Below are 72089 nucleotides of genomic sequence, written 5' to 3' on the forward strand. Positions count from 1 at the left end.
ATTTTACTTTTGGTTTTCAATTGGTTTTATGATTGTTTTATAATGTTGCATTTTTAATGGTTAGCCACCTTGGTGGTCCTGAATAGACATGGACATGAACAGCATTATGAACGGAAAAACCCCACAAACAGCCCATTCATCTGTTTGTGAACAAGCTGTTCATGAGGCCCCATTCTAAACGAACAAGTGGTCCTTGCAAGCCTCGTTTGTTGCCTTCGTCAGCGGTTCGTTAAGCCAGACAGTCTGGTGCCTTTCAGTCAATTCCCCTAGCAATGAAGGCAGAGACTGAACTCTATCTGAACTCCTTCTGGCTTTCCTTCTGGCTTTAACCCTTCAAAGTACTTCCAGGAGAGAGTCCTGTTTTTGCCACTGTGAAGAGAAAATGACAGCAAAGGGGGGGGACCCATGCATCATGCCTTTCCTGGGGTGCAATCTCTCTGAGACCTGGGAGGTCTTTGGAGGACAGTAAGGACTATGTCCCCTGCAAATTTGGTGGGTATTGGACATTGGGAAGGTCAGTTTGTGGGGTGTTTAAAGGGCCCTGCCCCTTGCACGTGGCAGGAAACTGCTCTTTAAACTATCCGCTGGCAGGCGGCAGGGGGGTATCTCCCCTGCCACCTGCCAGCTGATAGTTTAAAGGGATCTTTAAAGGGCCATGAACAACGAACAACGCACATGTTTGTGAACAGGGTCATGTTCGTTACTGTTCGTTGTTCGTGGATGACAACGAACAGCTTGTTTGGGTTTTTTTTTTCTGTTCATGCCCATGTCTCATCCTGAATGGACAGACATACAAAACTGAAATTCTGTAAATTACAACAACAACAAACTCTGGGGATAGTTACAAGGTGTAAAGCAGACACCTGGCAGTTAGTAAAGTTAGTAACCAAAGAACAGTGTGAGTAGAAAAGATGCAAGTGAAAACTACTATAAAGTGTGAGTAGACAGCATGTAAGAGGGATTCAGTTTCTTTTTTCATAGTGTCCTTGTGGGACTATATTCCTAACTTTTAAATGTACTGTACCAGGAACCAAAAACATCAACTATAGGAGGGACTATAGCTCAGTGATTAAACTTGTGCTTCACCCACAGAAAGTCCCCAGTTCAATACTTCCACAGAATTGCTGCAAGTCATAGTGGACAAAACCAGACTGGTAGCAGTTTCATATGATCAACAACGCAAATATTCATGACCCTCTGAATGAGTTATGCTGAACTTTGCTGAAACACCTGAGTTGGCTATCAAAAGCTAAATTACATTGCAAATGGTAGACACATTTGATCAAATACTTGGCAAAGGTTTGTATTAAGAGAAGAGAGATTTCTCGTGACTACATGCAATGGTCAGCTGTGGAGAGGTACATAGCATGCACTAACAGGATAAATACCACAGATTCTGTAAACTATGCTTCTCCCTTCTGAAACAGCAGATCGGAATCTGCCAGATTAATACGGCCCAGGAAAAAGACAACATAAACAGGGGTTTGTGGCATCTTCAAAGTGAGGTTTCTGGTCTCTACTTCTAAAACTTATGCTTTAAAATACACAAGACTCCTGTTTATTTTGGCTGCAACAGCCTAATATAGCTACCCTTTGGTAATAATTGAATTGGTGCTCACAACAGTCTTGCCTTGCTTCCTCCCCAGCCCTATCCTATTGGGAAACCAGCATTAATTAGAATGCAGTCAACTGTAGTAATTCTGTAAATTAGAACAAAGACATGATTTCTGACCAACTAAAACCTCTTTCCCATGGGACCTGTAGAATGTTTACATGCATTAAGATAACTAAACATGAGCTTTAACTTGCTCCAAACCAAAGCATAGAATAGATTCACAAGAAACACTGAATATCAACAGACAAGCTATATTTTCTTTGCAATGGAATTCATATGATGTACATTGGATGTTTTGAAGAATGTTATGTTATGTGGCCATTGTATTTAGGCTCTTCAAGTCATCATCAGACCAATGCTTAAAAGACAGTCCAGTAGGGTTGTTTTTGAATTATTTTATAACCTGTTTCCCAAACACTCCAGTTCTACTTCTTTCTTGGTTTGAAGCATTCTTCTGCTCATTCTTCATAATATGTTGGAAAAAATGGCTTCATTCCACTTACAGTTCCAAGCATGTCTAAGTTCATCCGTAAGAAATCTGAAGCTAATATTGTCTGTGGCATAGATTAATAATCTTCACTTCATGCTCTCAGGATAAGCCTTTTTTGCCCTTTAGGTATTTAGAGATTATCCCATTATGTAGAGAGGAGACAAGTGAGATGGGAAGATCAAGTTCACTGGGAATAGCCATTACCTTTCAATCTATTTCTAGGAAAGGTTTGTATTTGTTTTGTACTTAAAATGAAGAACTGCTTAGCTTACTGTTAGTTCTTGCTGATTTTAGCGCTTTACAATTCCACTAGGATCTTTACAACTGTAGGGGAAAAGATTGATCTGAAAAATAATTGCCTCCTTTATTCCTCCCGAATTTCTCACTGTGACATGTTCAACACCTTTCTGTACACAGAAAATATTTGAAGACATTGAAGACATATTGGCAAAGATGATGATTGCAGACCTTCCTTCAGATCATCCTTCAGTTATGCTCTCCTGAGACCCTTTTCTGGTTCATTCACTCTCCAAGACCTACCTGGCTCCTACTTATCTCACCATCTTTAAAATATGTCACATCCTTCATTATTAAACAAATGTGCCCTTTCAAAAACCTCTGAGTGGTGGGAGAGCCACTTATCCTGTCCATGACCAGTTCTCAAGAAAGAAGAAATACATTTCTGTGTCCCACACATGTGAACAGGACTCAATCACTGGGACTCCGAATGAGTGCTCACAATTTCCTGGGAAAAACTCATACAGCTCAGACCCACCTACCTTGTCAGTTCATTTAAATGTTTCCCCAGCTGTGTAGTATGGATAAATGGCTGCACATCTGGGAAGACATGTGGAAAGTGTCACAGTCACACACCACTAGAAAGATGAGAACTACAGACAGATGACCTGTGCATGCATGGTGGACTTCTGTCTTCAACAGACCCCGTTGTGTTACGTTCCCCCAACATGAAGATGCTCCTCTGGGGTGGGAGGTGACTAGTAGTGTGTCTGAGTTGCAAGTGTTTGCATTGGGGAAAGATAACACTGAGGAATGCCATTCTGAATCGCCGGGACAGCAAGTTGTAGATTATGGGGTTCACAGCAGAACTCAGATAGAAGAAAACACCTGAAAGAAAAGAAAGAGGAATAGAGAGTAAAGCCCAATTAGTAAGTTATACATGCAGTGCTAACCTCAGTTGACAGAAACCAAGTATATTGGTTGATACTTTTTTTGCTACCCAATTAAAGGCATTTACATTTGATATAATGACAGTTATTCTCTAATAGCAAAAACTGAAAAGAGTAAAATGCTCTAATCTTGATATAAAGCAATTAAGACAAAGGATTTTTTTTGTTATGAACAAGACTTCTGCCACTGTCTCACAATGATGGCAGATCTGTTATAGTTGCAGTGCCAGGTAAAGAAATGCTTGCCCAAGCTTTCTACGAATCATTTTTTTGCTGATTATTTTAATATGTAATGATAATATGGGATTATTGTTTATACTGTTTACTAACTGTAACATGCCCTGGGCCCCTCCTCTAAGCAAAACAATATGAAACTATCTGGTCAACTTTTAGCACCTATATTGCAGCATGCTGTGGTGGCCACAATACTGCACATTTTAGCTTTTGTAAAAGTGATTTTTCTGCAAATTTCTGGGTAATGCTTCTATTTGCAAATATACTGGCATTAGTACATTACTGTTCAATTATGTTCACATGCAGCTTGAAACTTTGTAATTATATATAACTTGCCAATGACTGTAAAGTATAATGAATTCTCATGACAGCTGGAGCGCTAACAAATGCATCTATGACAAGTTGTGAATTCCAGACAATTTATTAATAGGAAGTAGAAAAAGCAAGAATGGTGGTCTGTCACATGTTTTGCATCTTGCAACTGATATTAATTACCTGTAAACATTTTTCAAGATCATCTGTTAGTTTATTGGAAGATCATTTGACCACTGTTGGACAATGACTGAATAAAACAATAATGGCCATTTCCATACGGCTTACCTTGTTCCGGAAAACAGCTAAATCTCGTGCAATTTTGCGTGATAACAGCATCTTCTTGCGCAATTTCGTGTGAGATTTTGCTGTTTTCCGGAACAAGGTAAGCCATGTGGAAACGGACAGAATTTTTTCTTCTCATGGTTTTGCCTGTAGTTTGGGTGGAGTTAAACCCTTCTAAGCCTATTAAGGTACTGTTGATTATTGTACTCTGATAAGAAAGACTTACCTGACACCACATGGATTAAGTTGAATATATTGGCAAGTGATTCTGTCCAGCGTACAACAAAGCTGTAGAAGAGTCGGTCTGTGTGGAATGGAGCCCAGCAGATAGCAAATACGATAACTAGGACAACTGTCTCAGAGAAGAGAGAGTAGGAAGCAAAATATAACTGTCTTCCATTCTACTGACTTGAACTCAGGTGATTCAATAAAATGAATGAATGCTCCGTATGGCTTCCCACCCCATCAAATGGAAATATCATGTAATTGTCTTTTATAACATTTGTGTTTAATCATTTATGTTCCACCCACACATGATAAAATTATTTTATAACTTGAGGTGAAATGCAGCATCTATATTAGTCTACTAGTGTTCTGTGAGATGGCATTGATTTTTTATTAGTGAGATAAAATAAATGTGCTGGTTTTGAAAGTTCTTGAGCTTTCCAATGTGAATGAGTAAACTTTAAATGAGCTAATGGTATTAATGATGCCAGTACAGAGCTTGTTGGGAACTATATATTAGATAATTATTTCTTATGGGACATTTGGTTATATTTTGCACATTTGGGATGATCAATACTGTGTCAGCATACCTTTCTCAAACTAGGTGTTCTGGGAATGAACTGCAGATGAGTCTGGTTCATTCACAGATATTTGAGTACTAAAAGAGTTTCGTATGAGGCAAACATGAGCATCAGGCATCATTATAACATCCTTTTAACCATATACAGATGTTGCTTTGAATGTCTAATGTATAAAAGAGGTTAAATGCATTGCATGATCTTAAATAATGTAATAGCATTGGCAGGTCATGTACTATTTTCTACTTCAGGGAAATGGCAGCTTCTTCATTGTCCTGCAGTTTGGAATGGTGGTGTTGCATTAGTATACCCCATATTCCCAAAGAAGATTACAGCTCTGTAGTAAGCAAAACATCTAGCTTCCCCATTAAAGAATATGTTTAAAACCACAGTACCAAATGTCAGTTACAGTGTGGATGCTTATAGATAAAAAAGCTTAAAAAATGAAAAGATTAATGATTTTATAAAGCAATCCTGAAGATTCTTTAGGAATTTGCCATTGCCACTTTCACTCCTCATTCCCACTCCATATACACTGAATCATTCATTAGCATCTCTGCTATAACTTCTGTGTTGACCAGAAGAGAAAATAGAATAGACAAGCAGGGGCCCTGCAAGGATTTGGAGAAGAGAAAGACTTCAGCAGGGGGATGGAGGGCTTGTGGGGGGGCATGCACAGGTGAAACTTACCAGCGGGTGGAAAAGGTGCAGATCCAGGGCCAAAACTCTAACAATTGCATAACAATGGGTTGGGGGGGGTCTATGTTTTGGGGATTACTGTGTTTTTCTTCCCAGTTCCTTCTTTTTCTTTGTTTTCATATGTCTTGGTGAAGTTTGGGTGGTTATTCACCAAGAACTGAGTGCCTTGTTTCAGAATACTGATAGAGTTGCATCTTTTTTTTTGTTCTACAACAAGGCAGAACTGAATAATAGCATCTAGTGGTACCAAGGTATACATTTGTTTGCATGATCTGTTCTGTGGCCTAGATTATGGAAAGAAAGCTTTTCAGTTTCCGTAATGTGAAACAAGCACTGTGTTGAACAACTTCTATTCTTCTATGCTTTAGTATAAGATTTGGCCACTAAAAATTCATCTGTGAGGGATTGCCTTGAAAACTACTTAGATTCTGCTCACAATGTCATGGTTTTCCTTCTTAAGAGGACAGTACATTAGTACATCAGTGCTCTGGGCCCATCATTAACTTCCTGTAACTGGATACAGTTCAAAGTGGTAGGTATATCCTATAAGATGGGGCACTGCATCGTTTAAAGATTATATCCTTTTCAATCACCATCCCAAAGATGAACTTGAATAGCTTCCTAGCACCCATTTTATATATCAGTTTAAAAATCTAGGGCGCATAGAGCTGCTATTGTATTATTGCAGTCTTGAAATCTTTCTCTCTTCAGAAGTTCTTCAGAGTCTGAGACAGAGCACAGTCTGGAAGCAATGATAATCCTCTTCATTTCAGTAGCAATCTGGTGGGTAGGCTTAAGTAAATAGGAGACTTATTTTTAGTTACTATATTTTTATTGACTTTGTGAGCCACCATGAATTAATGGAATAGGCCTAACTATGATCTCTTCATTTTCATGGGTGAGGCAGTGAGCGTTCCAAAAACTCCTTTTCTTTTGATAAGAGTAAGGGCACCAATGGCTACCTAGAGCAGACTAGGTTATAGCCTTTCAGGGTATGTATGTATGTATGTATGTATGTGGGTCCCTATCCATAATAACAATAAAACATGACACATGAAAACAACATAAGGTGTTAAAAAAGAGTGAGACAAGTAAAAACCATGCTAAAACATGTTTAAATTTGATGCCCCTTTGAGCTTGAGGCCCAGGCCAAACGGCTCCCCCCCCCCATTGGGCCTGTATTGGCTTTCACAATTCTTATGATACTCCATTCCATTACTTACATAGCATTTTAGTAACTGATTTTCTGGATGGCCTTTGAACATTCATTCCAATTTCATCTGTTTCCAAAGACCTGTCTCCTTTTAGCTGGCAATAAGGGGGGGAAAGTTAGGTTAAAGCTTAGGGACATTGCACCAGAAACAAAATGGATAACATTTCTGAAATTCAAGTCAAAGAAAAATTTCTTCGATCCTGTCTTTGTGAGTTACTAGTTTAGAGACTTGAAAGTTAAACAATGAAAGTTGCATAATGGATTCCAGCCCTCTTTGGAAACTCCTTGTGAAGTAATATATAAACAAATGTTAGAAAAGGATATTACTCTCTTTATACAGATAACCAAATGATTTCATATTATGGTAGAAGGTGGCTGAGGGTACATTCCAACATTTAATTTGACCTGAGATGTTTGTCAGGTGAAACAGAGTTATCTAAGCAACTCTAGATTTTTTTTAAAGTTGTGAACATAACTTTTAGAGCAGAAGCAAAGAAGAACAAGTGGTTTTTTTAGTGACTGTTGTGTCTGACTACATATCACCTTGTTTTCCAGTACTTTTCAGTAAGTAAAGACTGTTCTTTCCCAGATCTGAATTGAAAGAAAAACTGTTAATGTAAAGAAAGTCACTCTTTTTAATTAGGGTGCTATCAAAAAGTACTTGAGAGGGGGAGAAGAAAAAAGAAGCCGCAGAAACCATTTTGTAGTGTTTTGAAAACTGTTGTCAGTATATTGGAATTTTTCACAATTTCAAAGAGTTCAATAAATCTGAAAGGCTCAGCAATATATTATTCAAATGCCCACTGGGACTGCATGAAAAACTGGCACCAAGATAATATAGCTAATACAAGGTGGTGTAATATTTTTGAAATCACAGGAGACAGAAAATGTACACATGCAAATCAACAGCCCAAAGTGTATAAGACTCCCCCCCAAAGAAAAACAATGAAGGAGTGAGGAGAACAAAATAAAATGTACAAATGCTCCAAAATAAAGCCTAGGGATGTACAAATGAAAGAACGAGCTTCTAGTAAGCTGAGCCAAAACCAGGAAACTAAATTGTGGCAACACCCTTCCACCAAAAAGTTTGTGTGTTTCATTTTTGGTTCTTACCTCGCAGTGGCATCAGCAGCAGGTAGGCACTGGGTCTGCATGGCAGCATCTTGTTTCCCTTAATGGCATTCACCAATAGGATCCATAGGGAGCCTTTATGTTATTAATTAACTTTGTTGGTGGGAAGGAGGAATGTGAGCAATGCAATGGCATTGTCTCCCTGCCAATCAAGTCCTCACAAGTGGAGACACCCCCACCCTGCTTCTTTTGGAAATGTTTTGAAGGGGGGATGTGTAGATTTCAATCATAGGTTGCAATTCTAAAGACACTTCCCTGGGAATAAGCACTATTGAATAACATGGGACTTAATTGTGAGCAGACCTGCTTAGGATTACTCCCCCCCCCATTCCTGCGAGCCATTTGCCTACTCTGCCATTTCAAATACAATCCTGCCTGCTCACAGAAAACAGAAAACTTAGACAGAGTGGGATGCGGGGATCCAAACAATCATGGAGTCTGCCTGCACTTGGGCGATAGAGATTGTTGGCAATTAATGCGAAAACACATGCTTATTATGGGAACAAAACTACAAAGCACAGGGAAACATGGCACCAACAGGCAACAGCAGCATGTAAAGCTAATTGGTACTATAGAAAAAGAAAAAAAGAATGACTGTTCTTAATACCACCACACCTCTACCTCTTTGCCAGGCCGTTTCCCACCATAGTGTGTACCCTCTGACGTTCACCTTCTTCAGGGTCCATTGTTGTTGTTGTGTGTGTAGTGTAACTGAGGAAAAACTCAATGGTTTAGAGAGAAGATTGTATTCTGTGCAATTTTGGTGTTGCAAAAACAGATGCCCCCAAAACGTGGAAGCCCAGATTGCAAAGAATGGGGCCAAAACTCATGATAATCAGAAAAAACAGATTAGATCCAAGCTGGCAATGTCCCATTCAGAAAAAAAAATCAGTACATGGTTCCTTCAGAAACCCTGGATCCAAAACAAATGGAATTTCTTTTCAGTGAAACCCTTAATAAATTATGTCCTTCTGTACATTAAAAATACTTGTTCAAATTTTTTCTTTTCATGAAAGATGATCTGCAGTCTTGCATGAGTCTTCTCTTTCTGTATTGCTTTGCTCACACACAAAGATCACTTACATGACTGCTTATTATAAGGGGATAGCTGGTTGCAACTAGACATGGGCACGAACCGCATTACGAACCAAAAAACCCCACGAACTGCCTGATCATCTGTTTGTGAACTGGCAGTTCGTGAGTGTCCATGGCCAATGAACCAGCGTTCGTTAGGAATTTATTTTGATTGAGACACTATGGTGGAATGTTTTGATTTGATCTATATTATAGAAATACTTAGAATGTTACTTTCTTAGTTTAATGAGATTCCATGTAAAACAATCTGACAACCCCTATTTTATTTCAGGTGTAAAACATGGATAGCCCAGGTGAGCCTGATCTCATTAGATCTCACAAGCTAAGCAGGGTCGGCCTTGGTTAGTAATTGGATGGGAGACCTCCAGTGAAGACCAGGGTTGCAGAAATAGGCAATGGCAAACCACCTCTGTTAATCTCTTGCCATGAAAACTCCACCAGGGGTCACTATAAGTCAGCTATGACTTGAGGGTCCTCTCCATCATCAAGACATAGGGAGGTAATCAATTGCACTGCCAGCTCTTTTCTTTATCTAACCTTTTTCCTAATAGTGAAAATATCAATGAGCACAAATCTGACATAAGAAATCACAACATTCAGAAACCAGTGTGGGGATATTTTGATCTTCCTGAACATACTGTTGCAGATCTGAAAGTCACTGTTCTATAAATAGATTTCAGAAGGGGAATACGATGTGAAAGTGCGGAATTAGAATTTATCAAGAAATTAAACACCCTCTTTTACCCTGGCCTAAACTGAGACTTGGATGTGCTTTTCCATACTTTTGAATTATTCCTGATTTTCATAGAAGTCAATCCATAAGGATTGTAGTTGGTTTGAGTACAATTCTTCTGCAAGTCCACCTTCCCCTCTGCACTTTTATAGTTGTGGAGTCAGTTTATTTTGTTCTGCATATGCCTTAAATAATCATGATTTTCAAGCAAGGGTGCTGTCATCATCTGTGGCATCACAGCACACACATACCCTTTTATATTTTGCGCATGCTTATATTGCTGTATCGATATAAGGGCTTTTTTCTTTTTCTTTCTTTTTTAAAAAAGAAATATCCTGCAGACTGATCCTAAATATATTTTTGGGGAGTAAGTCATGAGGTAAGGAGTGGGGCTTCCATACATGGAACTGTGCCTAAAACTACTGCACAACATGAGATATTAAGAAGTTAGGGTGGGGGAGGAGATTGTGGTGGTAATGGGGGGGGCGGAAATGGTATTTTAATAACTTGCCCCTTCCACACTCACACACAGGCACGTTCACACACAGCATTCACCGCAGCTGCCCTACTGTGCTTCACAGTGGCTGTGCAGAACTGGGCTTGATCCAATAGCACCTGACCTGACCCAATGAATTAATAAATAGTAAGGCTTCATGGCTTTCTACTCTAACAATCTCTGCTCAGCTGTTTTTTTCATTCCTCTTTCAGAATATGGCAAGAAGGCTGCTCAGAGCTACCAGAGAATTCCCAAAACTTTGCTTCCCTCCTGTGCCAGCAGCTCATCCTCTTCCAGTCCTCATTTGCCAGGTTAAAGTGCAACTTGCCCTGAAATTTCGGAAGGAGGGGGTTGCTGGCAATAGTGAGGGGGAGGGATGAGGAAATTTCCTGAAGATACATCATAATTTTATATCATTTGGCTCACAACAGGAAGGAACTTCTAAACAAAGTAATTAAGCAGATACAACAGCACCAAATTATTTTCTTGTATCTACCCATTTCAACACATGTAATATTTAATTCTAAGTAAACATATGAAGGATTGGATTGCAGTTTCATTGTGTCTCTTCAGCGGGACTACCTGATCTTAGCCACAACTACATGGAAGCAAACTCTATTGAAATCTGGCACAGGATTCAATCTTAATCACAGTTAAATTTTGCTAGGTTGTGAGACTATGGCTTTGTCTAGCATCCACCAGTATGAACTAAAATAAATTTAAAATAATTCAAAATTATAATATTTAATGGACTCCTTGAGAGGAAAGCAGAAATCTTTGCATTTACTTACTAACGATGAGTGCTTCTTAGTGAAAGGTAAGAACATCTTTGTATTGTTTTGTAAGGTTTGTGTTTTAATTGTTGAATATGAAAGAAATTTAATTTTTTGGTGGACCTCCCCCACTTCTTCCCTTACCAATACTTGCCAGTGCAACATGCCAGAGAATCCCCTTCCAAAGTCCAAAGTACACATATCTCATAGAAGCTCCTCTCCTCTCTTCTTTTCAAAACAATACAATAATCGTAGAAAGGGGCTGTAGCTCAGTTAGGTCTACTTTAAAATCAGGCTTTAAAAAATGTTAAATGTTACACAAGACTGGGTCTCGGAAGTAGCTGATTTGTCAGAGCCACAGCTCTAAAGGCCCTGACCCAAGTTTTTCAGATTGACCCCTTGATTGGAAGTTGAAGGAACGTTGTACCAGAAAGAACAAAGCATTTCCTTATCCTAAGACATACAAGGCAAACTGTGTTGCCTACGGGCCAAGCTACAAGTGACGAATGACACTTGAACGGCAAGTGGATTGAGTGGTGGCCAAGTGAACAGGGAGAAATACACTTGCTGTTCAAGTGTCATTCGTCACTTGTAGCTTGGCCCTCAGACTCACTTCTTATCCCTGCACGTGTAAAATGCAAGGATAAGGAGTGGGTGCAAAATGGTTTGCCTTCCTATTACTTGGCTGCAGGAAGGTGCTGGGCCTTCCCGCTGCCTCAGCTGGGCAGGGAGAAAGTGGAAGAACTACTGTTTTCTCCTTGCCCAGCTGATTCGAGGGCAAAGGGGGGCAGTGGAGCCTGCCTGCTCATGACTCAGCTGAGCAGGGAGAAGACTTTCTCCCTGCCTAGCTGATCCACAGGCAAGGAGGGGTGGAGCCCACCTGCCTGCCCACTTGCCTGCCCATCACTCAGCTGGGCAAGGAGAAGGCTTTTACCATGCTCAGCTGATTCATGCTACACCTTCTGGCTGGCTCTGCGGCCTCAGAGGCCTGCCTGCAGAGCTGGTGGGGAGGTGCAGCATGGAGGGATCCCTCCCTGCACTTCCTTCCCACCACCTCTGCAGCTGCAGGGCCATGCTACACCTCCCTGCCGGCTCTGTGGCCCTCAGAGGCCTGCCTGCAGAGCCAGCAAGGAGGCGCAGCACGGGAAGCTCCCTTCCTGAGAGGCCTTCCTACTGCCTCTGTTGGTGGCAGAGCCTCGGGAGGGCCATGCTGGCACGGCCCTCCCAAAGCCCTGCTGTTAGAGCCCGTTGTATTTGTTTTTACAACGGGCTGTGTTGCTAGTTGGTCAATAATTTCTAGCCAAAGGCTGGTTGATCAGACTGGGAAGGATCCTGGATGAAAATACTTGCCCTACTCACAGAAATGCCCAAAATCAGCATCACGAATGTCTGGTATTCATTTGAAAACCAGCACTGGATATAAGTGTCTATGGATGCCTAGTGTCATCTCACTGTCTCTATGGTAACATCTGTTGCATTGAAAAATAAAGAAACAGTTCTATTTTATACAGAAAGTAACTATAATGAGTGGACTAGGACTGTAGCTCATTGGTGCCATCAATAAAAGTTCCTATTAATAAACTATTTGATCCTAGCAACTAATCAAGGTTAATTTTTTTTCTGGATAGTGTTGTGAGGTGATCTAGAAACTAAGGGCCAAGCTACACATGACGAATGACACTTGAACGGCAAGTGTATTTCCCCCTGTTCACTTGCCCTCCACTCAATCCACTTGCCGTTCAAGTGTCATTCGTCATGTGTAGCTTGGCCCTAAGTGATAGTGGGCAGTAATGCCTCTATGAGCTCCCACCCTTCAAAAAAGGGTGGAGAGCTGAGTCTGTCCCCTTCCCCCAAGTCAGATTCCCTATCTCCATTCCTAGAATATACATTATCTTAGCTTGAGGGCTTACCCTGTCGACTTGCAGAAAAAGTATGAATCCTCTGGAATAATCTTGTGCGCTTTGAGGGATTCCTAGACTGAGAAATGGTGATGTATACTAAAGCGTCATTTCATACCCAAGAACAAACAGAGACAATATGCTTTGCTGGCAGCACAATAGATGTTTCCTGCTACTTCTGTAGGCTTTGCCTTCATTTTTCTTCTGCTTTATGCTGTATGATTTATTGCACTATATAAAATGCTTAGGTTTTTTAAAATTGTGGTCAATATAAAATCACTGCTGTCATTTATCAGATTATCAGATTCTTTCACTGAGGAATATATTCCACAGAAAAGTGTTTTAATTCTTTTTTATGTTTATGCATTCAATGCCATAACATGCAAAACAACTAATGTCTGCTAAATTTGCTTGAACACTTTAGTTGCTGTTTTTCTGTCTCAACAATATTTATCCTAGTAAAAGCAGCACAGTATTTATTATTGTGACATGGAAGTTTACTTGAAAAATAAACCACAGGAATGTGGCCCCTTCCCGGCAGCTGCACAGCAGCTTAAGCCGGGGGACGAAGTTTGCCTCCTCGGAAGGAGGAGGAGGCAGACGGCTCTTCCTGGGCATCCAGGCTTCAAGCCAGGGGCAGAGACAAGCACCACAGGAGTCGTCTCTGCCCCTGAGGCTTCAGTTGCTCTATGCAATCGGATGGAGCAGGAGGTGCTTTTGGGCTCCTGCTCTTTGCCGATCCATGGAATAGCTCCTGGACGATGCGAGTAGGGCAGAGTCAGTTGCCCCTACTCATGTGTAGGGAGCTGCAGTGGTACTTGATTTGCCTCTCCTTTCCTGGTGGCAAAAGAGCAGCAGAGGTCGCTCACCAGAGATCACTCAAGCACGACAGGGCAACAGCGCAGTTTGTTGCCAGGGCTGCGCTGCATGCATGGCCGTGGCAGGGGTACAGCTTCTGGGGTTGGAAGGGCTGCCAGATCTTGTCTTCACCCCCCCCCCCCCCTTTGTGATTTATTAGCCTGCCAAGCTTAGTTGCTGAGGTCTGCACATCACACAGAACTGTGCTCGCGCCTACGGATGCAGGTGAGGTGGAGGGGAGTTTCTGGCTTTTGCCTTGTGTTCCCTCCTCCCCTCCCCATTTAAAGCAACAGCCATAAGGTTTGCAGGCTGTGGCACATTGCTCAGAAGTTATGCCAGGCTGTGGGACTATCCCCCTCTTTTGAATTTTAGCCCTGCTGAGCTTAGTTGCTGAGGCTTGCACTGTGTGCAGAGCAGTGCACATGCACATGGGTGCAGGCAAGCTTGTTTTTTTTCCCCTGGCTTTTGCCTCACATGCCCCCCTCCCCTCCCCATTTGAAGCAACAGCCATAGGGCATTGCAGGCTGTGGAACGTTTCTCAGGAGTTGTGCCAAGCTGTCAAGCTATTAAGGCTGGTGGTTCAGGGCTCCTTCTGAACATTAGCAGGCTCCATTTTGTGTAAGGGGGCCATTTTATAATGGCTGCTTCCAGCCCTCATGGGTAGGCAGCAACAGGGGGTGCCATTTTGTGTAAGGGAGCCATTGTATAATGGCTGCTTTTAGACCTCGTGGGCAAGTATAGGCATGCGTGCCCATCTTGTTCTGGCCCTAATCCTTATGCAGCCTGCCCTGGATCCAAGCAGGGAGGTGGCAGCAGACGGTCAGGGGGTGGAGGAGCCCAGCAGACAGCAGGAAAAGGGACCCAGCCCAGTGAGGTGGTGGACACTTGATCACCTGTTTGGAATTTAACTGGAGTAGCAGGCTGCCAGCTCCAGTTTGAGTGTTAATTTTGGCCTCATTTCTGTTTAAAGGTTAAGTTTTACCTTGTCTCTGTTGAATGTTGGGTTTTGTATTCAAATATAATAATACGTCCCCCTGCTTCCCTTTGAACATCATGCTAATTGAGTTTTCCTAGGTTCGACGGGTTGCTGAGGTGGGTGCCGAGGCAGTGACAGTTCCACTGGCGACGCGCCAGGGCATTTTGATCTGCCAACCAAGCCAGCAGGATGGTGGGTCCCAGCTTGGGCTGTGTGAATCATTGCCACTTCTGTTTGGGGGATGGAAGGGTCCTCTCCCACGTACGTTATTTGAGGGAGGAATAGTTCCCCCACACACACACACACACTTATAGGAAGGAATGATCTTCCCCGCAGTAAGGCTCGGGCTAGGTGTATGGCCAATAAGGCCATGCAGAAGGCATTAGGAGAGGGACAAGGAATTTACCTACCACACCCTAGGATCAGAGCTGAATTTGACACCCCCTACGGGAGCAATGGGGTTCTCCTGTTGATTGAGGCCAACAACATCTTAGATGATGTGCGGCAAGGGCTCAAGTTGGCACTAGGCCACCTGTGGGGCGTGAGGACCTAAGCAGAGGCTTGGCCCTTTTGTGTTGGCAGGAGAAAGTTGGGGAATAGGGAGCAGGCTGGTGAGCACCCCTTTTGCAATTCCCCATCAGTGGGGGAACGGGTCTGTCAGGAGGGATGGTATGCTTCATGGCTACCACCACCTGTGCAGATTGCCTCCAGGGAACCCCAGGTGCAAGTCCTTCCCTCATGCTGTACTGGTGAGGCTTTAGGAGCTTGAGGGGGGGAACCCTTTGCCTGGCCGGCCAGGTCTAGGCCATTCCAAGAATGGCTCACGCCCGGGGCAGTGGGGGTCACCCAGACAGGTCAAGGCAGAGGTCCCAGAGTGACTCCATGGCTTGACCTGTACCGCCAGTTGGCTTTTGCTGCAGTTTAGAGTTGATGTTGTATTTAATACATTGGCCCTCAGTGGCAATGCCTTGTGTTTGTCTCATCCTTCTGACTAGGAGGGCAAAATGTTTCTTCTTCCCTGAGTACCACTGAGATAGTCATATTTGTGAGTAACCTTATGGCATTTAACATTTACTAACAGATTTTAAAAGATATTCTTCTTTCATCTGGGCATAGCTTTTGGAATTTACAGTGTATCCTATTTAAGCATGTAATCCTGCTGGATAAAGTAAAATTGGAAGTCACAATGGGATTTTAGCTTTTGTCAGGATTGCACCCTTATGACACTATCCAGAAAAACTTAAGCCTTTGCATATTAACTTAGAAGTCAATTCCATTGATTACAAAGGAAATTATTTTGAAATAAGTATGTACTTGAAATTAAAAAACTAATGTACTTAACTGTGCATGTAGTTTACTTCCAGTGATTTCAGTAGGACTTAGACATAACTAACCAGATGGATGTGCCCTTAACTGGTGGCTAATGGAGTAAATTGCCAGCACTTATCTCTAACAGCATCCCAAAATGTGTTCCTATTAGTACTATCCAATAGAAGCTCTAATAGCCTTTTTTATACATTCTGATGTCATATATAATCAACATGGAGAGGGCAAGCAGACTGTGCCTTCCTTCTCTGTCCTCTTCACTTGTTTATTATTCTGTATTCTCTGTGGTCCTTGATCAGATTAGCATGAATACAGCCTCATTGCACACAGGGACAATGGATGATTGGAGGTCACAGACAGATCTTATTGTTGTTTCCCCCCTTTTGGTTATCTAGTGTAGATCTAGCCCAAGGAAAGTGGGAATGTGAGGGAAAAGAGAGGTATGGGAATTCATGTCTTGGTAGTTTTCTTCCTTTTCCTCGCCTTTCTCATACCTCTTCTACTGGTATAGGAACAGACCACCTGCTGGCCCTGCTACCATTGCCCAGCCCACCACCATGGAATGGCAAGAATCTGAGGGCCAAGCTACACATGACGAATGACACTTGAACGGCAAGTGGATTGAGTGGAGGGCAAGTGAACAGGGAGAAATACACTTGCTGTTCAAGTGTCATTCGTCATGTGTAGCTTGGCCCTGAGTTTTAAGTTATGAATTCAGCACTTAACTTTTGAACTGGAAATTTTGCCTCAGTGTTTTCCATACGTAAAATGGACGTGCTCTTTTCCAGAACGTATTCTAATTCCGTAATGCTAACTCCTGAATTACTTAATAACATTTATTTCTTTAAATATTTATTTATTTAGAAATTTTATATCTGATTTTCATCTTGAAATCTACACAATATAAATGAACCACTAAATAAGAAAAAAAAAACCAAGCAAACGCGCTGAATAGATGTGTGTTACATGTTAACAAATGTGCAAACTATAGTGGTCTCATCTGATTGAGTTATATGCCCTTTTAGTTCTTGGTTTGTGCTCACAGTAGAATAGAAATCTCTGGACTATTGTTGGTTTATCTGTTTTGGCCTGCTATCACATATGGGCTTATCATTTTGTGGGACTTATAAGTACATAGAACAGCTGCTCATCTTAAACAATGTTTTCTAAGGTCTCTGCCTTTCTAGTTCCTTGTCTTCACCCTTTCTGTATGATTTTCTCCATTGTGACCCCCTGCCCCTATCAATTGACCTCTCTGTCCCACATTTGGTGGATGGGCCCTAGGTTGGGCCTTACCCTAGGTGGGCCATTCCCCTTTCCCAGATTTGTGCCTCCCAAGAAATAGCATCCCTACCTAGGAGACAGCTGAGTGTTATTAAATAGCCTACTCCATTTAGGAGCTCATAAAACCCTAATAGCAGAAATAGTGGAGGTTATGTGCGATACGTATGGTGAAAACTGGAAAGTACCATAACATAACTAATGATAGAGGAAGTTTCCCAATCTTGTCTGTTATGGGTGATAGACCCTAAGGGGGTTTGGCTGGGCTCCATCAGTTGAACAACAGTGACCATCAGGGGAAAAGTGATGAGGTTTGGGGCTCATCTTTATAAGACATGGGATGCAAGTCCCCTGACCCACAGGGGTCAGGGGATGCAAGTTCCCTGACTCACAGTTATATGATGGTGATGGTGATGAAGATAATGATGAATGAGCTGCTCTTCTAGACAGATTTGTTTCCTGTTCACAATGGTTAACAAAGCCAGTGTTATTATTATCCTCTCAATACAGCTGGAGAGCTGAGGCTGAGAGGCTTCCTCAAGGCCACCTATTAAGCTCATGGCAATAGTGGGATTAAAACCAGTGTACTGCTGATTCACAACCCAACAACTTAACCACTATGCTACAGTGGCTCCCTCATGGATAAGGGCTGACTAGCTGAAACTTAATCCCAACAAAACAGAGGTGCTAATGATGGAAGAAGGTCTGGCCAAGAATTAGGATGTTTCCTGTTCTTGAAGGAAGAGGTCTGCAGTTTGTGGGTCTTGCTAGACCTAGGCCACTTGTTGGATAAACTGGTAACAGTGGTGGCCTGGGCCACCTTTTACCAGTTTTTGTTTGTGATCCCGCTGTGGCCCTTCCTGGGCAAAAAAGACATGGCCACTGTGGTACATAACTTAGTAACATCTAGATTGGATTACTACAATGTGCTGTATGTGAGACTGCTCATGAAGAGTGCCTGGAAGCTACAGTTGGTACAGAATGCTGCAATCAGAACATTGACTGGAGTGGGTTATAGAGACCATATCACTTCCACCCTTTTGTACCTATACTGGTACCCAATCTACTTCTGGGATAATTGAAGGTGCTGATATTCACTTTAAAGCCCTTATATGGCTTGGGGACAACACTTTAAGGACTGACTACTCCCATAATAATCTGCCAGGCCACTCCAGTCATCTTCAGATGCCCTGCTTTGGGTGACCTCGCCTTCTAGACAGGTGGCAACCTGAGAATAGATCTTCTTGGTTATGTTGCCCAGACTTTGGAATTCCCTTGCCAGGGAGATTTGTCTGTCTCCTATCTTTGACTTCCACCAGTGGATAAAGATCTTTTTGTTTTGTTTGCCATTCCCTCATTAATGCTCATTGGCCCTTCTCCCTGCTTGTGTGCTTGAGTGTTTATAAGTTTTATTTAATTGTTCTAAATATTGTATATATTTTTGTCTGTTTTTAACATAGTTTTGCTTGATGCTTTGGGGGTTCTAAATTGGGTGGAAAGGTGGCATATAAATACTGCCCTGCAGTTGGGTAAAATCAACAGCTGCCCGCACATGTGCTTTCTCTGTAGTAGTGCCCACCTCATGGGTTGGCCCACCTGAGGAGTTGAGGAAAGCTCCTACTCTCCAAGATTTTGAAAAACTATGCAAAATTGAATTATCACGTTTGATTGTGAAATACATTCTGTAGAGAAGGCTTACTTTACCTAAGGGATCTTTGATTGTTTGTTAGTTGTAAAAGTTGTAAAAGTTATTTTTTATGTAGCTGTCTTGTCTTTTATATTGGTTTTAACCAACATTGTGGAGTTTAAAGAATTGTAAATAAATAAATCAATTTACAAATGTGTATGCATTCATACCTGGCCCTTACTTCAAATTTCAATTAATTCATTACTAATTTCAATTAAATAATTAAAAATTTTATTTAATTTAAATTAATAAGTCAATATAAGATAGCTTTGTGAATGCATAATAGATTTTCATCAGACCAGTGAGAAAAAACCCTGTTGTTATAGAATACACCAGCTAAAGGACAAAGAGAAAGTATATTTTGGATGCAAAAAAAAATGACAAATACAAACTTTCAGTACTTTCAAGATGAAAGAACATTTTTTTAAACTGCTAGAACTTAATCATTTTGCACTGTATTTTTCTAACCCATGGCCAGACTAAACCACTCTCCATGTGAATTGTTCCAAATTTTAAACTCATGAGACAAATTAACTTGACTTTATGGCAAGTAAAATTTTTATTTATTTATTTATTTATTTATTCAATTTATATACCGCCCATCCCAGGGGCTCTGGGCGGTGAACAGTTAAAATTGATAAAAAGAAAAACTAAAATCAATATACAAATAATAAAACAAATTAACAAGGTGCAGTGGTGGGGAGAACCTTCCCCACCCCAAAGGTGGGGTGTATTAAAATTTTATGTATTAAAATGGGGTGTATTATGTATTTTATGTATTAAAATGGTACAACATTTGAAAAACCAACATACCTTAACTGAACAGCCACTCTTGTAGCTGTTTAAATTAATACAAAAAAGAAAGAAAAATGTTATCTGGTGTACAATTAGGATTGCTATATTCCATTGACTCAATCCTATGCATTTTTAGGTGGAATGAAATCCACTCGAGTTCAGTGGTGTTTACTCCCAAGTGCATTTGATTCCTCCGCCATAACCCATATGGAATTGCAGGGCAACAGTACAATCCTAAGCAAAGTTACTCACCTTCTAAACCCATTGATTTCAACTCTGTTTAGGACTATAGTGCAAATATTCTAAACAGCCTACAATTTTCATATGGTCTGCTCCAAAGACATTTGAGTGCCATCAGTTCACAATACATAAGGGGGACTGTGAATGGATTTCTCCATTCCCAGTTTTCATATTTTAATCCAAGAGCCTCAAAAGTGCCTACATGATTACAACTTGTATGTGCATAGGCTCTGTAAATATGATCTAAATCAAAAAGAGTCCAGTAGCACCTTTAAGACTAACCAATTTTATTTTATTGTAGCATAAGCTTTCGAGAATCAAGTTCTCTTCATCAGATGCCTGGACTCTTTTTGATTTTGCTACTACAGACTAACACGGCTAACTCCTCTGGATCTATGATAAATATGATCTGATACTCTTACGTTTACAAATTTAAATTTTGCACCAATAAATTCACCTCAGGTAATTAATTATCTAGAAGGATAATGCTTAATTTGGTTCAATTAATTGCTTACCAATATATCTCTGATAAATGGCTTTACAGCAATCCCATACTTTCTTTTATTAGAGGAAAAGAACTATAACCATATGTGCTTTGAAGATCCTTGTCCCTGCTGTTGGGATCAATAGCTGAATCTCTTCCCTTTCTAATCCTCATTATACTGCATTTCTTTCTTTCTTTCTTTCTTTCTTTCTTTCTTTCTTTCTTTCTTTCTTTCTTTCTTTCTTTCTTTCTTTCTTTCTTTCTTTCTTTCTTTCTTTCTTTCTTTCTTTCTTTCTTTCTAGTTGACCATTCTCACTGATTCTCATGGCAGATTACACAGTCTAAGTCATTATAGTCAACTAAATCTCAACTAAAATAGCCAAATGCATCAATCAAACACAAGGTAATATGCAATGACAGTAACAACTGCAAGAACAAACTTTGTTGACTATAGAGCCTGACACCCAAAGTAAACATACCGAGCTTAATATGGTTTAACCACAAAGGTTTTTCCAAACATCAAAATATCCCCACATGTCCCCCGGTGACATGTTGATGTCACTTCTGGGACCATGGGGAGTGATGTCAGCATGTCTGGATCCTGTCATCACCCCCCCCCCCCCCCAGATTCCCCACCATTTCCCCCCTGTTGGACAGCTGAGCAGTGGCGGGAAGCACTCTCTAGTGGCATGAAGTCCTCCCCACCAGCAGAGGCATGGCAAGCCTGAGCACAACTCTGGGAGATGCCACTAAGTTGCTGCAACCTGGACAGATATTTGCATTGTAATCCTCATAAGCAAAGGAGTGATGCAGTTTGCACAGGTGCAAATATTTTTTTCTCCTGTAATGTAGTTAAAAGCAAATAGTACTAAATGAGCTGAGCAAGTGAAATGCTTCATTATGCAAAGTGAAACACTAAAAAGTGTTTTTATATATAAATAATAATAAAAAATCTTTCATGGCTTTTTCCCAATAGGGCATCAGGCCTAGAAATCAACCATGCATTACTGATGGTTGTTCAAGATAATCTGCCAATTATATGGGATGTACATATAGATGAACAATTGTATAATCAAAGAAGTGGCTAGTTTCAACTATTTCAGATTAGCTACCGATGTATAGAGTTTTAAGCTCTTAACTCAAACCAGCTTGCTTCCTATAGATTTATTGAGCTGCTTCCCAGGGCCAGGCTACAAGTGACAAATGACACAGGTTGGACACTTGTCAGCTTCCCTCAAGTTTTGATGGGAAATGTAGGTGTCCTGGTTTTACAGCTTGGCTCTCCAACTGCTGTCCAATGAATTTTTCAACTGTCACTTGTCCAACATTTCACCAAGCTGCCTACATTTCCCATCAAAACTTGAGGGAAGCTGACAAGTGTCCAACCTGTGTCATTCGTCACTTGTAGCCTGGCCATCAGTGTCACCTTGTTTTTCTGAAAACAGTGTCACAGGTTATTTAACGTCTTTGTGTTTAGCTTCTAAATGATACAAAGAATATGGTGCTTCCACATACTGAAGCTGTTTCTATCATTCCACTTTCACCAGAACATAGGGTTCCCAGGTGCCTGCTAACTCCTGGGGATTTGCCCCCTTGTCTGCTGATCGCCCATCGATCGGTGGGAGGGGGCAAACTCCCGGAGCTTGCCCACCACTGGCAAGCACCTCAGGAATGCATGCTGTGCACGCTCTCCCACCTGTTGCGCCGGCTGTGGGAGCATCCCTGTGCTCTGTTTAGAGCCAATTTAGGCCTCAAACCAGCCGAGTCTGACCTGTGTGGAGTGGCCAGCGCAATGGTGCCACTTATGGAAGTGATGTCACCGCACACTCAATGTGGTGATGTCACTACCAGAAGTAATGTCATCACGCTGCAGCTGGAGTGGAGGATTCAAACTGGGGCAGCAAAAGGTAAGTGCCAGGTCCCAACCCTCCCACTGGGAGGATAGAGAGACCTGGCAACCCTACTAGAACACTGAAACTCTAAGAAACTTAAGAACATAGAAAGTGCCACTGAATTTGTGAAGGTTCACTTGGCACTGGTAATTCTAAGTCTGGTGAGCATTTGTGGGGTCATGACCCAAGGTCAAGCTAAATATGCAGGTTTTTAAAGAGTTGGGCCCAGATTCCCCAGAACCAGATCAGATTCCTCACAGCCACACAGCAGGTATGGGGAATGGCAGTTAAAAAATAAAGGAGAGCCCAAATGGACTCAGAATGCCACCACTGGGGGAGGAAGGACTCCTTCCTCCCCCCTCAAGTTGTTTTCCAAAATAGTGAATGGGGAGAGGTCTCTGTTTTTGCTGTTCCATATGGAGTATTCTGTGCACATGGGGCAGTAAAAACAAGGAAATACCCTTCCCCCCTGATATTTTCACATGGGGAAATGGCTTGAAGACGAGGCAGGAGCTCTTCCTTCCTCTGTGGTGACATTCTGAGGCCATTTGGGCTCTCCTTTATTCTTTAATAGCCATTCCCCAAAGCCCCTTTAAAACCCTGCACGTTTTGCTGGACCCTCCATGGTGGAGCACATACTTTGCAGGAGGCTGGGTCTCTGTTTCTGCCATTAATGGATCTTGAATAGTGGAAGCTAGGAAGGACCTTTGTCTGAGATTCTATAGTGTTCCTGCCTCAGAATAGATCATTCTAACTTACATACTCATGGTCTCACCTTGGTACAAGCCTGCTTCATATGTGAGACAATGACTGGTCAGTGATACATTCTTCACAGGAGGAACCACAGATGATGGATTGGTCACAGATTTCTAAAGTAAGAGAATCATAACTCACTTGCTGTAATTAGGTTAGAACAGCTTGTGAAGTTACTTTACTTGTACTCAAAACATTACCCAATGTTTCCTGGGTGATGATGCCTCATCTGGGTGTTTCTGAGCATGTGCAACTCCACTATAACAATATCACAGACAGGACAGAAAAGTTGACTCTCTTTCTGACTTGCCCATACCTGGAAAAAATTGCACTCATTTCTCTATTGCCTAAACTTAAAAACACAACAGGAGTTTGGCAACATAATCACAATTTAAAGACTTAAAATGTATTCAGCTAGCCATGTTTCACTTCCTTTTTAATGCTGATGAAATTAACCAAAATCAGAGAAATCTAGTCCAACGGATTCCAGAGTTTTCAGGAACCTCTTCTCTGGACTGTTATACTACTATTTCTGCTGTCTCTAGGGCACAGCCCAAGCTGATCTCACACCCATTATGATAACCTTTGCTGTCAGTGGCAGGGATAATGGGGACATCAATACAGTGTGTGTTTTCCTGCGCAAAAAAATACTGAATAAATCATTATCTGCATAGGCATACATACAAATGTATGCTGAGATGTGTACACACATGCAAAAGAAAGTCTTGATGAATATATCTCCACATGTGAGCTAAACTGATGCAATTCATCATGATTAAATATATTCAACACTAATATTCGGCTTACTGAAGTTTTTAGCTGCTGAAGAACATTCATAAATCAGCAGACTTCAAGCTTCAGTTCAGAACCCAGCACAAATCGCTGCGTGTGCCTTTGGAATGTATCAGTGCAGAGCAGTTGCTAGCCTTTAGCTGGTATTTTCAGCCTTATTTTTAAAAGCTTTCATTTTTTTAATCTAAAGAAATCCAGTTTTTACTGAAGTGCTACCATTTTTTGTTATTTCTGAGTATTGTCTGCAGGCTGATGAAGAAGAAAGCACACAATAATGATTTAAACGGAACACAGTTTTGCTATATTTTAATTGCCCCAAGGTGCTTCAGGAAGAAAGGTTTTTCTTTAAGGTTTTGTCATTTTTGACTTCTTACAGAGATCCTCAGGATTTTTTTAAAAAGCAAATTCACACTTAAGTTGAAAAGAATGGCTGGAATCAATCGGTAATGTATTTATTTGATAATATCATGTGTGTCTGACTTACAAGATTTGTGTTTTGAGTGATCATCTTTGTCTGCAGTTAAAGCATAATGTTCTTTTTCAGAATAAAGTTGCATATATTTTTTAATTTTTATTTTACAAAATATAAGCCCTTCCTTGCTACCCTCATAAGGACCTCTAAATGCAGCTAAGGCATAGAATAGGACATAATGACTGGAATGAATGTGGTGGTAGACTGGAATGGTGATGGTGATGATGATATGCAAGTTCTGTTCAGAAAAGAGTAAGTCCCTAACTGCTGAACATTTTTTTTTTTGGTATGGAACTAGCACAACAATCTATCCTGAATCACATTAAAGGTATTTTTTTAGGTCAATTATTCTATTTCCAGTGCCTCCTAAGCATGAAATCCAGTGAATGAATCATGACAGGGTGCTGGATAGTACAGAAAAAGTATATAAAAAGGGCTAAAATGATGGGTAAAATCCTAAATCTTTTTTTTTTGAAAATTTTTTATTTTTAATATCTAACATAAAAAACTACAAAAGACTACAAAAGTATAAGGGGGAGAGAAAAAAAGGGAAGGGGGGACTTTTGAAATCAACAGCAAAGTGCCTATTTATATGAACTGGGTGAAACTTTGATCTTGTGTGTTTCTTTTGATCTCAGGAAGTGACCTAATTTTAAACAAATTACTCTCTGAAAAGTGTCTGATACAGCTGTAAACCAACATGTCACCCTCACAGTAAGTTTTGATTAAACAATTCCAGCAGGTTCCCTTTGAAACCATACTTCATACCTATATGAAGGAAGAAGGAATCATTTTGCGGCAAAAATCAAACCACAGAAAGACACATTAATGAAAGTGGGAATCATCTTGTTTGTTTTGTTTGAATATATGAGCTCAAATGTTCCCTTTCTTTATCATCCAGTGTTGGTGTAATTTTAATTTTGAAATCCTGTCTGCTTCCTATCTAACAAATGTGCTTGTGAAAGTGGTTTTATTATACAGTTCTGGGAAGAACTGCATCACTCATATGAACTGCTTCTATTCTGATTTCATTTAAAGGCACATAGCATAAGTTTCTGCAGCCTATTGAAAGGCAGCTTTCCATCAACTTCACATTCATTTCCCTAAGCATACCTGTATGGAGTTAATTCTCACTGAACTCACTTATGACTCGAGTAAACATGTTGAAAATCAGACTGAAAGAAAAAAGTTTAACTACTTGAATCCATTGACTCCAAAGATTCTACTTGTGAATCTTTTGCAAAATGTGAAAAGATGGAGGGAATACAATAAGAGTTACTAAGGATGCTAAAGTAAGATGCAACTAAAAAGTAACAAGTGTTATGTAATAAACAGTGCTGGCAAACTGTAACCATTTGGAAGTGCATTGTTAATGGGGAGAGGATTCAAAACATTACTTCCACATGCAGTTTGAACTTTGTTTCCTTTGTCCCTTCTCAGAAATGGTGAGCTGAAAAAGATTAAATAATAAAAAGCAACATATGGGATGAGATGATGAAAGATGAGGTGGGAATTAAAGACAAGTTATCCAGAGACAGGACATAATGTAGTCAAAACTTACTCTCAGCCCCATCAGGCAATAGAGCACACTAATGACACTCATTGGTAGGACATAAAAGAGGAAAGCGGTCACTTGGATGATGCAGTTGTAGATCCACATGGGCTTGACCACAGCACATGTAGCAGAGCCAGGGACCTCTGTGTGGTTTGGAAAATACTGCAGCATGATGCCATGGATGCTGGTGTTGGGAAGAGAGAAAAGGACAGACAGGATCCATAGGGCAATGATAATCCTTAGAGCACGTCGCCTTGTGCTTTCCATCTTAGCCCGAAAGGGGTGAAGAATGGCTACGTATCTTTCCACACTGACAGTGGTTACGCTCAGAATAGAGGCAAAGCAAACAGTCTCAAAAAGAGCAGTCTTAAAGTAGCACCCTACCAGCCCAAACAAGAAGGGGTAGTTGCTCCACATTTCATAGACTTCCAAGGGCATTCCAAAGAGCAACACCAGCAGGTCTGAAACAGCCAAGCTGAAGAGATAGTAGTTAGTGGGAGTCTTCATGTTTCTGTGCTTGAGAATCACCAAGCATACTAAGAGGTTGCCAGACACTCCAACTATGAAGATCAAAGCATATACCCAAGTCATAGGCAGGAACAGATGGCTCCGTTTAGGTCCGTATAAAAAGGCTAAGTAGTCCTCAGTGCTGTTTAAATATCTCCTTAGGGGTTCAGCTTCTTCTTCCATTCGGTGGGTGCACCAAGTAATGTTAGTTGTCCAATCCATTGTAGGTTGTATGAAGGGAGAATAACTTGCCTAGCTCCAGCTTTACCCCCAAGATTTCCTTGTCTAGATTGCTTACTTTTCAAAACAGCAATGTGACAGAAGGAGAGAGAGTAAAAGAGACAGAATATGCCTTCAGACCTGAAAGCACAGAGGCATTGAAAAGAACCTGTGTGTGTTTGAAAGAATGAGTGGATGTGTGTGTGTTTACATCTGCCTTTGCTGTAACGGCTCCCTTGTGCAGAGTCTCTCTGACAGCAAGCCCCTCCTTCCACATAGATTCATTGGCTAGCAGCATGAATCAAATTATATGTTGATTGAGCTAGTCTTGGCTAGTTGTTTCGGCTTTCTTGACAGAAGATTTTACTGAACAAGAGGTAAAGTGGGGGTGGGGGAAGAGGGTTGGAGGAACAAAGCCTGGAATCTGAAATCTTTAAGGGAAGGCCACTCTTGAAATCCTTACTTTTGTTAGATGGTAGGGAGTCCAGTGAGATATGGGCTCAGTGCTAAAGCCTGATCAAAAGTTATGCTAAAGTGAATTCTTCCGGCCGGAATACATAGCTTGCTGTATTAGTCAGTTTTAATGTTTCTAGTTCATGTCTAGAGGTGGAAATTTGTCACTTTAAAGCACTTGATCAATGCAGATACGGAGAGGCAGTCATCCCATACAGTTTCTTTTTAAAGTAAAAAAAAGTTCCCTTTAAGTACATGCACATTTTAAGATGCCAACTATTATGTAGACATGATGAGGGAGTAGAGGGTCTCAACATTAATGAAATCACATATCCTATCTAGCTAAATTCTTACAATAGTCACTCAAATGACAGCTTGGACGTTAGACTGGCAGAAGGCTCAGCTGCATTCTCCAGTCTTGGTGTCAATACTGGGGCAATGGCAATGCAAGGTAGAGGGGGGAAATGCATGTGCCATGAAAGCAATATTTTACGTTTTTTCACCTTCTCCACCAAGGAACTCAAAACAGCACATATCTTTATTCACACTACAGACCTATGAAAAGGGTTAGCTTGAGAGAGAGAGATCAAATAAGATCAACCAGTAAGGTTCATGAGAGAATGGAAATTTGAACCCAGACTTCCCTGATCCCGGTCCAGCACCCTAGCCACAACATGACCCTGGCAGCCATGTTATAAGAGTTCTCTTATTGCCCTAAACATGGCTTATCTGTACACAGTCATAGCAGACAAGCAGAATTGACATGCAGTTGCTGGGGGGCGGGGGGCTTTGCTGGAAGTTTCCAAGTTTCCTTTAATTTAGAGGAACTAAATCAGGACTGTTTAAATAATATTTAAAACAATCATACAAAATTCATTCAGGTTTTTATACAGATTTCTGCCTGACAAATTTATCAGGCTTCCTTTTCCAGATATAAAAATATTTTATATTTTAAAAATTCTGAATTTCAATCCACGTTTCTTTGGACAATATTATGAACACTCTTACAGATGTCTGGCATTCTTGCAGAACCCCAGGCTACAGATACAGATAATTTAAGAAAGGCTTCACTGGACAGTGGCTCAGCAATAGACCACATGCTTTGCATACAAAAGGTTCAATCCCCAGCATCTCCATTAGAAAGTTGTCAGGTAATAGGTGTTAGTAAAGACTCTTCTGTGCTTGATACTCTAGAGAGCTGTGTCCATTCTTCAAGCATGTAAAAAAAATGACAAGTATAAAACAGCATTATGATAATACTAGAAACAAAGCCCATTGTGGGAAAAAATACAACGGGCTCTAGAAAGGGGAGAGTGGGCAGGCAGGCATTCCCTCCTCCTCCGTCACTGATCCCGGCAAGTGAGGGAGTGGGGTGGGCATTGCTACCTGCTCCACACCTGATTTCAGCAACATGAAGAGGTGGTGGGCTTTGTTACCTGCTGCATGTCTGATACAGGCCGGGTAAAGGGGGGCAGGCATTGCCACCTGCTTCACTCCTGATCCCAGCCGGGTGATGGGAAAATGGGCATTGCCTTCTGCTCTGTGCCTGATTATGTTTAGGTGAAAGGGGGTAGGCATAGCTGCCTGCTCCAAGCCTGATCCCAGATGGGTGAAGGGGGGTGGGCATTACCACCTGTTCCTTGCTGGGTGAAGCAAGGAGTGAGCACTACCTTCTGCTCCTCACCTGATCCCGACAGGTGAAGGCGGATGGTGGGCTTAGCTATGTGTTCCGCTCCTGATCTCAACTCGGTGAATCGGGTGCGGGCAATGCCACCTTCTCTGCTCCTGTTTCTGGCAGGTTGAAGGGGGGCAGAGATTGCTGCCTGCTTGGTTCCTGATTCCAACAGGGTGAAGATGCAGTGGGCATTGCTGCCTGCTCAGTGCTTTAATTCAGTAGGTTGTTAAGGATGCGGGCATTTCCACCTGCTCCACTTCTTGTTCTGGCTGGGTGAATGGAAGAAGAGAAGTGTCTCCTGCCCTGTGCCTGATACCACCCAGGTGAAGGCACTGGGCAGGCACTGGCACCTGCTGCACTCCTGATCGCAGCTGTGTGAAGGGGGTGGGCATTGCCATCTGCTCTGCTCCTGATCCCACCTGGGGTGAAAGAGGGTGGGCATTGCCAGCTGTTCCACTCCTAATACCAGCTTGTTCACAGCGGGGGGTTGGCATTGCCACTTTCTCTGCTCCAAATGGTAGTTGTGATAAGGAGGGGGTGGGCATTGCCACCTGCTTCACTCCTAATACCAGCTGGGTTAACATGGGGGATGGGCATTGCCATCTGCTCCACTCCTAATACCAGTTGAGTTAAGGTGGGGGAGGGGTGTGCATTGCCACATGCTCTGCTCCTAATACCAGCTGGGTTAAGGCAGGGGCGGACATTGTCACCTGCTCTGCTCCTGATCCCAGCTGGGTGAAAGAGGGTGGGCATTGCCACCTGTTCCACTCCTAATACCAGCTGGGTTACAGTGGGGGTGGACATTGCTACCTGCTCCTCTCCTAATACCAGCTGGGTTAAGGCAGGGGGCGGGAATTGCCACCTGCTCCGCTGCTATTACCTGCTTACTGTGAATAACAGACTAAGACTCTATAATTAATAAAAGTTACTTATTTTTTAAAGAGCTCAGTGGCAAAAAGTGCTATACACAATTATTTACAAAGTACAATCATATACGCACAGTTCAAAGTCCAAAATACATACATAAATATAACAACGTCCCTTTGAGGTAGTCTCATAGAGCTATCAAAGTCTTTCTATTAGCGTGTATTCTTGCTTGAAGAGCTCTGGACTCCCTCTAATTGATATGCAGTAGGTTCAAAATGCAAATCAAATGAAGCAAGGAACCCCCAAAATGCCAAGGGGGTTCCCAAATGGACACCTCCAGGTAAGTACGGCGTTGTAGCCAAAAGAATACAGGTAAGTGCGACGTTGTAGCTGAAAGTGAACTGACTGCTAGTGTTTTGTTCTTATGTTTCCAAATCCAGGTGGAAGTCAAGATGGAAAAAAAAAGGAAAAACCCCACCAAGGGTTCCACGGGCCCTACAAGCTGCCGGCTTGTTCTTTGAGCTTGTTTCATGAAATATCCACTTCATCAGGGGCCACTCCTGTACCACCAGAACAGTCACAAAATTCTACAAACAGAATCATAATATCAGTTGTAGTTACATGTCAACAATATCAGCATAAATAAAGATATGTTATCAGAGCCTTTCTCTTTATATTGGCTTAATCACTCACCCATAATACGTTCAAAATTGTTCATGTGCATTCATTCAATGCACTGTGGAGACAGTCTAGGGGAAACCACCTCAACCCAATAAGTACTAACGAGCAGCTAAATCACAAGTTATTTAAAGGTACAGTGCTCCTAATGGCATTTACAGGTAATCATTCCACACTATACCATAAGCACTTAGACATCTTTTTTACAGAAAACAAGACAAGTTATTCTCCTGGTTCAAACCCCCTGGTTTAAGTGAGCCTAGACAATGAGTCCATTCAGCCTCCCTTCTGAGTAAATCTCTTTGAATATTCAATTGGCCCTTAAGTGTAGAAACATGAAGGACAGTGAAGCTAAACTCATCTTCCAGTGTGTGGTGCAACGTAAAATGCTCCACCAATGGGGCATCATGTACGCGATTTTTAATGCGTGACATATGCTCTAGAATTCGGGTGTGGACCGGGCATGTTGTGCTGCTGACATATAATTTATTGCATGTACAAACTATCACGTACACAACCGCTTTAGTTTGGCATGTTGAGAAATGCTTAAGTGTCACTCTCATCGGGGATCGGTCCACCTGAAAGGAATTCCCAGTTAGGGCTAGTGGGCAAACTCTACAACGTCCACACTTAAAATGCCCCTGTGGTAAATCACTATCATCTTGCACCCTATTGAGATCCATACATACCACCATATCTTTAATACTTCTTGTATGCCAGAAACCTACTCTAGGAGCCTCATTACATCCACTAATATCCAACACAAAATGCCAATGTCGGTAAACAATTTCTTTTATTTTATTGGCTAGAGGTGTACATTCCATTGCCCAGGTGATGTTATCTTGCAACTATGGAGCTTTGGGCTCGAATAATTTACTCCTAGGGGTTATTCTTGCCCATTTCTCAGCCTGATCAACCACCCTGTGGGGGTACCCTCTTGCAAGAAAGGATCTCCTCATGTCTAGGCAATCCCTAACAAAATCTTCTTCTTTAGTGGAATTCCTCTTAAGATGTAGGAATTGTCCATATGGTATGTTATTGACTAAGTGTCTGGGGTGAAAAGATTGATAGGCTAGATAGGAATTCCTGTCTGTGGGTTTTTTATAAGGTCTCACGCCAAGTACATTCTGTGTATTCCGGTAGGTGACAACATCCAAAAAGTTTATACAGGTGGAACTCATCTGCATGGTAAAGTGGATATTCACATCCAAGCTGTTAATCCACATGCCAAACTCATTCACACAATCTTTCCCTTCAAACAAAAGGCTACCAAGGCCCTGGGCTTGGAGGGGGCCCAGGGTGTGAGAGGGGGACCTGCTGAAAGGGGCTGTGAGGTGGTTCATACTTGTTGCATACTGGGGCATCCATGCCATGGCCACAGAGGTGGGTCATTGCTGTTGGGCTGTTGCCGTGGCTTCTTTGGGTTGGCATATCTCTGGGAGAGAGCCAGGGTACATTCTTGCAGTTGCAAAGCGGCACTTTCTATGGAAGGGGGATTGGGTCTACATGGCTCCCTGAGGTTACTTTCCTCCCATCTTCCCTGTTGATGAGTCCAGGGCTGGAGCAGCTTAAAAGAGCCAGCTAATTTCCACCACACCTTGGGGGCTTGCTTTTGCTCTGATGGAGGCTGTGGTGGTGCCATATCCATGTGTGGCACCAGCATAGTGATCCTGGGGCCATGCTCTAGTGCATCTCCAGGTTACGGCGATGTATCTAGGACATATATTGGTGTCATGGCCAGTCAGTTTCCTGAGGATTTGCACACTCACCCTGGATTTTGCTGTAAAAGTGTAAATTGTATGAAATGTGTATGTGTTTGCAGTCTCTCATGCTTGATAGATTTGAGTTTACTGAAGGATAATACAGTATTTTAAATCCTGCTGTTATCCACTAGCTGCAAGGCAATATTCATGTACACCTGGAAGAAGAAATGGCAGAACCATTTGTCATGATCACAGATGGTATCATCAAGAGAAAGGACATCATAGACACCTGTTTTGTTTTTTTCATTGGCTGAAGGCATTCTTGTCTGTCTTGTATTCAGTCATGCTGTCGTAGTTTCATAGCTAGACAAAAGGTGATTGCTAACATCTTCATCCCTTTTGCAGAACAGCATACCCCTGTAGCTGTAAGCTCTGTTGTCTGCTAAAAAGCAGCATGTTTTTTCCTGTCTATGCAATCCACTCCATGTGCATCCCTTGAGAAAGGTGAGGTTTGAGCTGATATAAAGATCTGAACTCATCACTGCACTTTCTGACAGGTTTGAGGACATTTGGGAGTTTGGTACAATCATGTTGAAAGGGACTGAACTTCTTCTGTGCATAATGTCAGATTGAGCATATAATTAAAAAAAATAAAAGCAATCAAACTATTCAGGTCGTGGAGGGATTATAAATCTCCTTGTTCTTGTTTCACCCAAGCTGTATCTGTGTCAGCCACCAAAGAATAACTGAAATCTTCATTTAAATTTTAAACAGATAAAAAATATTGTGGAAAGAAAAAAATATTGCTTGTCAGAAAATACAAGCCCTTTGATTGGAAACTTTCAGAGAATTGCAAGAGAGAGCAGATGGAGACAATATTTTAACTTGATTAGAAGACATCAATATATTACGTTCTTTATTCAACTCCATTCATTGTTCCAGAAGGCAAGTTTTTAAAAAAATGTAGATTTTGAATTGAAAGAATAATAATAAGGTACAAAGTCTTCAAAATTAATGGTACACATTAAAACATTTACAAAATCACAAATGAACAGTCAGGAGTCTAGGTGCTGTTACACTAGATCCAACCAGTAATTCATCTAGTTCAGCATGCTTCTGTTTCAAAGAACAAGAAGTAACAGATGGTTGCAAGGTAGGCCCAAGTCTTGCAATGAGACGTGAAACAACGTACTCACAAAGAAAGTTTTTTATCCCACTTACCTCACCTAGGCTGAGGCTTGCTTGATGACCTGGAGCATGAGCACTGTTATTCTGTCCAAGAACCTATAAACACAAAATAACATTTTTTTTGTTGGTAGCAGTTACATAGCAGATAGTTTCAGGCCAGCTGGTGTCATATTTCTGTTCACAAAACAAAAGCCAACAGACAACGGTTAATGGCATTGTTAGAAAAGAAAACGACAGATTAGACAAAGAAAATGGGCTCATTTGTCAAAGTCCAAACACACTTCTTTGAGAAGGGAGTGTTCCTCTGTCCATCCAGCCACTGTGCCTCCCAATCCAACTGAATTCATTGCATGTACGGTAAAGTTATTTGAATATCATGTTGGGGAAGTTATTGGAATATCAAATAAATCATGTATCATCTTACAATGGTGTTAAAGCGCAAATGCCCACATTCTTTGGTCATAGATGCAGAGGAGTTAGCCGTGTTAGTCTGTGGTAGCAAAATCAAAAAGAGTCCAGTAGCACCTTTAAGACTAACCAATTTTATTGTAGCATAAGCTTTCGAGAATCAAGTTCTCTTCGTCAGATGTCTGATACAGGTAAGCCTTTCCAACTTGCTTCTGTCATCATAACTGAACTGCATTATAATGGCATGAACATCTCTGAACATATACAAGGTTTTTTTTTATTACCACTGACATCGTACACACAGTTTGGACAGGAATGAAGTACTGTTTTGGGTGAACTTTTCCTACTTGTGTTTATGTGCTTCTTAGTTTCCTATTCTTATCCTCTATGCTGCTTTTCTGTTGCAAGTCATTAAGTTCCCCCTTTCCTGTCTTGGTTCACTGTTATTTCTCCTGTCTCAGCTGATAAACTTATTGATACTGCTTTCATGGGTCTCTTTCATGTCTTGCCTTACTACGATGAAATTCAGTAGTGTAGGGTTTATTAGTTGGATACCCCAGCTAAATTTGTCTTCTGGTGAAATGCCAACCAGACCTTTGGTTGGAAGCCCAGAAGCAAAATCAATTTGGTGATAATAGCATACACAGGAACAGTGATTTCTGAATGTAGATCCAAACAAATCACTCTCAAGTACTGCCCAAAATGAGCCTCCAGAAACAGTTGTCACTGGCTAGGGCAGTAGTGGAAGAACACCTCCTTCTAAACTTTTCCTTTTTACCCCCTCCTGCCAAAAAGCTCATGTGTTTCATCTTAGTTCTTGCTGTGCAATGGTGGCAGCAGGCAGGCAGGCACTGGGCCAGCAGCATCTTATTTTCTTTAGTGGCATTCTACCAATAGGATCCCAAGGGGAGAGAGTCCTTGCATTATACCACCTAAATAACTCTGTTGGAGAGAAAGGGGAATGTGTGTATGAATGCATCATTGTGGGGGGGGGGGGCGGGAACTACTCGAACACTGGACTGTCTCCCCCACCCCCATCTGGGCACTTGGATGGTCAGTTACTGTGAGGAAAAGTACAACTGGCAGGGGTATAAATGGTCTCTTCAATTAATCAAAATTGATAAAAGCCCTGGAAGACTTTAATCATAGGCTGCAATTCTAAAAAACACTTTACTAGGAGTAAGCACTATTGAATAACATGGGACTTACATCTGAGTAGACCTGTTTAGAGTGTCGCCCCATCTAGTGTTTGCCAAAACATTGTTTAAAAACAAATTCTCCACATCAAGCTTAAGTCAAGAACCATTCACCTACTTTGCCCTTTCAAAAACAATCCTGCCTGCCCACAGCAAAAGGAAATCTTATGGAAAAAATGCAGGACTGTTTAGGCAGGGTGGGGTGGATTCAGACAATCATATTGCCTGCTTGCCTGCATTTGGGCAATGGAGATTGGCAGTGATTGATATGAGAACTAGGGGTGTGCAATTTGGTATTCTGATTAGGTTAAAGTTACCGAATCAGGGCCGTTTCGGGTTTTTTTGGTATTACTGAAACTTTTTCTGAATACCAAAAAAATTCAGTAATACTGAATCAGAGATTGCCGAATCGATTCGGGATGATTCGGGTCGATTTGGCAATCAAAGAATTTGCTAGCCGTTTGTATTTCCTCCAGTTTTCTGGGAGCCTGGGGGGCATTTTCTGTCCAAATCAAACCAAACTTGGTGGATACCTTCTCCTAACTCTCCTCTAACTACCCCCCAAGTTTCAGAAAGATTGGACTTTGGGAGGCCAAGTTATGCCCCCCAAAGAACGTGCCCCCATCCTCCTACAATCCACAATTCCCTATGGGGGAAATAAGAGAGGCTTGTCTGGATAGGGGTGGCATTTTGCATGCAAAATACCCCCAACTTTCAGGGGCCCATCTCCCACCTGTCCTCCCACCCTCCACCAAGGCCCAAGCTGATCCCACTTTGGGGGGCCATTTTACAGCCTCCCAAATATGCTGCTCTTAGCCCCCCTTTCTCCATTATTTCCTATGTGGGGAATAAGAGAGGCTAGAGGTGGCATTTTGCATGCATTGTCTGGCTAGAGGTGGCATTTTGCATGCAAAATGCCCCCAAACTTCAGCGGACCTCCTCCTACCTGTCCTCCCTCCCTCCACCATGGTTCAAGCACATCCCACTTTGGAGGGCCATTTATTGGCCTCCCAAAGATGCTGCTCTTAGCCTCCCCTTTCTCCATTATTTCCTATGGGGGAAATAAGAGAGGCTTGTCTGGCTAGGGGTGGCATTTTGCATGCACACCCATAATGAGAACACTCCATTTTGCAGCAGAAGCTGAGCATTAAGGGGAAGGACTTGCCCTACATTGTGGGAACTTACTGCATAGCATAAGGAAACCTGGCAGCAACAGAAAGATGCAAAGGTAAAAATTTACTGTCATCACTTAGAAAAAGAAAGAAGTGAGCATGAAGCAGGATTTTTTAAAATTTTGCTGCTGCCCTGCTATCGCTTTACCAGCCAGTTTCCTACTATACTGCACACTTGCCCACACTCACCTTCTTCAGGATCTGTTGTTGTGACTGTATGTAGTGTATCTGAGGTAAAACTCAGTGAATCAATAGTTAAGAGTGTGTGGGGGGGGGAAATCTAATGGTCAACATGATTTTTGTTTAAGAGCAAAAATAACTGCCCCATAGCCTTATTTCTTCAACCTCACCCTGAAAAGAACAGTATGCACTCAGCTTCCCTAAACATTCTTCAGGCTCCATAAATGCCAAATCCTGTTGATGTGTGTGCTTAGACTTGGTGAGTTCGTGGTTTAGAGGGAGGACTGTGTTTTGTGTGATTTTGGTGCCATTAACTGCAAAAACAGCTGCCCAAAAGAGCCTCAAAGTTCTCATTGCAAATAAGAGGTCTGAAACTCATGATCATGAAGGAAAAAAGTGGAAAATGATGGGAAGTGGAACAAGGTTAGGAAAATCCAATGCACACACTAGCTGATATATGAAAATCTGTTTTACCTGCTGTGCTACAACTAGTAGCCTGTTGCACTCCAGTAGAATTAGTATTGTATGTCCTGCAAGAGGGGCAGAAATCAGTTGTCTCAGCAGCTTGCCATTCTTTCACTGCACACTTTAAAAAGAAAACCTGGGTCTAAGGAGAGTCTTCTGTCTTCTGGAAAGGGCTTAAGCTTCTACATTGCATTGGCCAAATTGCCTCCTGCTCCATTCATCATCTTATTCATTATGGAATCAATAAACTTGAAATACTACTAACATCTGTGAAAAACATACATTTTGCTATTATAGATAAGTGACCTGAACAGGCAACAAGTTTATAGATGGTATGGTCGTATTGGGGATGGAGAGGGTGGAGTAGCTAATCCAGTACACAGAGCAATTTTTCAATCTGGCAACTGCATAGGTATATGCTTTCAAATGAGAAATGATGCACATTTAAGCATGAAGTCCATACTTTTCAATAGGAAATAAAGATCATGTAAATTTTAGAAATATACAGATTGCAGCCTACCATTAATTAAGAAAAAAGAGCTTTAGGAGCAGATCTTTCCCATCTTGCTTTTGCCAACATGGGGAAGAGGTTGCAATGAGAAGATGGAATCAAGCTTTCTTTCTCTGGCAGAAATATGCTGATCAATTGTATTTGTGCAAGAGGGATATATGTTGGATTCCTTCTCCTTGCTGCCCTCTGGTGCATTTTGTATAGAAACATCGGCAAGCAGATGATTTTCATGGCACATGAAAATCCACCTCCACAAGCTCTTTCCACTGGTGTTGCTGTACAATCTAGCTGTGATATTTAATAATGAGAAATGTATAAATAAGGGAGGAAATTGTTTGAATTGGAAGAGACGTACAACTGACCTTCTTGTGTAGATGATATCAAATGATGGGTCACAACAACTATAAATCTGGCATTGTGACACCCATATGAATGAATCCTCTTTTGTATATTAGGGTACTGAAAATGCAATGTCACTATATAAAAATCAATGGGCTCTTTTTATGTCACTTCATATTTGTTTCTTTTTAACTTATGTTATTTACTAGAAACAAAGCCCATTGTGGGGAAAAATACAACGGGCTCTAGAAAGGAGAGAGTGGGCAGGCAGGCATTCCCTCCTCCTCCGTCACTGATCCCGGCCAGTGAAGGAGTGGGGTGGGCATTGCTACCTGCTCCACACCTGATTTCAGCAACATGAGGGGTGATGGGCTTTGCTACCTGCTGCATGTCTGATACAGGCCGGGTAAAGGGGGGCAGGCATTGCCACCTGCTTCACTCCTGATCCCAGCCGGGTGAAGGGAAAATGGGCATTGCCTTCTGCTCTGTGCCTGATTATGGTTAGGTGAAAGGAGGCAGGTATTGCTGCCTGCTCCAAGCCTGATCCCAGATGGGTGAAGGGGGGTGGGCATTACCACCTGTTCCTTGCTGGGTGAAGCGAGGAGCGAGCACTACCTTCTCCTCCTCACCTGATCCCAACAGGTGAAGGCGGATGGTGTGCTTTTCTATGTGTTCCGCTCCTGATCTCAACTCGGTGAATGGGGTGCGGGCAATGCCACCTTCTCTGCTCCTGTTTCTGGCAGGTTGAAGGGGGGCAGGGATTGCTGCCTACTTGGCACCTGATTCCAACAGGGTGAAGATGCGGTGGGCATTGCTGCCTGCTCAGTGCTTTAATCCAGTAGGTTGAAGGATGCGGGCATTTACACCTGCTTCACTTATTTTCCTGGCTGGGTGAATGGAAGAAGGGAATTGCCTCCTGCTCTGTGCCTGATTCCACCTAGGTGAAGGCACTGGGTGGGCACTGGCACCTGCTCCACTCCTGATTGCAGCTGTGTGAAGGGGGTGGGCATTGCCATCTGCTCTGCTCCTGATCCCACCTGGGGTGAAAGAGGGTGGGCATTGCCAGCTGTTCCACTCCTAATACCAGTTTGTTCGCAGCAGGGGGTGGGCATTGCCACTTGTTCTGCTCCAAATGGTAGTTGTGATAAGGAGGGGGTGGGCATTGCCACCTGCTCCACTCTAATACCAGCTGGATTACGGTGTGGGGGGAGGGAATTGCCACCTGCTCCGCTCCTAATACCAGCTAGCTGAAGGGGGTTGGGCATTGCCACTTGCTCCACTCCTAATACCAGCTGAGTTAAGGTGGGGATGGGAATTGCCACCTGCTCCTCTCCTATTACCGGCTGTGTTAAGGTGGGAGGTGTGCATTGCCACCTGCTCCTCTCCTAATACTGGCTAGGTTAAGGTGGAGAGTGGGAATATCTACCTGCTCTGCTCCTGATCCCAATTGCATGAAGGATGGGCATTGCCACCTTCTCCGCTCCTAATATCAGCTGAGTTAAAGTGGGGGGCCAGTACTGCCACTTGCTCCACTCCTAATAACAGCTGTTTAAGGCAGAGAGTGGGCATTGCCACCTTCTCTGCTCCTGATCCCAGCTGAATAAAGGGGGGCAGTCATTGCCACCTGCTCCACTCCTAATACCAGCTGGGTTAAGGTGGGGGTGGGCATTGTCACTGGTTCCACTCCCAATACTGGCTGGGTTAAGGTGGAGAATGGGCATATTTACGTGCTCTGCTCCTGATCCCAGCTGCTTGAAGGGGGGCATTGCCACATTCTCCACTCCTAATATCAGCTGGGTTAAGGTGGAGGGGGCGGCACTGTCACCTTCTCCGCTCCTAATAAGAGCTGGGTTAAGGCAGAAAGTGGGCATCACCACCTGCTCTGCTCCTGATCCCAGCTGTGTTAAGGCAGCGGTGAGCGTTGTCACCTGCTCTGCTCCTGATCCCACCCAGGTGAAGGTGATGTGTATTGCCACCTGCTCTGCTCCTAATATCTGCTTGGTTAATGTAGGGGGCAGGCATTGCTACCTGCTTCGCTCTGAATACCAGCTGGTTTAAGGTGGGGGTGGGTATTGCCACCTGCACCGCTCCTAATACCAGCTGGATTAAGGCAGGGGGAGGGCACTGCCACCTGCTCCGCTCCTGTTCTGTGCCTGGGCTTCCCACCATGGCATTTTTCTGGAGCGATCTGGTGAGCTACCTGGGCTTTCCTCTGCAGTAGCACCCTCTTGTGGTGCACCAGGGTATAAAGTGAGTTGTCTGAAACACGCTTACTCAATTATATAGTAAGACTAGAAACAAAGCCCATTGTGGGGAAAAATACAACGGGCTCTAGAAAGGGGAGAGCGGGTAGGCAGGCATTCCCTCTTCCTCTGTCACTGATCCCAGCCAGCCAAGGAGTGGGATGGGCATTGCTACCTGCTCCACACCTGATTTCAGCAACATGAAGGGGTAGTGGGCTTTGCTACCTGCTGCATGTCTGATGCAGGCCGGGTAAAGGGGGGCAGGCATTGCTGCCTGCTCGAAGCCTGATCCCTTCTGGGTGAAGGGGGTGGGCACTGCCACTTGTTCCTTGCTGGGTGAAGGGAGGAGCGAGCACTACCTTCTCCTCCTCACCTGATCCCAACAGGTGAAGGTGAATGGTGGGCTTTGCTACGTGTTTCGCTCCTGATCCCAACTGGGTATATGGGGTGCAGGCATTGCCACCTTCTCTGCTGTTGTTTCTGGCAGGTTGAATGGGGGCAGAGATTTCTGCCTGCTTGGCTCCTGATTCCAACAGGGTGAAGATGTGGTGGGCATTGCTGCCTGCTCAGTGCTTTATTCCAGTAGGTTGAAGGATGCAGGTATTTTCACCTGCTCCACTTCTTGTCCTGGCTGGGTGAATGTAAGAAGGGAATTGCCTCCTGCTCTGTGCCTGATCCTGCCCAGGTGAAGGCACTGGGCGGACACTGGCACCTGCTCCACTCCTGATTGCAGCTGGGTGAAGGGGGTGGGAATTGCCATCTGCTCTTCTCCTGAGCCCACCTGGGTGAAAGAGAGTGAGCATTGCCACCTGATCCACTCCTAATACCAGCTGGGTTACAGTGGGGGGTGGGCATTGCCACTTGCTCTGCTCCAAATGGTAGTTGTGATAAGGAGGGGGTGAGCATTGCCACCTGCTTTGCTCCTAATACCAGTTGAGTTAAGGCAGGGGAGGTTTGTGCATTGCCACTTGCTCCACTCCTAATACCAGCTGGGTTAAGGCAAGGGCAGGCATTGTCACCTGCTCTGCTCCTGATCCCACCCCGTTGAATGGCACCTGCTCCATTCCTGATCACAGCTGGATGAAGGGGGTGGGCATTGCCACCTGCTCCACCCCTAATACCAGCTGGATTACAGAAGAGGGTGATCATTGCCACCTGCTCCTCTCCTAATACCAGCTGGGTTAAGGTGGGGGGGGCGGGAATTGCCACCTTCTCCACTCTAAATACCAGCTAACTGAAAGGGGGTCGGCATTGCTACCTGCTCCACTCCTAATACCAGCTGGGTTAAGGTGGGAGGCCAGTACTGCCACCTGCTCTGCTCCTGATCCCAGCTGTGTTAAGGCAGGGGTGAGCATTGTCACCTGCTCTGCTCCTGATCCCACCCAGGTGAAGGCATTGGGTGGGCACTGGCACCTGCTCCACTCCTGATCACAGCTGGATGAAGGGGGTGGGCATTGCCACCTTCTCCTCTCCTAATACCAGCTAGGTTAAGGTGGGGGCGGGAATTGCCACCTGCTGCACTCCTAATACCAGCTAGCTGAAGGGGGGTGGGCATTGCTACCTGCTCTACTCCTAATACCAGCTGCCTGAAAGTTGTGGGCATTGTCACCTGCTCTGCTTCTAATACCAGCCAGGTTAACGCAGAGAGAAGGCATTGCCACCTGCTCTGCTCCTGATCCCAGCTGGGTTAAGGTGGAGAGTGGGCATATTTACCTCCTCTGCTCCTGATCCCAGTTGCTTGAAGGGGTGGTGGGCTTTGCTACCTGCTCTACTCCTAACACCTTCCCCATCCGGTGCTCCTTCCGGTTTTCGTCCCCGTTCGACTTTTGTCCCCCCAAGTAGCAATCATTACATCCAGAAATTTGAAGCTATGGTTAAAAAAGAAATTGAAGAAGTGGAGCGAGATTTTCGCCCAAAAAAATCTAATCTCAGTTACTCGGAAAATCTTGCTTTGCGCTCCCTGATGTCGGATGAATCGATAATTATTAAGGAGGCAGATAAGGGGGGGTGCTATTGTTGTTATGAACAGAGGGGACTATATTGAGGAGGTTGAGAGACAGCTTAGCGACAGAGAAAGCTATTTAAATATCCCTACTGATCCTATAAAACGAATAGTTAATATTATTAAAAGTACCCTTGATGAGGCATTGACTCTGGACTGGATCTCTGAACCAACTTATAGAGCTTTAATTAACCCTGAACCTAGAACGCCCATTTTCTATGTCTTACCAAAGATTCACAAGCCAGGTTTTCCCCTCCAGGACGCCCAATAATATCTGGGTCGAACTCGGTTTTGGAACCATTGGCTGACAGTTTCTGTCAGCCAATGGTAAAACAACTACCATCATACATACAGGATACACGAGCCTTTATTAATGCAGTGGAAGGGATGAGTATCCCTCAGCAAGCCACCTTTGTTACCCTAGACGTAGCCTCATTATATACAAATATCCCCCATGAGGAGGCAATGGAGACTGTTCGTATAGTTTTAGAACAAAGAACCTCATCAAGTCCTCCTTCACATTTTTTATTAGCCCTTTTGGATATAGTTTTGACACAGAATTATTTTCGTTTTCAAGACAGGTATTTCTTACAGGTCCGCGGAGTGGCTATGGGCTGCTCCGCGGCACCAAGTGTGGCCAATTTATTTATGGAACGTTTGGAGGCTCTTTTCTTACAGAATCCAGCACAGAATCCTTACTTTAAAAATATTATATTCTACTGTCGTTTTATTGATGACCTTTTTTAATTTTGGATGAATATAATTTGGTGGAGGATTTATGTCTCTGGATGAATTCCCTGCATAACAATATTAAATTCACCTGGACAACTAATGAGAACGTAATTAATTATTTAGATGTATCAGTTGTCCGATCAAAAGGCAATACAGTACAGGTATGCCCATGTAAGAAACCTACTGATAAGAACGCGCTCTTGCACTTCCATTCCTTTCATCCCCATCACCTTCGCAATAATTTACCGTATGGTCAGTTTTTAAGGTTACATCAAAATTCCACAACAATAAAGGATTTCCAGGTATATGCTACACATTTGGAGGAACAGCTGATCGATAAAAGGTACCCGCCCCAAGTGATAGCCCAGTGTAAGGATAGAGCAATTAAAAGAGACAGGCAGGCATTCCTAAAGAACAGGGAAAAGAGACGGGAGAGCAGGTTTTGCTTTGCTTTAGATTACACCCCCTTAACGAAAAGCATTAGGAATATTATTTACAAATACTGGCCTCTAGTGGCGAACTTACTGGGCTGTCAGGGGAAGCCGTTAATTGCCTTTCGCCGTACCAAGAGCTTTAGAGATCAATTGATACACACAGATCTTGCTAAAAAGGCTCTAAATAGGGGATTACCGAAGGGACATTATAAATGTGGAAAGTGCAATACATGTGATTTGGTGATGTCACCACAGCAATTTAGAGGTTTAGGTTTGTTTTGGAGAGAGTTCTCTAATTGCAATAGCCAAAATGTGGTGTATCTGATAGTGTGTGTATGTGGTAAAATGTATGTAGGATGTACGGGACGCCCTATCAAAACAAGAATTCAAGAACATTGGTCGAGAATACGGAGGAACGTTGAGGAAGCACCTTTAGTAGCACACTTTAGGAGTATGGGACATAGAGACACTGATTTTGTGTATACTGTATTATATGTAAGTCATAGCAAAGAACCCATGACTTCCCAACGGGACCTTCTGCGGCAAGAGGCTTGGTGGACTTTTAAATTGCAATCAATGGAACCCAGAGGATTGAATAGTACATTTGACTTGTCTGCCTTTTTATGAGGATATGTCCAGAAGCACTAGCACTTTAAATGTTATAATTGATTTAGAGTAATTTGATAATTGCGTGTAATATATAACATCTGAGTAGTATTCAGTAGATTGCTGACGCCACGGAGCGGATTGCCACTTTGCACTTTAACAATTTGAGAAATGTATTGAGCTGCTACTTGTAAGTATTTGTAAGACTATTTTTAGCTATGCATATTGATAGGAATTTAAAATGTTTTTAGAGTGTATTTATGTGGCTTTTTTTCTTACAGTATTTATTGAAATACCATCCATCAAAATTGTTTGTGAGTATATAGCAATGTAGTTATATGTAATTTATTGTGCATTGTGTATGAATCTTTATAAACTGTTTTTGTATGTATTTCACAGAAGTAACTGCTTTGAGAAAGGGGATTCCGGAACGGGAACTTCCTGCTGGCAACCCGTCAGCAGTTACCTTCATTGTATTTAAGTCTTTCATAGCACAACAAGTAATTGTATATACTGAAGTTTTCTTGTGATGGATGATTATCCTCAGATGATGTGAAATTGTATTATGCATGTACTTGTATCAACTGGGCACAAATGGCTTTATGAAAGCTCTTGATTAAAATACTGTTGAATATTTATACAGCATAGTTAGTAGGGTGCGGTTTATACAGTTTGTATTGCTGGTTTGCTCCGCACCTCTCTCTTTTGTTAATTTCTGCTCCTAACACCAGCTGCATTGCCACCTGCTCTGCTTCTAATATCAGCCAGGTTAAGGTGCGGGGAGGGTATTGCCACCTGCTCTGCTCCTGTTCCCTGCCTGGGCTTTCCACCATGGCATGTTTTCTGGAGTGATCTGGTGAGCTACCTGGGCTTTCCTCTGCAGTAGTGCCCTCTTGTGGTGCACCAGGGTATAAAGTGAGTGTCTGAAACATGCTTACTCAATTATATAGTAAGATATGCCTCTTGTCCTGCTTGCCTTTGAACCTTCACTTATCACGGTTGTGCTCAAATAAATTTTAATCAGTTTTGCTTTGCAGTGGAATGATGAATTGAGAACAGGGTGCACAGTGAAAAAAATCATACAGTGGTATGATAGACTCTCCTTCATGATAGACTCTCCAAGGATCCACTAAGTTATAGCTTGGCTGCCTGAATAGGTTCTTAATCCCACTGTAGCCAATGAAAACAGAGTGGCATAGAGTCATGTACTTAAAATTAACTTGATGGTGTATTGGGTTGTGTAAACAAAAGGCTGTTAGGTGATTTTCCAAAGGTTTGAAGTAGCAAGTCCAGGCAACCAAATGTCATCAATTTGAATTTAAAATTCAAATTTACAGCTCAGTCCTAAGTGGGGAGGGATGGTGGATCAATGTGGCTATAATGTTTTTATTATATTTTTAACAGTATATCTTGTTGGAAGCCACCTTGAGCCCACTTGCCAGAAGGGCAGGGTATAAGCTGAATAAACAAACAAACAAACAAAGTGCTCATGTAGTCGACTAAGGGTTACGCCATCATACCCTGCACTTACACTGACATAACCCTTTTATGGCAGCGGCCAGCTGTAGCACTGCTCTGCCTCAGATCCCTGCCCACATCTGGCCACATTGAACAGGTATGGGAGTAAGTGTGGTGTAAGTCCTTGTGACGGTGCCCAGGGGGCCAGGCCAGGGGGCAGGGCATGAATTAGTCAGTTCCCTAAGCCATTTTGGCCCCAAGCACGCCCCCAACAGCAGTGGGCACTATGAAAAATGGCAGCGTAGCCCATAGGCTATGTAGCCAATAGGTGCCATAGGTGTACAGGAAAAGTCATCCCCCCTTTGTGCCTGGTCCCGCCCAGGTGGCCCGGCCGGGCACAGGATGCCAACTACCATGAGGACCGAGCCATTCATATTCCTGCAGTGGCCAAACCCCCCTCTGTGCAGCCAATCAGTTCCTCCAGGCACCCTACATAACTTCTGGCTGGGGCACCCATGAACCCTGATAAGTGGGGAGGCAGTGGGAGGCTCTGCCTGGCAGCCAACTGCCACCAGGACTTATAGCACAAGACAGGAGAGGGTGCTCACAATGGTGGGGGAAGAGTGCATATGGGGAACTTAGCAAAATCCAAAGCATGCCTTCCACTGTCACATGGGAGGAGAGCCAAGTCCACAATGACTGACTAACAACCACCACCCAAGTTGCCTTACAGGGTTCCTGTCACCTGTGTCCTGGCTCGAGGAGAGTGAAGGTCCACCCACAGATAAGAAGGAGCTGAGAAGCTGGCCGACCGGCTCACCCAGTCACACTTGCCCCCTCTCTTCAATCTCTGGCACCCCACCTCCATGGATGAGGCTTAAAAGGGAGGGGGCATGGCCCCTGACCATGAGCCTGGGGCATACACCTGCCAAGAATGCATACGCCACAGGAGCCATGATTGGCACAACTGTTATGGGGTGGATGGATTCCAATGGCCCATGACAGGTCTCTGATCAAACACCCTCAGTTGGTCACGGCTCTCAGGCAGGGGAGAGAGAGTGGCCACAGGTTGGGGTGGCTGGATGCTGGGTATCAGTGGTGGGTGCACAGCCCTTCTACTGTCTCCCTCACAGGATTAGAGCCACAAGCAGCCATGGGAGCAAACCATCCAGATGCAGATGAGGACTTTCTCACTGGAGGGGCATGCATCATCTGGTTGCTGGCAGCGTCTGTGACAATGAAGCTGCTGCTGCTCCCAGCCATAGACACCATCCCAGAATGTGGCAAGCTGGACAAGGCCAGGCCCGTTGCTATACATATGTCTGTTTCCCTTTTGGGCAGGTCACAGCCTACCAGGGAGATCAAGGAGCCTGACTGTTCCAGCCTCTGGTGATCCTCCTCAACTGCCATTCAAGTCCAGCCCAGGGAGTGGTCCCCAAGGCAGCCCACATATCAGCCTCACTCCTGTGGGGGCAGCACGATCTCATGGCTCCGACTGCTGCACAAGCTGGCTTTTCTCCCTTCCTGGCCAGAACATTGGCAAGATGCATGTCCAGACAGCCACTTCACTTTTCACAGTTCAATAAAACATGTACTGAACAACAACTCCCTCCCTGTCTGTTTGCTTGCCTGTGGATGACAGTAGTCCCCCACCACCACCTCCCCATAGGGCTGCCTTTTCACACAGGGCTGGGACAGATAGAGTGGCCCCAAAGACGCTCCAGGAGCCTCCGTGCCCTGGCATCACTGTGCTTCCAGAAGGAGCAGGTGTCCAGTGGCATCTTGGGACCCCATCCAGATTCCCCCCCCCAATTTAACTGCAAGCAGTGGGGTGGGAATTATAATGTGGCCTGTGTGTATCTGGCGGAGTGTGGGGGGATCAATAAGGACTCTCATTCTCTGTCAGATAAAGATACTGGTGTCTGATAAGTGAGGCATGCATGTGGGAGGGGGAGGTTGATGCCTGGAGAGAAAGGATGTAGAGCAACATCCTGGGATCTCTGGGGCTCCTCCCTCACAAGGACAGACCACCTTCCCTTTTGCTGTTTGTGGAGGCAGGGATGGACTTGGGGACTCTGGTGCAGGGGATGGACGATGGTGCCCAGAGCAGTTTCTCTGGTCCTGCAGGCCGTCATTCCACTCTGGGGGGGTGTCATCCCAGGACCAGCGCATGGCTCTTGAGGTCCACCCCATGTCCTTCTCACATCTTTGTGATGCTGTGATATCTTCAAATGGAGCTACCACAAGTCGGTGGGTGTTCGTCACTCTCATCACATCTAATAGGTCTTCCAGCCTCTCCCGTAGTTTCCAATGGGCATTCTTGTCACTCATTACAGAACCCATGCCTTGCCTGCCTCTAACAAGCTGTGTCTCTGGTACCTGGGAGCTGATCCAGAGTGCTGCAGGCTGCAGGTGTGCCCTCTGCTGGGTCCTGTTGCCTTTCTGGGCTCACTTTTCAGGGAGGTGGTGCATGTTCCTTAGAGCAGCAGCAGTGGTGGCAGGGGAGGGGAGTTTGCAAGTGAGTAGTGTTTCCACCACCAGCCTGCCCCTTGTCATGAACAGGAGTTGGACAAGCGGGTAGGTGAGCGCTCTGCACCATCTGTGTCCCTCCAAGCTGGCAATGGGAAATGTGGCCCGCAGACTGGCTATGCCATTCCCTGCCTATTATATAGTGGGTACAACAGTTCAAGTGATTTCCAATAACTTTTATTACCAGGAACATCACCACTTAAAGCACAAACATCAAAATAGCAGTTATAGAACACTCAACTCCCCATCAAAACACACCCACAATTAAACTCAACCAATAGCAAACACCCGATATCCAGAAACCCTATTCGCTAGTTCATTAGTATGTATGGGAATCCTGATTGGCTGGCTCAACAACCAGGCCAATAGGAATGCAGCTGTACGGAACCTTGCTATTAAAGCCTTTTGTTTGAAGCTCCCTGTACACTACCCTGCCACTGATGGAGCTGTCAACTGCAGCTGTCCAGCAATTGATGAATTCTGGCGGCATTTCCTGGGCAACAACGGAGCATTCTCTTCTGGCTGTGCCTTGCCAGGCTCAGCCAGGTGGCCCAACTTTCCCACGAAAGTCCTTAGGGAGTGGATAAGTGGTGCTGCAGTTACACTGACACGTGGACACCAGCACCAAACAAGGCCTGAACCTATCGCTGTTCATCATGTTTTTCACTGTAGCAAAATGGTTCAGAAAGATGCTTCATTAAAGGGATAAGGTGTAGACTATACTACTGTTTACTGTCTGTTGCTGTGAGTATGTTTCCTACTAGGTAATTTCTGCATCATTTAACATATTATATTTAAATTGCTTTTTCTTTGTTTTAGTATTGTTTAGGGCTGTATTAGATTTCTGCTTGCTTATGCTTTGTATATTTTTAGTTTTAGTTCTGTATCAGATTCTTGTTTTCAAAATTTCTGCTATCCAATACCCTATTTCATTTTTATTTAATATCCTGGCCACAAATTATATTGACTTGTAGTGCCTTGAATCTCAATGAGAAAGGGAGACTATAAATAATATAAATAGAAAGAAAGAATAAATACTATTAGAGAATATCAGAGAAATCACTAATTATTATTTCTTCAAAGTGGTAAAGGTGTTATCCAAATGGTTACTCAGTCATGTCTATCCTCTAGCACTGTAGGAACATATTAAAAGTACAAAAATGGTACACAAAAGGTATCAGTGGCATGAAAAATAAGCCAGCAGGGAAAAGGCTCAAAAGGAACAAGAGGCCAACTCCCCCCCTCCCCCGCAAGCACCTGATATTTATACTATGAGCACCTATAGAAGATTTAATTGAAGCTAGTTAACATGGACACTTATTATATGTCCTCATTCAGATTGAGCAGTATGGAGTAATTTAAGCTTGACTGGAAGTTGGAGTCTTTGAGCATGCATCAGGTAAACAAGGGATGAGAGATTGACTAGGCACTGGAATCAAGAGGAGACAAAAGCCCCAATACCTGGTGGTTAGGATCTGCAGATTCCCTTAATGGATACCATTGATTGGTTAGTGACAGGACTCTGTTAACTTATGGTTGGATAGGATATCCTGAGCTCATTCTAAGGCAAGAAAGTCTATAACTTGGTAGCACTTCACTGTTTCTTTGTAGCTTTGATGTACAGAATAGGTCAAAGCAATACAGCATACATTTGAACAAGTTGCAAGAAACTGATTTTTATCAGACTTGGACATCTAGCAATCTATTTGAGGATTTGCAGGAGCCCATTGTATACTGACATGACTTAAAAGTGATTCGACTAATTATTCCAAACAGCAACTCATCACGCTGGTAGGTGTTGGGGGAGTGAGATTAGTGAGCGGATTTGGTCTCAAGCCTCAGTTTCTTTTCCAAGCATGGTAGGGGAGGGGAGCCGTGCTTCAGGATCACTGAATTCTTCCACAGTCCCACAATTCCCATGGGGAGGAGGTACCATCATAACCCCAAACCCATGTTCAGGCCTGCCTTCAAGATAACAGATTTCCTGTTGTAAAATGTTGTAATATTTAATGCAAGGTCTTAGCATTGTATTAATAAGGATGTTGTGTTATCAGATAGTGAATGGCAAAAACGGTGGCAAACCCACTACAAGTTGTACCTCAGTTGGTTTCCTGAAAGTTATGCTCTTTGACTAAGAAATGTGATATTTTAGGTCTCCCCATAAATAACATTCTTTTATGTTGTCTTAGGACTGTTTGAGGTGGGACATAATTCTTTTGAAGAAGACTTCACTTATAATTCAGTGTGCATGAAAATGCTATCTTGATAGTAATTTTTTGATGTTACTCTCAGAGAATGTGATGGAAAAGAATCACAGCATGTCCATGCCCTCCTATCATAACCACCACTGTGCCTTTTATAGATGTATTCTGTTTTTTCCTTGCTTCCCTTTCTCTTAACTCTGTACTCAGTTTCCAAGAAAAAGCCTATTAAATGTACTTTAAAGGGGGGGGGAGTCAATAGGAACTTACCATTACTCTGAAATTAAATAACTGATACACAAATGTTTTCTCATAGCATTTAATTGAGTCCTAATTAAATAGAATGTTGTCATGTCTTTCTTAATATAGCAATTTCCTCATAATATAAGTGAATGTGAGGCCACAGAGTGAAAAGAAATGAGAACTTTAAAACAAATCCCCAGAGATCTATCACCTGTTTATGAGCAAACAGTATATACAGTACTGTTAATTCAGAAACCTATGTTCAAATTGGATCCTTGATTAAGTGTCCAATTATACCTGCCATTACCCCCACTCCCACCCTCACCCCAAAGCGCGTTTTGAATATTTTTCCATATTCATTTCAGCTCTAAGATAATTGTGGCTAATTGTGTATCATACAAATGCAACCTAAGACTCCTTGTTCTCTCAAACTAAACTGCTGCTCCTTTTTTCTTCTGTCTAATATTGATGAGCACGGTATTTTTGATATTTGGGTTTGTGTGTATACTCTTGGTTTCTGAGGAAAAAACTGTGCGGTTACTATTCCACACAGCAGTTTTGCTTGCTAGGAGTAAAAAAGAATATTTTCTTTTTTCATTTTATGTTATTTCAAAGGATCCCCTAAATCATCTTTAAAAACAAGCTGATGCTGAAGGAGGCCCTGAATAAATAGTTCTCCTGTGTTCATGCACAATCTAAGATGCTCTGATCACCTGCATAAATGAACACATTGACCTGCATATCAGCAACAAACCTTCCTCTAGTTTTATTGATTTAGATTTACAGTTCACTTTGTTTCCAGGTTCTGAAATTCCATATTATTGTTGTTGTAAATTTAATCTGTTCTAGTGCTGATATTTGCTTATAAAATCTGAGGACTGATACTACATTGGTATTGGTCACTTTTCTGGGTACTAGATCTAAATCTCACTTTTCTAGGTATGAGATCAGATACAGCTCTCCCACATAGCTGTCTGTATTCCTTTAGACTTATGCTGCCCATTAGATATGCAAATTTATTTTTTTATTTTGCCCAAGGCATATCAGAATGGCACATGAAAAGTGGTTGAAGTGAGGTATCCTCCTCCTCCTGTTTGATTTGCAATATCCTTTCATAGTCTCACTGTAATTTGTTTTCTTATTGTCAGCATTACTCCTTGTACTGATGGAGTATGGGATACAACCCAATTTTTAAAAAAGTACTATACATCGTTAGAGATGACATTAGTAGAACATCTTTGGCATACATTTCATGTTAGCTTCAACTAAATTCTTGAGGTAGACTTTCTTCTTGAAATTTAGAGTTTCTTTAAGGTTATGATAGAGAAAAGTAATTTTATGCACGGTATTTTATAAAACCACCTCTCACAGCATGTGTGCCCATCAAAATTAAACTAAGCTACATTAAAAATGGATATGGGTATGGGATACATTTTTTTCAAGCCTGGCTTCAATAAATGCATCACATATCTGCCACATTACCTGCTAAGCCATAGATGTTCCATACAGCTTTGCACAAACATGTAATTTTGGTAAGCAGCAGATCCATTTGTAAAAGTGTCAAGGTTATCACCAGGTGTTTTTGCAGATTTAAATCCCTCTTGAAATTTTGTAGTCTCTTCCTCCTTCTTGCTCCCTGCAGACCCTGCCCCTACCCTCTCATCACCATGAGGGTGGGGTAGAGGAATGGCCTTCTAAAGGATTGCATGTACCTGGTGCTGGGAGAGTACATCTAGGCCATTTCCACACACGTTGAATAATGCACTTTCAATGCACTTTCGTAATCCTTTAGAAGTGGATTTTTTGTTCCACACATGGAAAATCAGTTTCAAATGTTCACTAAAGAGTATTGAAAGTGGATTATCCAACGTGTGTGGAAGCAGCCATAGTGAAAACTAGAACTTTTTTTTTCTGTGAAGAAATACCATGCTTATGGAGATATCACTTAAATATAAATAACAAAGAAGGATGAATGCACGGAACTCTATTCAAGTTATACATATGATACAATATGAAAATGAGCTGTTCAGAAAATCAGGGCCAGGAAATATACAGCAAATCCCTGCAGAGACCACTATTATATATGCAAAATGAATTAGAGCAGAGACATTCAGAGCTATCTGAATATTCACTGAAACGTGGAACTCTCTGGACATGCAATTTCAGCTGGAAATTATGAGGGCATTTGTAACCTACAATGGCTCAAAAAGTAAGCTTCAGAGTTCAAGGTTCGTGTAATAAAAGAAACTGAAAATCATCAGACAGTTATAGTGTACATTATGTGCCATTGTCTGAATGTCTGAGGAAGAACCATAAATAATAATTACTCAGAATGAAATGAAGCACTTCATCTTCTGCCATTTGAAAGAAGTATAACAAGCAATATGGTGACAAATCTATGGAAACACTTGTCAAGAGTTCCTATGTACTCCTTCATTAGTTCTTATTAAATTTGCATTGTAGGATCCCAATATATTATGGCTGTTTTCTGGAACATTCATGTGTCTGTTAACAAACCTGTTTATGCTAAATTAATGAATCCTCTATAGACAATTGAATTTGAGGTTTTAATATAATATCAAAAGATGTCTGTCGCTTTCTCTCTGCCTTTCTCCTTTTCTTTTAACTCCCAGAATTCCACTGAAATCAAGTTAAATGAAATAATATTGGGTGGTACTCTTGGGAATATCCCTTCTAAGAGGATAAAAGGATTTGTGGCCGAAGCTTAGGCAATGTTTTGCACAGAAACAAATGAACTACAACATATGATACCCTACTTTGCCACTTCAAAAAGTGATGAATAAAAAAAAGAGAAGACAAGATTTTGCCCTTAACTTGACAAGAGGCTCATATAACATTAATCCATAAAGAAGGGAATGACCCAATGTTGACCCAATCATATAGACCCATTTCTTTATTGAACGTGGATTACAAATTGTTTACTTCAATACTGGCAGAAAGGTTAAGAAAATGTATGACAAAAATAATACATCCGGATCAGACAGGTTTTGTACCAAAGAGATATATGAAAGAAAATGTTTTATTTGTAATCGATACAATGGAATGGGTGGGTTGAAAGGCCACAATATGGCATTTATATTTCTAGATGCTGAAAAAGCATTTGATAATCTTTCCTGGATTTTTTTTACAAAAAATATTAGAAAACTTCAATTGTGGCCCTAGATTTGAGAAATGGATACAAGGAATTTACACAAGACAAAATGCTAAAACTTTAATTAATCAAATATCAACAGATGGATTCCAAATTGAAAAGGGGACTAGACAAGACTGTCCACTATCACTGCAATTATTTATTTTAGCAATGGAAATTTTTGCTTCAAATATAAGACAAGATTCTAAAATTAAAGGTTTAAAAGTGGACGAGGAAGAATTCAAACTGAAATGCTATGTGAATGATGTTGTTTTGATGATCTTGAACCCATATGAGACATTACAACATGTTATAGAACATCTTGTAAGATTTGGAACCTTTTTGGGATTTAAAATTAACAGAAAAAAAACCCCAAACAATCTCTAAATTTTTAACAGAGCAAGAAGAGGAAGGAATTGAGGAAATGTCAGGATTAGAGATGGGCACGAACAGCAATACGAACTAAAAAAACCCACGAACAGCCCAATCAGCTATTCACATACAAGCTGTTTGAGAGTCCCCATTCTAAACAAACAGGTGGTCGTTGCAAGCCTCATTCTTTGCTGTTTGTCAAGCCAGACAATCTGGCACCTGCAATCAATTCCCTTGGCAACTGGAGGCAGGGGCTGCCTGAACGCTGTCTGAACTTCTGCTGTTGCCCTGGAAACTCCAATCTAAGCCCAATTTAGCTTGATAGGCAGGTCTTCCTTTCAAGTGTGGAGTTCCAAATTTGTTACAAGGAAGCAAAGAGCAGGGGGAAGGGGGGCTCCCAGCTCTGGTTTTGCAGACAGTGAGGGAGAGACAGTTGCTGTTGGCATTTTGAGAGAGAGACAGGGAGAGTGCATTGGAGCTTGAATTTTCTTTGTGTGTGGTGGGATAGGGATCTACCTCTTCAAGTTCCAGGGCTGCTGTCAGGCTGTGGGCCAAGCTATTATTTATTATTGGTACCTTTCCTGCCGCCTGCTCAGGTAAGGTTTCTGGGAGTGATACGGTAGTGATCTTGACGGTTGGAGGAGAGCCTGCTGGCCCTCATGAACAACGAACATGTTAGTGAACAGGTCATATTTGTCAATGTTCGTTGTTCATTGTTCGTTGTTCATGGATGGCAACGAACAATGAACATCATGTTCTGTGTCTTTTTTCTGTTCGTGCCCATGTCTAGTCAGGACGTGAAATAACAACAAATCCAGTGACCACTTTCAGAGGGGGAAAACTTCCACATAGAGATCTGCTTCAGAGGGAATCCAGATGGATTTTTGAATTACAAACGTTAAGCCCAAAAGGTTATACATTGTGAAGATATATTTACTGATTATATATTTTGGGTCCAGGATAATTATTTGCCCTTGAGAAAGCACAGATAGTGTGAAGCAGATGTGGCCAAACAGTCTGTAGGGCACGTTTGTGAGGCAGAGCTATACCTGAAGAAATATCTACAGCTTGAGGATTGAATCACATATATACCCAGTGTATTACCTTCAGTGCACTCTACCTCATTGATTCCATGGCAGTTTTGCATTTCATTGAACCATCAGAAAAAATTGGACTTGTTTTTTTTTCTCTTTGAAGAATGAACTATTTCCTTGACTGAACACCCATTTACTTGTTTCCTCTACTTGTTTGTATCAGCTCGATGTACATATTCATGTGTGTGTGTGTATATATATATTGAATACTGTTGAATTCAGTATTTATTGAATACTGTTGATTGATTGTAAATGTTTACTGAATGCACTTGACTTATATGCACTTTGAATAATATTGAAATATTTTCTGACTGTGTGGTGATAGAACCTTTACTGGGAGCTCAGTGTTGTTCCAATTGGTATTACTCCTGAGGACTTCTGGTTTGGATTCATGGTGGTCTGAAGCAGCCTAAGACTTGGGCTGTCCAAGACACTGTTTTTCTTGGAAAGCAAGGCGCTCCAATGCCCATTTCCACCCCAACTTCAGGGAGAAGTTGGGCTCAAACGCTACGCACCCCCGAGAGTGTGTGATCTCGGTGAGGGAGGGGGTTCTGAATCAAGGACTCCCACCACCACCTTGAGGTCCCCTCAGAGAAGGGCGAGCTTCTATCTCTGCAGTGCCTCAGGAGTCATTAAACTGGCATAAGATCATCAGAACCAAGCTTCAGTAACAGCTTTTACCAGAGAATAAGCAAAGGAAACAACACAGACAACCCACAGAATCGGCAAAGGTAAAGATCATTATCGGATTTTTAAAAACGGAACGGCAGTAAAAAGACCAAGGGAAAACAAAGTAATGAACAGAATATAAAAGAAGAGACATTTAGTAATAGAAGCAGAGTAAAATTGAAGACGCTGGGGAAGTAAATAAGGACTAAAAATTTGAAAAGAAATATTGTTTATACTTACTGCGGTTAGAACTGAGATAACCAGCGTGAGAAAACGGAGGGGGAACTGGAGAGACATCGTGAGACGGGAAGTTAACAGCAGAGCAGACAACTGGATTCCTAGCAAGGACAGCAAAGCAAAAGGGAAGAGGATTGACGGAAAAAGGAAGCAAAATAAGTATACCACTGGGAGGCAATGAAGGTAACAAGAACAGGAAGTGTGCCATCTTAAGTAAGGTACAAAGTTAAACCAGAAATCATAGAGACGTTGCGATGCCACCATAGAGAAAAAAGCCCAACATTTTGGATTTTAAAAAGGCTTCCCCCCCCTTTTCTTTAAGAAATTTTAATAAAAGGCAAGGTTTAAACGATTCAACACGGATTTGAGGAAAAGAGCAGACACGTGGGGAGGCTCGAAACCGAGCCCATGATAGCCGGGAAAAAAGGAGCAGAAAAGGAATGGCAAATTTCGGTGGATGCTGCAATTGAAGGACTGGAAAAAAAAGTGGCAGAGAATCACAAACAGTTGTTACAGAAGATGCAAGAAATGTTGGCAAAGGATTTTAAAGAGATGAGAGATGTTATTCAAGCTGATGTGGCTGCACTGGCAAAAAAAGATAGAGGGAGTAAAGGAAGATTTGCAAGTGACAACTAAAAAAGTGGAGCAGGTGGAACAAAAGACAAATGACATAAAAGCAGATATGAAACATGAAAATCAAGTGATTCAGACAAGAGTGGCAATGATGGAGTGTAAGGCGACGGAAAAGCAGTTAAGATTTCGTGGCATTCAGGAATCTGAGTCTCAAACCACACAAGAACAGATGACAGAGATATTGGCAGAATTTTTAGGGAAAGAGAAGGATGAAATAACAGCAAATATGGATTTGGCGTACAGAATCAATTCGGCTTTTGCACAACAGAGAAAGCTACCAAGAGATATTATTGTGCAATTAGTGACAAAGAGAATGCAGGAAGAGATACTTAAGAGGCATTTTGAAAGACCTTTAATAAAGGAGGGGAGTAGAATTAAGATTATGAAAGAAATCCCAAAATGGATTCTCCAAGAGCGGAAAAAATATAGGGAACTGACCCAGAAACTAAGAGACAAAGACATCAGATATAGATGGGAAATTCCAGAAGGTCTAAGCTTTTACTACAAAGCCTTGAGAATTATCATCAAAACAAAGGAGCAAATGGAAAAAAAATTACAGGAAAATGCAAAGGACTTTCCTGGACTATTAAAAATATAAAATATGGAGTACAAATTAATATCGTGGAATGTGAATGGACTAAACTCACCTCAAAAGAGAAAGACAATTTTTCATTGGCTAAAGAAGCAAAATTGTAATATAGTATGTCAACAAGAGACACATATTAAAGATGTGTTTAAAGAGACACACATTAAAGATTTTATAAAGATATAAAATATTTAAAAAACAAACAATTGGGGAAAGCATATATACCAGCATCTAAACAAAAGAAGAAAGGAGTAGTGATTTATGTAAAGGAGGCTGTAGAATCAAAATTAATTTTTCAGGATCAAGATGGAAGATATGTGGCCGTGGAAATAAATATAAATGCGACAAAAATATTGGTAATAGCTCTCTATGCGCCAAATGGAGCAAAACACCAATTTTTTAAAGACTTATTGAATAAATTAGATCAGGATATATTTGATCAGATGATATTGGTTGGAGATTTCAATGGTGTGGTGGACTTGCAATTAGACAAGAAATCAAAAACAACCATTAAAAAATCAGGGAAGCTACCAAAACCTTTTTTTGAATTAGTTCAACAAGAACATTTGGAAGACATATGGAGAAAAGAAAATCCAAAAAGTACTGAATTTACATACTACTCCGCAAGGCACTTATCATTTTCACGTATTGATATGATTTGGGCAACAAAAGATTTGACTCTATTGACAAAAAAAGTGGAAATCTTACCAAAGGTGAGCGCAGACCACAATCCAATGTTATGGAAATGGACAATGGGTCGAAGAAAATTTAGATGGAGAATAAATGAGGATTTATTACAAAATCAGGAAAATTTGAAGTATTTGAAAGAAGAAACTAAGCAATTTTTTGTAACAAATAACAATGAAGTCTCAACACAGATGGTATGGGATACCTATAAGGCTGTAATGAGAGGAAATTTAACCTTACTTAACAGTAAGGATAAGAAAAGAAAGTAGGAGAAATGGCAAGAAATTCAAGAAAAAATATATAAAAAAGAATAACAATTGAAGAAAAGACCAGGAAAAAAGTCGATCATACAAGAAATTAAAATATTGCTGGATCAAATAACAGCCATTAGTAATAAAGAGCTAGAATGGCAGTTAAAGACATTAAAGCAGAAGTCATTTGAAGGAGCAAATAAACCAGGAAAGTATTTAGCCTGGCAACTGAAAAAAGGAAGGAAATGAAAATTATTAATACAATAATGGAGGAAGGTAAAGAATTGAAAGATCATCAACTAATTAAGTGTGCATTCTTTAAATACTATGCGAAATTATTTCAAAAGAAATCTGTGAATGTACAAGAGATAGATGGGTATTTAAGGAATGCCCACTTACCAAAGGTACCAGAAGAGATGAAACAGAGACTGAATGCTCCAATAACAGAAGAAGAAGTCATACAGGCAATTGAAGCGGCTAAGACTGGGAAAGCACCAGGACCTGATGGGATCACAGCTAAATTTTATAAAGTAATGAAGGAGGATCTAGTACCGATTTTAAAAAATGTAATGAAAGATATGCTTCAAGGAAAGGGTCTCCCAGATACATGGAATGAAGCTAGTATTGCACTGATCCCAAAAGCCAAGATTTGACAGAGTTGAAAAATTATAGACCCATATCACTTATAAACAATGACTACAAAATAATGGCAAGAATACTGGCAGATAGGCTCAAAATATGGTTAATGGATTTTATAGATGAAGATCAGGCCGGATTTTTACCAAATAGGCAGTTAAAAGACAATTTGAGAGTAGTGATAAATGCTATTGAATATTACGATAAGCGACCTGATAAGGAAGTTGGCCTTTTCTTTGCGGATGCAGAGAAGGCCTTTGACAATTTGAACTGGGATTTTATGTTCGCAACTATGGAGAAGATGGATCTTCTTAATAAAATCGTGGCAAGAAATCAGCGAGGAAGGTAAGAAAATGCAATGGCTTATATATCTTCAGGCTTTCCTTCAGTTGTTAACTGAATCTGAATGTCTCCACAGGCACTTTCTAACTATACCTGACCAGAGAACTCTTCATTCTCCACAGCTATGTCTCAGATTGACTGGGTAGGGAAAATCTCCTCTCCTCTCCTTAGAAGATCTATCCCCTTTCTTTGGTCCATTTGAGAGCCTACTTCTCAAACCTCCCTGTCAATGTTCCCCAATTCTCCTGCCGGTGTTAAACCCACTCTCCATTAAGATTCCATTAGGTCTTTCAACTCTTCACACTCATCTCTCAGCTGAGGGCTGAAAAAAAGACTCTTTCCAGCTCTTGCTACCCAATCAAATCCCTTAGAGTAGCCTGTCCCTCAAAGCTCTCTGATTCTTTGAGGGATTAACCCTTAACAGTCCTGCATCTCTGTGTGTACAGTCCTTCCAGACTTTTTAAAAATGTGCAAGCATATGGCACCCTACTTTAGAACATTCTGGGTGAAACGCCTGCTTCCAAATTCTGAGTTCACTGCCTCAGCATGTTATGCTTTCCTTAAATGGCCCTTCTTCAGGCATACTGGCCTATTTGGTTATATGCTGCCATTTTCTGGCTCATGCCAGAATAAAATTTTGTTTATTTTTTCTTTCCATTCCCAAAAAGTTGTCTGAGGGAAGAGGAAGAGCAAAGAGCAGGGAGATTGACGCAATAAATATGTGTATGATAGACATGCTTTCCAATCAACACAACAACAAAAAATAAAATAAAATATTACTTTATTTAAAAGTTCCTGGCCACAATGAAAATAACAGAGCACATGAAAAGGAAAACTTTTAATGTGCTCATTTAAAGATGACAAATAAGGAGAAAGGGGGGGGGGGGAAATCATCCCAAGAAAAGCTATTAATGTGGATCCAGAGGAAAGGGACAGTATCCATATGACATTTATGAAAGTAATAAGATTAGTGCAGGGTAGTGCTGAATGCTGAAATGGCACTAAGCTTTTTATCATAAAACATAAGTTTGTTTCTAAAGAATCTTGGGTTTCATATGCCGGCTTTGTCAGAAAAAGAGACGTGTAGTTCTGTTCACCTTATCAGGACATTCCAAAATGATGTTAGTATATATGGCACTTTATCATCTTAACCCACCCATAAACTATTCTTATTAGTTATGAAAAAAGATGATGCAACCCAACCAGTGCTACAAGGCTATTTTCATGCATCTGTATATATTTACTCATTTAAACACAGAACATCTACCTTTTGGATATTAACATGCTGTCAAACATCTCAGTGTTCACCATACATTTTGGAGAAACATGAAATGGTTGATGCCTTCTGGGGTTCAGTTCACAACTCCTGTGACAGCTTTCAGAGATAGCATCCTATTCTAAAGGGGATACAAATTCAAATATGCAACATCATGCTAGTGGTTCTTCTGATTACAAAAATAGATAACAAAGATAGGAATGGTATGCAACTATCATCCCAGAATGATTTTTTTTGCAAGTGAAACTGCAATTGTGGAACAAACACAGATTGACTATATACCTTTTTGTGTCCATGTATCTCAGCAGAAACACCTATCTGAGTGTCACCTTATATTAAGAAAACAATGCACATGTTGTTTAGATAAGTTCTGCTCTACCTATGAAGTAAATGTGTCTGAGCAAGCAAAGCAGAACTATGAACTAAATTGACTTTATTTATTCTTCTTGGTCAGTAGAAGTAGCTATGGGGAAAATATTGAACCAGAGAATCAAGAAAACTGTTCCAAAATAGTGGGAAACAATGGCAGGACTGGAATTATCCAAATGCTAGGATTCTCTGGTTTGATGTTGATTCTGTTGGGCTTGTTGGTTCTGTTTGCATTCAGAGACTTTGGGCCAGTGGTTGCTCTTGTGAGTTTGGCTTCTTTACTCTGGAGAAAGCATTGAATTTTCCCTGATAGGAAATAACGGGGACAAGTAGAATTGCTGGGGACATCTTGTTCAGGGGTTCATAGAATTGGACCTCCTAATTCAACCCACTTGAAACAGGGACCAACACAGGTAGAATCTTGAGTTGAGTGGACTCTGCTGATGCTGTAAGTAACCCCCTCTTCCAAGTGAATGTTATACAGGTGTGATCTCATAAGGTTCAGGACTAAGCTATTTAGCACTATTTAGCACTATGCTAAAGTGCATTGCATAAAATTTTCATAAATTCCAACAGAGCCAAAATTTAAATAAAGAAAAAAAACCCATACAATAACAGGATATTAATCAACCAAGTTAACTACAAACCTCATCAGAGTTCACTACTAGTTAATGCAAAACGTGTTGTTAGTTTCCTACATAATGCCCAAAATTTATGATTCAATGTCTTGTTTCAAGGAGATCAGCATTATAATACTCTGGACTGAAACCTTGGTATGTCAAAATCCCAGAGATAAGGTCTTTAAGGCTGTTAAAATATAGCAGAAAAAATGGTTTGTTCCCTGCCACTTTATTAACCTGCTGTAACTCTTGGGCCTTTTATTGAGTTGAGGAAATGGTAAACAATGGGGAATCCAGCTATTGACCCCTTTATAAACAATTCCTGCCTGGACTTCCTCAGTTTTGCCAGAACTTTCATAAATTCTTAGACATGCCATTTATTTTATGCTTAATTTGTTGCAGAATAAGTTAATATAAAACAGATTGCTTTTTAGTCTGTAACTTATTTGCACAATTTTGCATGCTTTAAACCAGTTTTTCTTGTAAATGATATAAAATTGTTATAAAATTGTTATAAAATTGTTGTTGCCCATCATCGCTAGATGATCTCCATCACCTCTGTAGAGGTTGGCAACTTTGGCCTTTAAGCAGGGGTGCAGCAAATAAATGCCCAGACCCTCCCCTAAAGCTTTCTGTAGGGCTCTGTTGGCTGTACGCCTAGCCCTCTCAAGGCCTAGTGGGACCCAACCTTCTTGACACACATGATGCGGAAGTGTTGAGGACCAAGGTTATTACCACCCAGGTGAATGACCAGAACATGAGGTAGAGAACCACACCTCCCCTTGAGCTATCAGGCCACTACTTGCCTGGGCGCTGCAAGCCTACATGAGCCTGTAAGGCAAGGGCCATGCCCAGAGAGCCACCATCATTACCACGTGGTGAATGACCAATGTGAGGCAGAGGTCCGCACTTCCCATCAAGCCACTACTTGCCTGGGCGCAGCAAGCCTACGTGAGCCTGTAAGGCAAGGGCCATGCCCAGAGAGCCACCATCATTACCACGTGGTGAATGACCAATGTGAGGCAGAGGTCCGCACCTCCCATCAAGCCACTACTTGCCTGGGCGCTGCAAACCTGTGTGAGCCTGTAAGGAAAGGGCCATGCTCTGTGAGCCAATGTCATTACCACACGGTGAATGACCAACATAAGGTGGAGGTCTGCACCTCCCCTCAAATAATCAGGCCACTACTTGCCTGGGCGGTGCAAGTCCGCATGAGCCTGTAAGGAAAGGACATGCCTGGTAAGCAAAGGTCATTACCACGCAGTGAATGACCAACGTGAGGCGGAGGTCTGCACCTCTCCTCAAACAATCAGGCCACTACTTGCCTGGGCAGTGCAAGCCTGTGTGAGCCTGTAAGGAAAGGGGCATGTCCTGCAAGCAAAGGTCATTACCACACGGTGAATAACCAATGTGAGGTGGAGGACTGCACTTCCCCTTGAGTCTTCAGGCCACTACTTGCCTGGGTGGTGCAAGCCTGTGTGAGCCTGTAGCAAAAGGGCTATGCTCTGACTAGCCACGGTCATTACCTCCCATGTAAATGTCCAGGAGATGAGGCACAGAACTACATCTCTCCTCCATGTACCTGCCAAGGTGACTCCTGGGCATTGCTCCCGACCACCCTGGGGCCCAATAGCCTCCTAAACCTCACTGCCTTTGGCTCATTTGTAAATGTGTCACCTATAAGATTTGTGTCATAAGCCATAAAGCCTCCTCATGACCCATCCTTAAGGGATTAGGCCATAACAAGGAGGAACAGCCAAAAGAAATGGTGTCACTTCAAAGCTGGGAGGAATGCTAAAATAAAGCTGCCATGCCTCCCCTCCACATAAACAGGTGTATAGCACAATCAAAATCCTGTTGAGTGCTAGGTAAAATGGCAAACTAGATTGGCCTGTATACCTCTGCTTTCCAATCTGAGGGGGGGGGATTCTGAGGAATCTGGGCCAGGGATCAGCTGGCCTCAAGGGCAAGCTAACTAGGGCATTGGAGAAGGCACACCAACTAGCAACAGGCCTCCATCTATAAAGTGACTCTGTTAAAGGAGTTGAGAAACCCCCATACTTGGAGGTCCTCCCACATGCCTGCAGTAATCCTAAAACTGAGCTATGGAAACTGTGGAATAATCATGGCCTTGTTACAGCCGTGGGTGAGTGTTGCATGCCTCGTCAACAAAAGAGCTGAAGCAGTCAAAGTCACACCTGAGATAGAACACCCGGTTGGCAGAGCCCTGACCATGTAGAGGCCTTGAATGACAACCCAACAGCAAAGAGTCCGCAGGCAGGACCCAGAGGAGGGAAAATACCACCTCAGTGTCGCCCTTCTGTGCCAACAGCACACCACTGACAATCTGATGGCTCAGTTGAAGTGTGTGTGCACAAAGGCATCATTTACTACGCTTCTATGGGTGGGAAGGGTGATGAATGGAATAGACTACAGAAGGCTGTCTGGTACCTAACCAAAAAGTGGGGAAGACTAGCCAGAAAGGAGGGAGCTTCCCATCCATAGGATCATTCTTCTACAAAACAAGGCATTGTCACACTTGGGAAGATGCTCCATGCTGTTGAAGTACCTTCAGTTGTATAGGGCAAGGTCCCCATACCAGACTACTGCTGGGCTTCCCACAGACACACCAACACCTGGCACCCACACTTAGCCACGTAGGGCAGGATATGGTGGAGTGAAGCCATCCCTGAGGGACTTGGATAGGCATGACATAGCCAGTCAGTGCTTCAATGAAGGGTGTGTGTGTATGCGTGTGCATGCGCGCACACTGATAGGAACTTGAGTGGACGTCACCCAAGCTACCCCACCATTTAGGCCCATTCATATTACCAGTGGGCACTAACCTTGGAATGTGCTAGCCTGGTCACGTTGAGCGGAAAGAGCCACGTGGAGAGGAGGCAGGGACTGACCCACAAGGCGTCAATGGCCAAGCATACCCCAGCCAGGGCCAAATGGACCTACCATCACTGACCACCAGATACCTGCCATAGATACCACCTCACACCCATGCACTCTATAATCTGGAATCTGCTTCCCTCACCACCAGCATGGCAGATGATCCCATTACCTCCTTATCAGATGGATGCACTGCCACTGCTATCGGCCCAGGCTCCAACAACCAGCCTCCTTCAGTCATACCTATGTCAGTTTCTCCTGTTTGCCAGACTTGTTGCTGCCATGGGTGCTGAACAATCCTCCCAGGCCAGAGGGACTCAACTTTGTTAATCGGTTCCACTGTCATGCAACAGGACAGGATTAAGGCAGACTAACCCAGATCAGCTACCGTCTGTCAGTTGCACTAATCTGTCAGAAAGGTCAGGGAACATTTTAGACACTGTGCCTCACGCAACAACTTTGCAGTTTTCTGTACACACACCCCAGAAGATTCCCCACCTAGCCTCCTCTTCTGGGCCCGGGCCTTTCCTGGCATCTAGGTGTGCCACTAGGTCCCTGATGACACTCGTACTCAGAAGATGAAGAAACTTGCCTCAGGGGTCTTTCTTTGGAGTAGCTTTGGATGGCTTTCTTTGGTGGCGTTCCACCATGCTCTTACAGCAACTCACAAAGCCTGACACCTAGTAACTATGATGATTGTCTTCCAACACAATTTGTTCTATTTCTTGTAATTTAAATGTTATTCATGAAATTCCACATACTGCCAATCACATGGTTAACTTCTTCCCACCCCTTCTGTGCCTCTTTTTCTTTGCACAAAAACCCAGTACTTGCTAAAACAGATGCAATAACACAATATGCTATCAGGTGGCATGAGTGTGAAAGCCTAATAACAGTGGAGGGGCTTACCAACATCCACACTGGGAATGCAGCAACAATGTGTGCTACCAACCCAGGTGTGAAGCAATCTGCCACTCAGATAGCTGCAATCTACCCTGTGGCCTACATCAAGGCCTTACTGTTGCTGTTGTGTGTGTGGCGAGGTGTGTGTGGAGAGAAGCCTAGAAAGAAGCATACCCCCAGAGCTGTGCATATTGTAGCTGCCTTCACAACATGGCTACCTTTGTCAGGAAGCTAGGCAGACTACCGGATGCCACTCTCAAAATGGCCACCTCTAGCACATGATAAGGTACAAAAGCCCCACCAAATGACTGCTACTGCTGTAAGAAGGAGGCAAATCAGGCCACAAAAATGCCACACTCAAAATGGCCACCCTTGAAGCCATGCATATTGTAGATGCCTTCATAACATGGCTACACCGCCAGGAGGCTAAGACGGACTCTGCTTGCCACTCTCAAAATGGCTACACGCAACTGAATAAACTGCAAAGCCCTCCCCAAAATGGCTCCTGCTGCCTGAAGGCCTTAGGCAGAGCCATTGTTGCTGGAAATACTCCCTCCCAAGTAAGTGTAATGGCAGGGGAGGGAAAAACCTAGATGGGGGGAGGGGGCTACCAGCATCCACCCTGCTAGGCCAGTAGCAATAATATATTAATTAATCCAGCACTCAGATGGCTGCAATTCACCCTTGTGGCCTGCAGCAAAGCCTATTGCTACTGCTGCTAGTACTCTCTCCCAACAAAGTAAAATGAGGGGGGAGAGGAGAGGAGCCTAGGTAGGCCCGAGGCCTGCAAGGGCTCATAATTGACTGGGTTGGCAGGTGTATTGGGAAAGGGCTCCAAGGTCAGGGGTCAAGCATTAGTTTTTAGGTCCTGGAACAAACTTGTAACATGAGCCCACATCCCAATAATTTCTGCATTGTTAAAGATGTCATTGTTTAATTACTTAACTTTTTTCAGTAATGTTTCATCTCTGTGTTTGGATATATGCTTGTTTTTGTTCATTGAATGTCCTAGCTCTTAATCATATTGACTTCCACTTTGTAATCCTCCTTATGTCTCAGTGAGAAAGGCAGATTACAAACAAACAAACAAACACATTCCCTTATCCCATACATGCAGTCTCATGTGTCTTGAAAGTTTGTTTTTATTCTGAACCTCCTGTTACATATTTTACATTTCTGAATAAAGCCAGCCTTTGCTACTTTGGGTTATTAATAACACCCAGCCTGAGAGTCCTGCAAGTCTGTGAACTATTTTTGGTCTTTAAATGAACTAATGTGGTTACAAACATTAGGCCAATTCACTTGAAAGCTTTATTTGTTCTGGCTTTTTTCATTGCAAAATCATGATATTCCCCATTCCCTATCCAGGTAAATTTCTCATACAAATTTCTTCCTCTGGTTAGATGGCTTTACAGTTCTTGTCCCATTGTAGAATGCCTGCAGTTTTGGGTGAGTGCTAGCTTGCTGAAACTTCCTTCATCTTCTTCCACAGTCACTGATGGTGTGCATAAAACCTGTAGACTAGGCACAACTTAACAAAAACTCATTGTCTATGTGGAAATCATTTCCATATTGATTTTGTTTACTTGCTTTCCTAGTTACTGTATGGTTGCCTGACTGCAGAAAGACCTTCTATAATTTGAAAGACTAGAGCAAAACTTGGGGTCCTTTTTGCTCTCTTTGGTGAGAGGTCTCCCACTAGCAGTACTCTTTGCCTGTTGCTACTCTGATAGGGCTTCCAGATGCCTGCTGGTCATGGGCAAACTCCTGGAATTTTGCCTCTGTGTCTGATAATTGCTGGCGATCACTGGGAGATGGCAAGCCACCCAGCAATTGCCCACCACCAGCAGGCAACCCTGGCAAATGCATGGCACATGAGCTCCTGGCACTTGCACAACATTACTTCTGGAAGTAACACCATCGATACGACTGCAAGAATGCTTCCACACTCCAAATGGGGCCAGTTCTTTGAACATCAGCATGCCTGGAGCTAAAATGGGCAATTTCTGGAAGTGAGAGGGATTTTGGAAGTGACGTTGTTGTGCAAAGGCCAGAAGAGTGAACAGTACATTTGCCTAGATTGCTTGCCTGGTGGTGATTGGTGGACATGGAGGCAAACCACCAGAAGTTTGTCTGCCGCTAGCAGGCACCTAGGAACCTTATCAGAGTGGCAGGGGGCAAAGACTACTGCCAGTGAAAGTCCTTTCACTATAGCAGGAGGCCTGGCAGCCCTAATCTATCGCTATCACTTACACAGTCCTAGTTTAACTGCACTGGCACATTCTGTATTCTAGAGAAGGCCTTAGACGGTGCAGTTTAGACTATTGCTTGAAATTGCAGCTCAAATACTGCTGTTGATAGGATTTGGCAAATTTCACAGGAAATCTAGACAGTAGATACAAGAAATATATTTCTTTAAATATCCACATAATGATCTACTGTTTATTCTCGTTTTTTCCTCATAGTAATGGGGAATGTAGCCTGGGCAGCCACAGGGCTTCTCTGGACCTTTGAGCCCCAGCAAAGTGTACCCCTTTTCTGAATATGGGGCCCCTGCCCATGGTGCTAAGCAACATTAACCAATCTCTTTGCCGCTCTAGTGGCTTGGGTAGGTTTGCCAACCTCCAGGTGGGGCCTGGAGATCTCCCAGAGTTACTAATCTCTGGACTTCAGAGTTTAGTTCTTAGAGTTTTCAGGCTGTGCTTTGCAAGTGGCAAGAGGTTTCGAGGTGAGGAACCAGAGGAAGCCACAACATCATGTGGGAAAACCCAGAAGTGATGTAGGGTAGCTTTAAAAATCTCCTAGTTTAATTCAAATGTTGCCATCTCGTGTCTTTGTTCCAGATATGGGGACAAAACAATCCAATAGTCATTTCATTGATTTTAATTGGAAGCCCATTTCCAAGTTTAACTTGCCTTATTCCCAATTGTGATGAACCTGACTCTAGAGATGGGCATGAAGTGGGAAAAGAATGAAATGAGAATTTCATGTTCCATCGCATTCCACAAATCACGGAATACGAACTTCCATGAAATTGTCCCGTTTTGTAATACGAGTCATTAGTTTCGTGATTCATCACAACCCAGGGCACTTCAATGCCCCCGTTCATACCCAGAGATGCCAAACTCACAGGGAGACTTCAGCAGGCTCTCTTCCAGCTACCCTCCAAGTAGCTCTCTTCAGGCTTTCTTTGCTGACTTTTCCCTCTCGTCCTTCTGGTCTCCTGCTTTCTGCTGCTGTGGAAGAAAAGTCAAGTGGAGCTGATCTGCTTGGGGTTTCCTCTCTTCAGGTTCCCTTTGCTGACTTTTCCTTCCTGTCCTCCTGCTGCTCTGACATGCCCCCCCCTCCAAGTTCTCAAAGGAAAAGCCAAGCAGAGTGGATCTGTTCAGGATTCGCTCGAGGGAGCTTGGGGGTGAGGGGAGTGGGAGGGCATGTCAGAGCAGCAGGAGGACCAGAGGTAGAGAGTCAGAGAAGGGTTCCTGAAGCTGGCAAGCAGCGAGCAGCGGCAGAAGGAGCTGCTGGGGCTGCTGCCGCCACTGCTACTCCACCATTACATTCTTAAAAATGGAGAAGGGAAACAGATAGGGGAAGGAGTCTCTGACTACAGTTCCCAGGTAAACTTGCGCAGACCCTCATTGCTCAGCTCTCAGGTTGGCAGGGAGACCTGTTTATCAAGATTATTATGTGGGCTAAGATTGGGGTTTCCATGGCAACAAAAGGTCTGCAGACATTCCAGGGCTATGTTGCCTAGGGAATCAATGGATTGGAGCCAGCCTGTCTGGCATCACGAAGCATTCACTAATCGAATGACTTGGGCCCCAAAGTTGTGGATTTTGTAAAAAAGGTGTCCCCATGAAACGCGGTTTCACGATACACGAATGGGCCCAATTCGTCACAAAATTTGATTCATATTTCGATTCATGCCCATGTCTACCTGACTCACGATCACATTTCAGGCAAAAAAACCATTGCATTCTACAGGCAAATAAAATTCTCATTTGCAGAGTGATCACAGGGTAAAAACAGGAAGAGTCATGTCTGCTTTTCTTCCTTTAAAATACAATAAAATATGTGAGAGATTTCATATCCTGAATTACTGGGGTGGAAGGTACATACAGAACTCTCTGCCGTAGGACCAAAGTATATGCTTGCTCATTTAGAAGCTTAGAGCAGAAGCATTAAGTCTTAGCATAATGGTTTCTTCTACTGATAAATGTTAAAATATGAAGAAATCAATGCACTTATAGAAGAGGACAAGGTATTTTCCCTCAGAAATTTTCATTTAAATGGCCTTTTTAAAGGATTTTAAAAATTTTATCTTATTTTTCAGCTGCCTTCAGCAATTCTCTGAAGTAAATACATTTTTAAAAATCAGAAACATTCTTCAGAAATTTATTACAATATATAAAGACAACAGAAGATTGCTGGAAATGATGAAATCTCAAATGGTACCAGAACTGATATAACATCTTTGAACGCAGGCCCCCTGCTTATCTTCTTTTTCTTTTATTATGTAATTGTAATAATGTTGGGGGCAACAGAAGACTGGCAGAGGGTTTTCTGACCTTTAGATAGTGGAGCCCCTGAGACTTACCTGTCTGAGCTGTTTTCCCTGCAACACTGTGTGAAGTCTTGGCATACCTCTCTACTGTGCACAGGAAGTGAGACCAGAAACCCTGTTCTCACCTGGACTGTTTTCATAGTCATACCTGCGCTGGCAAAACAGCATAAAAGTATAGAGAGATTGTTTGCCATGCTGCAAGGGCAATGCCAGAAGAGATTAAAATTAGAGGACTAAAAGAAAAAGAAAGATGATGATGAAATTTAATACATTATCCACAAAACCTTTTCTTGGGGATATTGTAGGGTTGCCAATTTCCAGAATTTCTCCAGAGAACAGACTCCCTGGAAAAAAAATGGATGCTTTGGATGGTGGCCTCTATGGCATTACTTAGATCGGTTTTTTGAGGAACCAATAATCTTAATAAGGGCTTTCCATATAAGTTCAGAGTTAACCCAGAGGAAAAAGGATTGTACAGGTATCACTGTTTAATGTATTGTCGAAGGCTTTCACGGCCGGAGAACGATGGTTGTTGTGGGTTTTTCGGGCTGTATTGCCGTGGTCTTGGCATTGTAGTTCCTGACGTTTCGCCAGCAGCTGTGGCTGGCATCTTCAGAGGTGTAGCACCAAAAGACAGAGATCTCTCAGTGTCACAGTGTGGACTGAGACACTGTGACACTGAGAGATCTCTGTCTTTTGGTGCTACACCTCTGAAGATGCCAGCCACAGCTGCTGGCGAAACGTCAGGAACTACAATGCCAAGACCACGGCAATACAGCCCGAAAAACCCACAACAACTATCACTGTTTACTTAGCAACTTCATGGGTAAGAGATTGGTACCATCAGCTGTATGGACTAAACCTTTAAAAATACAGTAGAAATTAATTCAGATTTCCCCCCAATATATTCCTTTTTTACATTGCAAAAACACCATGATCTAAAATTCTTCACAGAACAACTAAGAAACAATAGGATACACTGTAAGTGGGGTACTCGGTTTAAATTACTGTCTTACTACATAAATGGGTGTGCTCGAGACAACTCATCTCTTAAACTGGTGCAGGCACAGTCCTCCGAAACCTCTGTGGCCTCAGACGGGCCAGCAGCAGGTCAGCTCTGCCCTTTCCAGTCCTGAATGGCTGGCAGCAGGAAAGAAGGGCCTGCCTTCGAAGCCCTTCTCAGCCACAATGGGGCCAGTACTGGGGCGGCAATGCCCACCAGCCCACCCACCTGCCAGTCAGCCCTCTGCACCCCAATCCCAGTGTGTTAGCAGCAGGCACACTCAGCCCACCTGCCAGTCCTCTCCAGCCCACCTGCCTGCTCTCCCCACCTGGATTCCGGCAGCAGCAGCAGGCATGCTCAGTAATAATGACAGGAGTGAGATATAATCTTGAGGGAGCCAGGAGAGTGTAAGGAGGGCAGCGCTGTGCTCTGGACAGAACTCAGCCATGGAACTCGCAGAGTAGCCCCTGCCCTCTTATTCCCTTCCAGTTAGTGCTTCACTCTGAAGTGGGAGTTAGGTAGTGGCATTTTGCACATGCTTGAAGGCCTTTGGACTGTGGATTCTTTCCCCACGAAACCTCCTTTATTTGTGTGTGTGGCATTCTTTACATGTTCAGAAGCACCAGGCTTTGCGGACCTCAGCGGCTTCCCCCATTGCAGTAATTTTGGAGCAGTGAGCAGAGGGTCCCCTCCTGGGAGGGGATGCAGAGGAAGCGGGCAGAGAGAGCTGAGTTTCTCGCCTGGCAGCTGCCTCTGCACCTAGGAAGAAGGGAGGGATGCAAGGAAATGAAGGGAGCCCAGAAAGGCTAGCTGACTTTCCCATCAAGCACTTTCAAAGGGGTTAAAGGGAGCAAGCCTGAAATCCCAGAGCAGCAGCAAGGAAGGGGGGGCGGGGAGGAAGGGCTTTTCCTGCCTGCCTGCTTTTCCTTTTCCTGCATGTGCCAGCAGCAGCTCCTTTGTCCTGGAGGAATGAAGGGGGATCTTGGGCTGGCCAGGGGGTTGCAAGGCTGGGCAGTCTGGGGTGGGTGGAAGGGAAATGCCTGGGCAGAGGCGAGTCCTGACCCTGGAGCGGTAGCCAGAGCCCCCCTGGAGACCATGAGAAGGAGGGAAATTGGCAAGGTGGCAGAAGGAAGGAGTGGAGAGCCTGGATTGGGAGGTAGGAGGGAAGGTTGTGGGTGAGGCTCAAGGAAAGGCAGGGATAAAAGGGGGATGGTTGGGGGTAAGGGATGGATCCCCAGTGGGTTCCTTCAGGGACGAGCAGCTGTCTGGAGAACAGGAATCAGAGGGGGGAGGATAGTCACAGCCCCACCAGGGGAGAAAGCAGGCCCCCCAAGCATCAGAACTGCCTTGCAACCAGCAGCCTTTAATTTCTAAAAGATGTGCCATGAGGTGGCTGCATGCTTGCCCCTGTCAGACCTCCCCCAGCCCCAGCTTTCTAGAGCCCATTTTATTCCCATGGCAGGCTTTGTTGCTAGTTTAAATATAAAGGAAAATGTTGTGCAATTAAAAATCCTAAAGATAAAATAATTCATGGAAGATAATTTTAAAGATAAGAGAGAAGACAACGACAGTTTTTAACTGATGAGAATAAGTGTGGAAATTTAAATAATTAAAGAAATTGTTTTGAGAACAATATTATGGAATGTTAATGGCATGAATGAACCTTGCAAAAGATGGAAAGTTTTTTCTTCTATCAGTTAATGAAAGAAAAAAGCTG

At 42.7% G+C, this 72089-nt stretch overlaps 1 protein-coding gene across 1 annotated transcript; it reads right to left on the bottom strand.

Moving 5' to 3' along the window:
• Positions 1-2970: 2970 nt before the first annotated feature.
• On the bottom strand, positions 2971-26804 carry NMUR2 (neuromedin U receptor 2). The gene is made up of 4 exons (XM_054978708.1): positions 26082-26804; positions 6849-6933; positions 4350-4475; positions 2971-3230 (listed from the first exon to the last, which is right to left on the bottom strand). The coding sequence occupies exons 1-4, from the start codon at positions 26802-26804 to the stop codon at positions 2971-2973; spliced, it is 1194 nt and encodes a 397-aa protein (XP_054834683.1).
• Positions 26805-72089: the final 45285 nt, after the last annotated feature.

This window comes from Eublepharis macularius, chromosome 4 (genome assembly GCF_028583425.1).
Source record: "Eublepharis macularius isolate TG4126 chromosome 4, MPM_Emac_v1.0, whole genome shotgun sequence".
NCBI classification, from domain to species: domain Eukaryota; kingdom Metazoa; phylum Chordata; class Lepidosauria; order Squamata; family Eublepharidae; genus Eublepharis; species Eublepharis macularius.

Coding starts and splice junctions, on each gene's coding strand:
- NMUR2 (XM_054978708.1), bottom strand. CDS start 26,804: ATGGATTGGACAACTAACATTACTTGGTGCACCCACCGAATGGAAGAA. Junction 4,476..6,848: donor ATCAGTTACTAAAATGCTAT/GTAAGTAATGGA, acceptor TCTCTGAGACAG/TTGTCCTAGTTATCGTATTT. Junction 3,231..4,349: donor CTTAATCCATGTGGTGTCAG/GTAAGTCTTTCT, acceptor CTTTTCTTTCAG/GTGTTTTCTTCTATCTGAGT.